The sequence below is a fragment of the Leptodactylus fuscus genome, chromosome 7 (genome assembly GCF_031893055.1).
Source record: "Leptodactylus fuscus isolate aLepFus1 chromosome 7, aLepFus1.hap2, whole genome shotgun sequence".
NCBI lineage: Eukaryota > Metazoa > Chordata > Amphibia > Anura > Leptodactylidae > Leptodactylus > Leptodactylus fuscus.
This window is the reverse complement of record NC_134271.1, coordinates 120,056,767-120,109,831: the sequence shown is the minus strand read 5'-3', so window position 1 is coordinate 120,109,831 and position 53,065 is coordinate 120,056,767. Positions and strand designations below refer to the sequence as shown.

The following is a 53,065-nucleotide window of genomic DNA, read 5'->3' as shown; positions in this document are numbered from 1 at the left end:
GCCATTGATTTCAATGGGATTTTATCTTGTAACCATTTTACACCAAATTAATTACCTGTCCATTTTTTTTTTTTATTGCGGCAAAAAATTTTTTTTTACATTTCATAATGGAGGCCAAACGTTTATTATTTCTTATCACTGAAGTCTATTGGTAATGTATCTCTGTCTGTATTTGAATCCTACAAATTCTACAGTGCTGAGGAATATGTTGGCGCTATATAAACAAAAATTCATTCATATAATAGACAGTAACTGTCCGTTATTTTGCGTCCGCTTTTTTTCAGTGCATTCTCAGGATGCAGAAAGAAACAAAAAACGGACAGTATAAAAACAGACATTAAACGAATCAGTTAAGAAAAACGGGCACATTAACATCAATTATTGTCCGTTATGATAGGTGTCCGCTTTTTTCTTTTATCCAATGTTAATGTGAATCCAGCCTAACAGGTAATAGAGAAGTTGATGCAGTATAGGCATAGACACAATCCCTTAAAGGGATCCTATCATTGGACACCCTTTTTTTCTCGATAACACGTCGGAATAGCCTAATGAAAGGCTATATGTCTCCTATCTTTAGATGTCTTCTCTGCCCCGCCGTTCGGTAGATAACTGGGATTTCTTCGGTTTGCAAATGAGTTCTCTTGCAGCACTGGGGGCTGCGAGAGAACTCATTTGCATACTGAAGAAAACCTGGTTTTCTACCGAACGGCGGTGCAAAGAAGACATCAAAAGGTAGGAAAAGAATAGTCTTTCTTAAGGCGATTCCGACGTTTTATCGAGGAAAAAAAAGGGTATCCAATAATAGGATCCCTTTAAGATTGAGGAAGATTTGGAAAGTGATAGAGTAAAAGCAAAAAAATTGTTTAAAAAAAATTGACTGCAAAATATATCTCTTCACAGCCATTTCCCATCATGTAAAGATACCCTTATCTATAGGGCTTGTTTACACAAGCTTGTTTCCCTTGGGACAGATTTTCTTCCATCCATCTGTTGATATTCATTCCTATTTCAGAAAAACAAAGCAAAATACACAAGATAAGCAGACTACTGCAAAGTGCAGGGAGGGTTGGTGAAGCCAGAATGGAGAGTGACTACAATGAGTGTCTATCCATCTGGTAAGTGATATGCAAACTCCGTCTGTTAGGTCATTACCATTACAGGGGCGCTGAATTTTGACACTTAGAACGTTTTAGGGGGCATTCACATGGAGGAAAATGGTGAAAAAGTGAAGGTGAAGTCAATGGGAGGCTTTTTTTCAGCACTGAAATTCCACATCAAATTCCTCACCATTTTCCTCCGTGTGAATGCACCCTTACTGTTTTGTTGACAGAGCTATATGAGGTCTCCGTTTTTGCAGGAGAAGCTGGAGTTTTGACTGGTAACTAGAGATGAGCGAACACTATTCGAAACTCCCGTTTCGAATAGCACACACCCATAGGAATGAATGGAAGCGGCCGGCACGCAGGGGGTTAAGCGGCCGGCCGTTTCCATTCATTCCTATGGGTGTGTGCTATTCGAAACAGCCGTTTCGAATAGCGTTCGCTCATCTCTACTGGTAACATTTTGTTACATTCAACTTTTTGATGATAATTTTTATTGCTATTTTAGGGGGAGGTGACGTGACCAAAACACTTTAATTTGTATATTTCTATATATAGATCTGTATTAGAGCTTGTTTATTGCATGGAAAACTGTACTTCATAATGGTACCATTTAATATTCTGTATGATGAACAGGGAAGCTGGAAAAAAAAAAAAAAAAAAATCAGAATGGGGTGGAAGTAGAGGAAAAAAAACAAACCCTTTCTTACAAGCTGTTTTTGCAGTGTTCATTGTGCAGTCAAAAAGACACCTACCTGTATTCTGCGAGTTGGTATGATTACAGCAATACCAAGTTTATATAGTGGGTGGTTTTTTTTGGTTTTTTTAACACCTAAAAATTTTGGGGGTAAAAACTAACTTCTTCAAGTTGCCATATTCTGACAACCATAATTTTTTTTTTTTTTTTTAAATATTCCCAGATACAGGGCTGCACAATTTTTTTTCCCCCCTACGGGGCCAGATGTACCCCTTTTTTCTTTTAAATAATGTTTTGGGGAATGTCTGGTGTTTTTATCAATTTTTTTAATTCAAAATAACTTTTTTGTAAGTTTGTAGAGCATGTTTCAGCTAAAGGGATACCTAATGTGTGTTTTACATTGTTTATTTTTATATATGTGACTAGCACTGCAGTCTTGCAGCACTGGAGTCCTGGGTTCAAATCTTGCCAAGGACAACATCTGCAAAGGGTTTGTACGTTGTCCTTGTGTTGCGTGGGTTTCCTCCCGCATTCCAAAGACATACTGATAGGGAATGAAGATTGTGTGTCCTATATAGCCTAGTGTATGTAAAGCGCTGCAGAATATGATAGTGTTATAGAAGCAAGCATAAAATAAATCTACAGAAGAGGGCGCAATTTGAATTTTTTTTTTTTTTAACTTTTAATTGTACACTCCCTAGGTGTCTTGAGCTTCAGGTGGCTCTGATCACTAATACAATACACCGCCATGCTAAAGCATTGAAATATATTATAACATTTCTATACTTCTATTACAGGTTCTCTAGCACAACCTGTAATAGAAATATTGCAAGGACAAGCCTGGGAGCCTTCAATAGGCTCCTGGCTGTCACAGTAACATATCACTGCCCAGCAGATCTTATTCCAGGAGCATGGCTATCCTCCTCAAAATGTCTGCACCTATGCGCCACCAGGAAAATGATGCATTGGCCAGCTTTTACCAATTCATCAGAAGGGTTAATAGCCGTGATCAGTGTCGCCGTGTCTCCACTGTATAATATAGCAGAGATCCAGCAGCAATGGCAGTCACTCAGGTCCTGAGGGGGACACCATATTTGAAGACTTGACATATAACAAGTCAGGAAAGGGGTTAAAATACCGAGAACAGCTCAGATTTCTTTCGATTCAAAAACTCAAAAAAACATTAAACATACCCAAGAACAAAATTGAACATTGTATGCGCCTCAAGTCTTGTGAGTCTTTGGTGTTTACTCCAAGACTGCAGAAAGATAATAATGGGTTAATTGGCCTTCCATTAAATTATTCGGTGTCTGTACAAACCATAGACGTTTGTCACCATCTCTGTACAGCACTGTCATTTTCTGTTCCTCTAACTCATTCAAAGCCCTATAATGTAGATGCAGAACAGGAAGCCGCCCAGACTCTCAACATTGCTCAAGTTATTACAAGATTTCACAGCAGTCACTTATATTCCACATGATGAAGAAAATGAAGTAACCAAACCGACTATATGGAAAGCATAATGTGCTTTCTCAATTATACGGTGATCATCTTATAGAAATTCCCTGCTTCTGGATAAATAGGTCACCAAGGAGGTGTATACACATTGTATATGTATCATACTCCCTCTATACGTCTGGTCAGATTCAGTTTAGATTTTTGCAATTCTCCCTGCTGTCCTGTCACTCTCCTGACTCTACAGTATCACATTGGCAGCTAGAGCCAGGACCAACTCTGCCTGCTGGGAAGACAGTGATTTTCCTGTATCTCTTATCTTCTTAATAATCTAAAGGACCATAAACATTCAGCCAGTCAGGAGAGCCAAACTGCCAAAATTCTGATAGAAGTTTGTCATCCTTGTGAAAAACCTGTGTGAAGCATCCCATACAGTATTCCAGGAACCTAAGTTGGTGACCCTTGGAGACAGGGCCGGTGTCAGCGCACGGCATAGTCGGGCAAGTGCCGGGGCCCACAGAGCCTCTGGGGCCACCCAGCACTTGCCTGTCCCGATTTCAGCTCTACAGCGTCCAACGGACGCCGATGAGCTGAATACATAGGCGATTAAAGCAGAAGCTGTGAGCTCAGCTCCTGCTTTAACGCTGCGGCCCAGCTTGCGTGTGTAGGCACGATGTGATGACGTCATCGCGCCTATAACTATGTGAATGGAGTGATAGCACAGAGAGAGGAGCGGCGGGGGAGCGATGGAAGGTGAGTGTAAGTGTTTTGTATTAAATATTAATGTGGAACATAATGAAGGGGGCCCACGAAACTGGGGGGGCAAATGAAGGGGAGTGGGGGAAAGGCATGACACTGGGGAAGACGAAGGGGTGGGGAGAGAACAGCATGACACTGGGGCAGATGGGGGGGGGGGAAATCGGCATGACACTGGGGCAGAGACGGGGACATGAAACTATGGAGAATGGCATGAAACTGGGGAAAGAGATGGGGGGGGACATGAAACTGGGGGCAGAGGAAGGGTGTATATGAAACTGGGGGAGAGATGGAGGGGGGGCATATAATTTACGGGTGACTGTAGGAGGATTATAATGAAATGAATGCGTATGGGCGAAGTCAACATAAAAATGGGTGGAGCTAAATTTGCCACGGAGCGCGCCACACATTTTGCCCCTTTTTCTACTCTTTGAAAGTTGTGAGGCATGGCGTTGGTAACGCCACACTCCTGCGTGACGTCACTCGCTTCATCTGCGACGCACAGTGTCTCGACTCCCCCACCTCCTTTACAAGGGGGCCCACTGAGGCTCTGTCGCCCAAGGGCCCATAAAATCCTGGAGCCGGCCCTGCTTGGAGAAAAAAAAAACAAAACACCACAGCAAGTAATTCTTAGTAGGCCACATTAAGATCAGTATGACAGTACCATATAAGTGAATAGAGGATCAACCAATGAGTAGAGAAAAGCCACCAGATTAATGTCAGATGGAAGGTGTCATTTGTGAAGACATCAAAACAAAATTTATTGAGCCCATGGAATAAAAGGTTGGAGGGACACGAGACTTTTATATAAATTAACAATGCAATAAATGACTACTTCTGAAGTGAACAAAGGACACTGAGTCATCACTTGTTTTGTCAAAGTTGGGAAGTATTACATTATTGTCTGAACTGTAGAATTTTTGGAAGATGCTCCCACGGATTTGGGAAAAGCAGATGTCACAAGCAAAAACAAAAAAAACTACTGTATATACTCTAGTATAAGTGGACTTTTTCAGCATGTTTTTCCTGCTGAAAAAGCCCCCCCTCGGCTTATACTCAAGTCATGGTCTAACACAGGGGCGTAACTACCGTGGTACCAGCTGCCACAGGACCCGGAACATTAAGGGGCCCAGCGACAGCCACTACCGCTGCGTTTTTTTCTTAATAGGCCGTTACTGGCTGGAGAAACTCCAGCCAGTAATGGGCCTTACTTACCGATCCTGGCAGGGGCCGGGATTGGGTAAGTGACACCACGGGCTCCACAAACACTATTATACTCATGGGTCTTTTTGGACCACTGAGTATAATAATGAGCCGAGGTCCAGGAGACAATACATAAACAAACAGCGTTACTTACCTCTCCGGGTAGGAATCGGACCTACTTGCGTGACGTCCCTGACGCCACATGACCGGGACCTCCCCCCCCCAGTCACATGACGTCCCATACGTCATTGAAGATGGCCGACAGCGGCAGAGAGTGCAGCGGAGCCAGGGATAGGTAAGAAAGTTTTCCCGGTATTTTGTGGTAAAATTATGGGCCTCGGCTTATATTCAGGTCAGCTTATACTCTAGTACAGTACATACCCACCTTATATACAGGACTACCGAGATTAACGTAGATTGTTGATCCATTTCCAGCAAGGGCAAAGAAGGAAACTTGCTGCTGGCTCCTGTGGATAGGTGGTAGTAGGATAATTTTTAGTACTGAATGGAGTGACTTTGCTCTCATTAGTAAGTAGAGCTCCAGTCATGCTAGTGGGGTGCACAAACTCCTCAACGTGTATAGCCAGCTTTGTACACTACACCAGTGGACTTGCCCTACCAAACCTTTGGAACTAGGCTTGTCCACACCAGATTTGGCTAAAGTAAACTTATACATGGCCAATCTAGATCTTCTCATGGGATGATATTTTCCTGCAAGTAAAGAAAATAAAAAAGTCCTCTGCAGAAAGTTTATTTTATCATTAATCTCTGTTACAGGTGATAAGAATAAAGTGACATTTTATCACAATCTGTACCAATTAACAAAGACTGAAAATGACACTACTGTACAGTCAATTAACAGAAGGTTAGCCCTGCCTGGTACAAAGCATGTTAACTACGTTCCTGCACAGCAATAAGTCAGACATCCTGAGGAATAAGCTTGCGCCAGATCACAGAAAAATAAAATCTCTGAAATCAAGTAAGACAGAACATTAAAATACATCACACATGCTAAAAGAGCTATTGAACCCACGCAGATGAAAACATAGCTGCCGTATGATATAAGACTTGTATGTTACCCCTAGATGTTAGGATTTGTGCTTTCTAAAACCGTGGCAAAATCTTATGAAAATATGACATAACCAATGTGAAAGTATGAGTAGTTACAGACACAACCACATACATTAGACTAATGTCAACTGACTACAGCAGGACCGCTCAGCCATCTTTGTACATGCAGAGATCTGGATAGTCCCAACTGGCAGATATCAGAGGAAATGATTGGGGATGTTTGATTTCCACATGCCTGATCCTTCATTCTGTGGTGATCCGTCACAGTCAGAGGTGTCTATCAGCAGCTCATTCTCCCCATTAAGAACACCGGCATACTTGGGTGACCCTGGTATGCATGTAGTGAGTGAATTGACAGGAATATCCATTGTCCACATACCATCTTGTAAGGTCTACAGTCACCTTTGAAAGCGTATGCAGCAATTATCCTTAGGACAGGTTATCCAGTTGTCAGGTTATCTGACAACTAGGATCCTCACCAAACAGCAGTCTGAAGAGACCAGTGTTCAGGTGAGTGCTGCAGCTTCCTCATACAGGACCAAGCACAGTGCTGTAAATTGTATAGAGACTGCATTTCGTATCACAGCTCAACCCCACACACACTTGAAGGTGACTGAGCTGCAACCAGGTCATGTGAAGCGGAAGCACTGCTACTGCCTCAAACACTGATCTGTGGGGGTCCTGGCTGCCAGACCCCTGTTAATCATCAATGGATCATATATCCCAAGAATAGGTCATCAACTGATAAAACCAAGAAAACCCATTTAAAGGGATCCTATCTTTCAACCCCCTTTTTTTTCCTAAGTAACACATCTGAATAGCCTTTAGAAAGGCCATTTGTCTCCTACCTTTCGTTGTCTTCTCTGCGCCGCCGTTCGCCTAAGATCCCGTTTTTTTGTCGGTATGTAAAGGAGTTCTCTTGTAGCATTGGGGGCGGTCCTCAGCACTCAAACAGCACTGGTGGTGTCTCCAATGCTGCCAGAGAACTCTTCAGCGCCGGGTCTTCACCGCGTCTTCTTCCGGCGGAGTCTTCTAACTGCTAGGCCTTGGGCAAGCCAACTGCGCATGCTCGCGGCCACAAGAAAAATGGCCGCTTACATAGTATTGTAAGCAGCCATTTTCTTGTGGCTGACGGGCATGCGCAGTCGGCTTGCCCTAGCCCAAGGCCTAGAAGTTAGAAGACGCCGCGGTGAAGACCTCGTTCCAGACGAAGATGGAGGCGGCGCTGAAGAGTTCTCTCGCAACATTGGGGCCACCCCCAGTGCTGTTTGAGTACTGGGGCCCGCCCCCAGTGCTGCGAAAGAACTCATTTACATAACAAAAAAAACCCCGGGATTTTAGGTGAACGGCGGTGTGGAAAAGACAACGAAAGGTGGGAAACGAATAGCCTTTCTTAAGGCTATTCTGATGTGTTAATGAAGAAAAAAAAACAGTTTGAAAGATCCCTTTAAGGCATTGAGGAAATGCAGCTTTTTTTGTGGTTTTTTGAGCCAAAGCCAGGAGTGAATTGAGCAGAAGGGAGAAGTATAAGAATTTCCTATACATTTCCTATTCCTTTTGTAGCCATTCTTGGTTTTGGCTCAAAAAAACTCAACAAAGCCTGCAACCAAAAAAAAGCTGCGTTTCCACGACGTGGGGCCTTAGCCTTCACGTTGTGGAAATGCAGCTTTTTTTTGTTGCAGATCGTGTTGCGGTTTTTTGAGCCAAAGGCAAGAATGGCTACGAGAGTAATGGGAAATACCCAAGAAGTTCTTATACTTCTCCTTTCTGCTCAATCCACTCCTGGCTTTAATAAAATAACAACACAATCTGTAACAACAGAAAAAAAAAGCTGCGTTTCCGCAACATGGGTCCGCAGCTTAATGGGGTTAAGCTAAGTCAATAAGTATCATCTAATCACAGGATAGTTAACTTGCAGATCAATGTGGGTCCAACTGCTGAGAACGAGGTCCCATTTTCACAAGACATGTAGAGGCAATACCGCTTCATTCATCTATAAAGGGACAGCCAGGAATAGCCAAGGGCAGTCACTTCACTCAAATGGAGAAAGCAGGACCCCATTCCCAGTAGTCTGGCTCCCAACGATTAGCAACTTATCACTGTAGATAAAAGCTATAGGGGTTGAACCAAGGTAAGTACTTTACATTCAAGTGTAAACCATTTAACTGATGATTAGTTGTATACTTAATGCAGACCTTTCACTACCTCCCCTAACTAACATTCTCCAATAGGTAGTTATCGGGCGAGCGCTGTTTTCCTTCTTGGCCGAAACCTACCAGGGGGCTGGTCCATATTTTCTCTGCATTCTCCAATAGGTAGCGCTCTATCAATTCCAGCACAGTTATATATATTTTTTTTTTCCTCTAGCCCCCACCATTCTAAGGAATCATTTCTGTTAGTCCAAAAAGCTTATTGGATGCTGAAACAGATTTTTTTTTTTTTTTTGTAGCCCCCATTATTTTTAGGTAATTATTTCTAACTGTGCCTGAGCACCACCTATTGAAGGGTGTAGAGCGGGGGTCAGCAACCTTAGGCAGTCCAGCTGCTGTGAAACTGCAACTCCCAACATGCTCCATTCACTTCCTTAGGAGTTCCAAGAACAGCAGAGTAAGTATGCATGCTGGGAGTTGTAGTATTACAACAGCTGGAGTGCCGAAGGTTACCTACCTCTCATGTAGAGTGTTGGAATTGGTGAAAGATACTCTAAGATGGCCAAGATGACGTGTAATGTTAGCTCAAACTGAATAGATATTAAAGCTGCATTGCCAGGGAAGGGAAAACACCAGTAAGCAATAAATAAGTGACTATACAATCTATCATCTGCAATAACCCAGCATCCATTCAGTTTCCATCTACTAACATTAAATAGTTTTCAATTTACAGTTAAAAACTTTCCAAGCATCCAAAATATGTAAACCATTCCGGGCGCAGTTTGATGAATGAAACCATGTAAGACACAATTTGGTGTAGTCTATCAAGCAATCATTAACATATTACTATTTTAAAAAAAAAAAAAAAATTAAAAAGAATCATAAGTCCTGAATTGAACCATTAAAAGAATAAAACGAAATCTCACATTAGATATAGACTGCGCAAACTAAAGATTCAGTTCAATACTGAGAAGATATGTCTCCCAAAAAGTAGAATTCAAGCCTGGTTACCCGTGTATACAGCATATGATAAGGTCGATCATGACGAGAGCAAACTTCAAGTTTTTTTTTCTTTCCCGCGTTCTCAAATGTCAGACAGATGGTCCAGTCATACCTATGAGGAAGGGATTAGGCTTCCAATTCGGGTCATAGGTTTTCATCTGTCTCCAATTGCGACATGACCAAAATAGAACAGAAAGTCGACAGCTTTTAGCGCCTCCTGAATACTATAGGAGACATCAAGTCCACAAAACCGTTCAAACGGCGTTCTAGCAAGCGTGCAAGGTGCTTCTGACAAGACCTAAAACTTGTCCCGGTCCAATGGTTTGCATGTAAACAAAGCTTACAAGTCTAAAGGCTTGGTAGCCGGCAGGAACGTAACTCTAGCTATGGGATTCTTTGGTGATCCTCTGTAGCGACTATGCTCCCTACCAGACAGGATGCGCATTGCGTTATTATTGGGTGTTGTAGCAGAAAGATCAGATTTCTTTCCGGAAGGTCGGGCTGTACCCTGGTTAGTTAGATCCTCCAACACAGTTTTTTGTGAGTTTCCATGGTTGCTGACCGAGCTGGGTGTATTCAGTACAGGATGTTTTGGAACCCTAAAGTTTCCTCGAAAAGAATAGATAGATGAACGATCTACGGAAGATTCCCGCCTGCTTTCGTTGGTTAAAAACACTTCAGATGACAATGATCCATCAAAGCTAACTGCTTTTACCAGTGGAGATCCAGAACAATTTTCCTTCTGCTCCCCGCCCGCTTGTTTTTTAACCCCAGACATGGAATTTATGCGCCGAACAGACTGGCGTACGGGTGTACGTTCAAACTTGATGGGCGACTTGATTTTCAGGGCTGCGCTATGATCATTTAGACAAAGTTTATTGAAGTGTTGTATGTGGTCCGACACCCTGCTGGTCCTACGATGAGGCTTAGGAAGAGGATTTGGGGGACCCTGCAACACAGCTGGAATGGGCACTGCCATCTGTAGTATGGGCTCTGACTCAGCCAGTGTGTCATGTGCATTGGTAGTAAGTGGACAGGCTGGCGAACTCACATCACAAATATCTTCCATCATTTCTTCTTTCTGTTGTACACATGCATTGTCATTGATATTGTCACTTTCCTCCACAATCTTCAGTACAAGCTCAGAGGCTTCAGCTTGTCCGATGCCCTCCAAGTCACTGTCTTGTGTGCTCGATTCCTTTTCAGCAAGGCAATTCTCTTCTGCACATAAGTCTTCTTCAGATGTACACCCATTGACAGCAATATTGTCCAAGCTGCAGTCCTGACCTGCAGCATTACCAAGAGGGTCAGAGATTACATCAGGACTGTCTTCTACAGACTTTGAGCATTCAACAACCGTATGAAGATCACTCCCGGATTCTGTAAATGCCTTTGTGATTTTCTGTACAGTGCTCTGTGCCTGACTCTCTCCTTCTTCACAGAGGGAGGAGTCCTGAGTCTGCTCAGAGCTTGCCACAAGAGATACCAAGTGGTTGGGCATGGCTGGGGGCTTTCCAGTTACAAGAACAGGCTCAGAATAGCAGTTTCCAGCATAGAGGTACCCACTTCTAGGAGTCTCCTTGTCACACAACTGATTAACAGGATGAGGTCCGGTCCAAGACAGGCGATGACTGGCGTCATCAGATTTCTTTGGGGTTAGTAAGTTTTCTTCTGATTTACTTATTTTTTTTGAGCCTGTGAAAAGTCAGAAAGAATAATGCATTAACATTAAGAGTGGAGAAGAGCAATATATAAATGTATTACAGACAAACACAAAATAGTAAAAATGTTAGGTAATCTTCTATTAATGTGTCTATCCCCCATAAACAACATTTATCCCTTTTCAGGACAGCTAGTAACTGAATCCCCGAGTCCTCTGTGTGATGACAGGTTCACACCAGTGCTCGATCTCAGTTTTGAGGTTTCCGTCTTCTGTCGACAGGAGACGGAAACCCGGCATTCAGTGTTCGCCAGTGAGCGCCTTCTGCTCTCTGCTGCGAAATTTTTTTTTTTTTTAAACTGGACAGAAAGTCCTGCATGTCCGACTTTGTGTAAAAAAACCCAAAAAAAACGTTTTTGTTGCGGAGAGTTGAAGACGCTCACAGGCGGATACTTTTCAAACCCATTCAAATGAATGGGTTTGAAAACTAACTGCTGGTTTCAGTCTCCTGTCCAGTTTCCTGGGGCAGGAAAACGGAAACCTGCAAAGCGGAGAGCGGGCGTATGTGTGAACCCGCCCTGAATGGTACGGTAGTGTGCATGCATGACCATTGTCCATCCACTTTCATAAGGCAGAGAGCTGCGGTCAAAAACTGTGTGGTGCTCCTGCATGCATTTTGTAGCTCCTTTCACGCAGGGGAGGCAGAGACCCCTGTTTTCAATTTCTGTGCCCCAGCAATTAGACACTTAACCTGTAGACAGGGGATAAGTTGTTGGTAAGTAAACTGTAATAACTGTCCTGCTCACATTGTGATTATCTAATGATAATGAAAAGCCATTGTGAAGTAGAGGGCCCATAGAAAGCCTATAGCTCATATAGTACAGAGAACGCACTCCATCCAATGGCATCAACTGAAACACCTATAAAGGTTATACAGGGCAACATACGTATCTGATGATGGATACAGTTCATCCAAGCAAGACCATGCCATGGGTAAAGTACAAGCAAAGAAGCCAAGGGTGCTTTGCTCCTGCTGTGCATAACATTGGTCTATTATGCCATATAAAATATTACTTGCGCATTCACATTTGGCTAAATTGAGCTGTTAAAACCCATAGGAGGTGAAATATCCTAGTACCACTAATAAAATGCTGTACAACCAGTTGCCTCTTCTCTACAGTTATCGCTGTAACTTGTTCCTCCATTTCATATCTTGTATTAAAGCAAATAATTTCACTGTAATTTTACTTATGATTCTTCCACATAGAATTTTACAATAACGCAAATATATAAATTAATAATACTGAAAGTGAACCGGTCAAGTGATTCTTTTTCCATCATAAATTGGCCCCACCATGTACAAGCAAACCGCGTGACTAGTGTAAAGCTGCTCCTGCCCACCATGACTACTTAGGGTATTTTATATATGACAATTCGAGGCTTTCAAAATTTGATAACTTTACTTTGCTGTAACAGAAAGGTTACAGAGAGAACAAAGAGTAAGGGAATTTCTTTATCCTGCACATGAGGGGTCTGGTTTATGGTGGAAAAAAGATCACTTGACAGGTTCTCTAGAAGCTAAACCGGATGGAGGAGCCTGTCTCTTACCTGTACTTACAAATGGACTGTCAGCTGGTGAAGAAACAACATCTGGCTTGCTTCCAGAAATATTAAATTCTTGCGAGTTTGCAAGTCTCCAGCCAATGTTTTGGGACCGAATACTAGAGGGAATCCCAGTGCTCTGGAAAGAATTTAAGAAAAACCAAGAACAAATTAAACACGTTTTATAAAAATGTGAAATAAAACCTAAATCAGTTAAAAAAACAAAACAAAAAAAAAAAAAACACAAAACAAACCCACCCACAGCCCTAGTCATTTTACAGTACACTGACAACAGTACCACTAATAAAATGGTGTACAACCAGTTGCCTCTTCTCTACAGTTATCGCTGTAACTTGTTCCTCCGTTTCATATCTTGTATTAAAGCAAATAATTTCATTGTAATTTTACTTATTCTTCCACATAGAATAAAAGGGGAAAAAGGGACGATCCAGGAAATTACAGGCCGGTAAGTCTGACCTCGATAGCAGGAAAAATCTTTGAGCAAATTGTCAAGGAACATTTACTTCAATACCTGGATGGGAAGGCATTAATTAACCAGAGCCAGCACGGCTTTATGACCAATAAATCTTGTCAGACTAACCTGATTTCCTTCTACAACAAAATCACTGAATGGTTGGACCAAGGGAATGCCGTGGACATAGTATATCTTGACTTCAGAAAGGCATTTGATAAAGTATCACATAACCTTCTTATTGAAAAATGATTAAGTATGGCTTTGACAAAAAATCAGTTAGGTGGATTCACAACTGGCTTAATGATCGGGCACAACGAGTAATACTAAATGGCTACACATCGAACTGGAAGAAAGTCAAAAGCGGGGTGCCGCAGGGCTCTGTTCTGGGCCCAGTACTTTTTAATATCTTTATAAATGATCTGGACGATGGAATTATTGGGGAACTCATAAAATTTGCAGATGATCCGAAGATAGGAGGAATAGCCAACACTAGAGAGGAGAGAGAGTGTATTCAAAAGGACTTAGACACACTGGAACAATGGGCTGAGGCGAACAAAATGGTATTTAACAGGGACAAATGCAAAGTTCTACATCTGGGTAACAGAAATGTAAAAAACATATATAGTATGGGAGGAATAGAACTAAGTGATAGCATAGGGGAAAAGGACTTGGGCATAATAGTAGATCACAAATTCAACATGAGCCAACAGTGCGGTGCTGCTGCAAAAAAGGCTAATAAAATTCTGGGATGTATTAAGACAAGCATTGAATCTAGATCAAGAGAGGTCATTATTCCGCTGTACTCTTCCCTGGTCAGACCACACCTGGAATACTGTGTACAGTTCTGGGCGCCTCAATTCAAGAATGACATCGATATATTGGAGCAAGTCCAGAGAAGAGCAACCAAAATGGTGGAAGGTCTGCAAACCATGTCCTATGAGGAGCGGCTAAAAGAACTGGGATTGTTTAGTTTGCAGAAGAGAAGGCTGAGGGGAGATTTAATAGAAGTCTACAAATATCTGAAAGGTAGTCACAGTGCAGAGGGATCTACCCTATTCTCATTAGCACAAGGAAGTACAAGAAGCAATGGGATGAAACTAAAGGGAAAGAGATACAGATTAGACATTAGGAAAAACTTTCTGACAGTGAGGGTAGTGAGAGAGTGGAATAGGCTGCCACGGGAGGTGGTGGGCGCTCCATCAATGGAAATCTTCAAGCGGAATCTGGATAAACATATGCTGGGATGATTTAGGAAAACCTGCACTCGCAGGGGGTTGGACCCGATGGCCCTTGAGGTCCCTTCCAACTCTACCATAAAAAATAAAGTCTTGGGGACCCCTGTACTTGACATAAGTCCCATAGGTGGCTCTCATATCTTTAAGACTTATTTAGGGGAATACGCCTTTGACTCCATAGGCTACACCATATCTAAAGAGAGGGGCTATAGAATTATTAGACAAGGGCTATACAAGCAGCATTATATTTTCCACACAGACTCACCACATCTTTACTACTTTTTCCTAAACTGAATCTTAGACGAAGCGACCGGCGCACCATCTCTGTCCTACTTATTTTAGGAGAGAAGCAGCCAGTTTTCCCCGATTCCACTCTGGAAGAAAGTTTGTAAGAACATTCGATAAGATGAATAACATTTGTTGGTAAGTATAAAGCAGTGGTTCTTAACCAGGGTTCCATCGGACCCTAGGCCATATGCACGGTTCATTTTGTGTACCAGTAAAAAAAATCATATACCTATGTCTTGAATTTGGAAAAAAATCATATTTGATTTATCACTACAGAAGGATTCGGTGAACGTGCATATGAAACTGGTGGGTTCGGTACCTCAAACAAGGTTAAGAGCCACTGGTATAGAGGATGGTAAGTGACAACGCAGCATTCTAGAAGACTTACCTCTGCACTTTTCTGTTTTCTCGCCTCTTGCTGCGCCTTAAATTTCTGGCAGATGGTGAGAAAGAGGATTCTGATGCTTCAAAAGAAACACAAGGGCTTTTATCAGCCACAGCTAAAGGGGAGGAATAGGAAAAAACTAAATAAAAAAAAAAAAAAAAAAACAACAACACGTACTACATGCAAAAGAGGAGATTTACCAACACAAATGCAAAAGAAAAGTAACAGCGAAGCTCAGCAACCACCCAGGGTGCTGCTAAATCGTCAATGACAGTTGGATTATAATGGGCCAGAGTCCCAAAGTGACCAGGTCTCATTTTTTCATTGTCTAAACCAAACTAACTCCAAGATTAGGAAACCCTGATCTAATCTACAACTTCTTCTCTACTGTTGGTTGGAAATACAACAAAGATGAGGTATGGCTTTTCAGTGCCCTGGTCTAGCAGGGCTTTAATATTGATAGATTATTATAGAGTAGTCCTTAATATCATTTAGTGCTGGTCCGACTTCTGGCACCACCACCAAAATAGCCGTTTGAGGGTCCATTCACACGGAGGAAAATGGTGAGGAATTTAGTGTGGAATTTCTTCGCAGAAAAAAAAAAAAAAAAAAGCCTCCCATTGACTTCAATGGGTTCCTTTTTCTGCTAGCACTGAAATTCCACACCAAATGCCTCACCATTTTCCTCCATGTGAATGGACCCTAAAAGAGCAGCGTTCCAAGGCAAGTGCTGCAGTCTGTCCATTGCATATCAGACACCATATTGTACATTCTGTAGCACATCTCTGTCGCAGTCAACTGAATGGGACAGATACACGTGTGGTACCAGACACAGCCACTACAAGTTGTACTTTATAATGCAGAAGACTTATTGAGCACTACAATCAATTCACTGATTGATGGGGGTGCCAGAAGTATTGCTACATGAACCAACACTGTCAATAATGAGGTTCCAGAAAAAAATGTGTATATATATATATATATATATATATATATATATATATTTATATATACACGCACAAATACTCATTATTAGTCATATTCTGGGGGACACAACTTTGTTCTCAACAGTATTTGCTTCTCCCCCGTAAAAATAAAAAGTAAGTGCCAATCTGGAGATTCAGTATATATACCAGAGGCTGGTGTTGACCCTCCTCCAAAAAGAGCGCTGGGCAGCAGTTCAGAAGGCAGATTGTGCTTTATGGATTTCCTCTTCTTAGTAGAAATCCCATGCGCAGAATCCAAAGGCAGCTTTCTTTTGGCACTTGGTGTAAGAATTAACGGAGTAACCATAGAACTCAGGACTGGAAAAAAACAGAATACATGGTTCTTCACGTATGTACACAACAGTTTGGGAACATTTGCACACTAAAGATACATTAGATATTAGCCATATGTTAAAGCCGGCCTCAATGTTGGTCATTGGAAAAGTGGTTAGGAAGTAAATAAAAGCACTTTATGCGGGAAGGTTAAGTTGTAGGCAAATTGTTCTCATTCTATCGCCATGCATTCAAGAAGGGTTTGGTTTTGATGGGCAAAGAGCAAAATTGGAAAAGGTTTCATATACATTGAGATTGGCATATAGTTCAGTCTTACAGCACAATTCCACTTCATGTACATGCAGCATGCTTAGTAAATACAGGCAAACATGCATGACCGCACTAACAGGTCATCAATGTCAAATATTTTATGGCATAGGAAATGTATCTGAAACCCTTTACTTCTTAAAGCGATTTAGACAATGCAAGGAGCGGCCATCCTACAAGGTGCTGGTTAACAGTGGTTACCTACCAGTCCTGCCAGTCAGAGGAGTAGAGGAAGGAGTTCTATTAGTTTTAATCTTATTCAAAGCTCCACTAACAAAATCTGAAATGCAAGACCAAGTATTCTTCCATAAATGTGGGTGCTGCATAGAAAAGGTTTCTCTCGCAGTAAAAGGATCCTGTTACCTTGTAAAAGGAGAGTAATCTATGTGTAGCATGTTATAGAGCCGGAGGAGCTGAGCGGATGGATTTATAGTTTTATGGAAAGAGTAAATAGAATTGCCGTATATACTCGAGTATAAGCCGACCTGAATATAAGCAGAGACCCCTAATTTTACCACAAAAAAAACTTGGAAAACCTATTGGCTCAAGTATAAGCCGAGGGGAGGAAGAAATCCACCACTGCAGATAAGAAGTCTGGTCATGTGCATTACAGCTTAGTAACTCCATGTGCCTCATAGTAATAGCTGTTAACCCCATCATGTCCCTCACATTAACCCCCTGTGTGCCTCACATTAGAGTTACTGATAAGTGGGACATATGGAGGTAATAATTAGGCATCTTCATAATTAAGATCCTTCATTAGTACCCTCATGTGTCGCACATATCAGTAACCCTTATATGGGGCCAACAGGGGTTAATATGAGGGACATGATGGGGTTAACTGTTATTAATGTGAAGCACATGGAGTTACTGAAACTAAATTAATAACCACAAATGCCTGACATTAATAGGCAGAGTAACTAAAGGAAGGTCCCTGTGTGTGTCACGTTACTGCAGCTTCCTCTCCTCCATACAACAGACATCTTCCATAAGACACAATGAATCCTGGCCACTCATCTGCAGGGTAGATGCTAAATCCTAGTGCGCTAAAGGACCTCTGATGACGTCATGACCATGTGATCGGACTCTGGTGTGGGCGGAGCTACTAGGATTTAGACTCAACCTTATCTGCAGATGTTACATACCAGTGGCTACAGGACCTTTGATGACATCAGTCACGTGACCTCATGACAAGCCAATCACAGAGCAGTAGCACTAAAGGACCTCCCCCTTCCAGTTTTCTGTGCTCCGTGGACCCTGACTCGTGTATAAGCCTAGGAAAGCTTTTTCAGCATGAAATATGTCGGCTTATACTCGAGTATATACGGTATATATATTTATATACTCTCCTGCTTATCCTGGGCTTAGGAGTCCAGTGGGCAGTGCTACTTGTATGAAAGTGTCCATACAGAAGTAGGATCACCTACTAGACTCCTAAGTCAACAAAGGACAGGTTTTAAATAAATCCATTGCAAGTCAGGCCTTACTCACATGTCTGTGTTTTGGTCCGTGATTGAGTAAAAACCAGTTTGTTTTTTTTAAAATAAGGTATAATGGATAGATTTGTGTCCATTCTGTGTTTTCAACCTATTCCTGGTTTCGTCTTACAATCACTGACATGTGAATAAAGGCTTATGCTAAAGTTTTCCCCACAAGACTGGCAGCCTGTTCAGCTCCTCTTTATCTGCAGGAAGATCAGACATTTTCAATGTGACAGGGTTCTTTTAAGAACTGCACAAAGTTTAAAATGGTTTGTATTAGGGTTGGGAAAAACAAACAAACAAAAAATAATTCCAAAGTCTTCAAAATAGAAAAATGCCTATTTTTTTTACATAGTCTACAATTATTGATATTGTATAATTAGATTTCTAGTCTGATACGCATTTGCTTTCGTAGTCTAAATTCGGGAAAAGGCTTCTGATTGAATTCCTATCCTCACTGCTTCTGTCTGACCACAGTTGTCAGCTATTTGGGGTGGAATTAGAGTCGGGCTGTAGCAAACAGCCATTCCTTCCTTCCACAGATGTTCAACAGATAACTACCCTCCCTATGTACACTTGGAAAAGCGTGCATGTGTTCTCAAGTGAAAGTGAGGAATAGGACTCTGCCAATCCCCTCCTTACTCTTCTAAAAGGCCCGGTTCACATCAGCGCTTGGGTTTTCATTTAGGGAGTCTGCTTGGGGACCCCACGAACGGAAATCTATACGCATTAAAAAGCACTTTTCTCTCTACATGTTTTGTGCGGAAATCGAGCAAAAATCACCGGACCCCATTATAGTCTATGGGGTCCGTGTGGTTTCTTATGTAACCGCTTTTTAATGCATATAGGTTTCCGTTCAGGGGGTCCCCAAGTGTACTCCTCAAAAGGAAACTCAAACGCTGATGTGAACTGGGCCTAACATTTGCAGTCATGAGAAAGGCAACACAAGCCTATACACAAATAAAATAAGCATCCAGCCAAGGTTCGGCAAACGTTAATTCCATGTGTATGCCAACATTTACATTACTGTACTTCCCATTTGTCAAAGTGCATTTGCCCAGCACTAACATTACCCTAGTATTACTATATAAGTTAGGAACAGAATGAGGTATACATCCCACTACCATTCAGGACAGAAAGAACACATGAATTGGGACACAATTTTACTTCATCTAGCAATGCAATAGGAATCTCACATTTTAAGTATTGGCGTAGCGATTTTGCAGCTACAGATACAATTATTAGTGAGTAACTGGTATGCTTAAGCACTGGCAGTATACACTGTAAAATAAGTGTAACATATATAATTACTGCAATTAGGACTAAGAAAGCTTCATGTATTAGGTGCACAGTATTTACAGATAAAAGTCAAAATTCAAAGCTGAAAAATGCAAAAAAAAAAGAAAAAATCCTCAAAATAAAAAAAAGACGTATAAACATTGTACTTGTGGATACAACAGAAAAAGGATAAAATAGAGAGGTGTATAACTGAATTATCACCTCTGCTAATGGCATACAATTGCTATTCTAGAAACTTTACCTCCAACACTCCTCCGCCTCCTTCTCTTCCTCTCCCCAGGAGATTCGACATCTTCTTCAGAGACCTCAGGTCCAGGAGTATCAGCTCCCACATCCACTCCCAGCATGCCCGGGATCTTTTCTAGAAGAAAGTCAGGCACACATCCTAGAAGAGAAGATATCAAAATGGAAATGAAAGAAGAAATAATGCCAGTACAGTACACAATGAAGGTATACCAATGCTGTCTAAGGCTTTACAAGGCTAGATACATCAAACAAGGATAGGAAGTATCTATGTTAAAGAGGACCTTTCATCACTTGGGGCACATGTGGTTTTATATACCGCTAGAAGGCCAACAGTGCCCTGAATTCAGCACACTGTCCGCTTTCACGATCTGTGCCCTGGGTGAAGAGCTATCGGTGCCGGTACCGTAGCTCTTCACCGTCAGAAGGGCATTCCAGACAGTCAGTCAGGAACACCGTTCCTCACAGTAACGCCAATAGCGCTGTACTGTGAGAGCAGGGAGGAACGCCTCCACCAGTGCTATCAGGAGGGGAGGGGGCGTTCCTCCCTGCTCTCACAGTACAGCGCTATAGGCGTTACTGTGAGGAACGGCGTTCCTGACTGTGAAGAGCTATGGTACCAGCACTGATAGCTCTTCACCTGAGGCACAGATCATGAAAGCCAACAGTGCGCTGAAATCAACACACTGTCGGCTTTCTAGCAGTATATAAAACCGCATGTACCCCAAGTGATGAAAGGTCCTCTTTAAAGGGATTCTACCACTAAAACACTTTTTTTTCTAGTTACCACGTCGGAACAGCCTTTAAAAAGGCTATTCGTCTCTTACCTGTGGAAGTGCTCTCCGCCGCGCCGTTCGTTCAAAATACCGGTTTGTACCGGTATGCTAATTAGTTCTCTCGCAGCGATGGGGGCGTCCCCATTGCAGCTCGAAAACCGACCGCAGCGCCGCCTCTCTGGTCTTCGGTGTCCTCCCCTTGCTTCTTCAGCGTACTGTCGGACGCCGGCGCAGTACGCTCTGTTCGACGAAGATTGCCGAACGTACTGCGCATGCGCGAAATTGCCGTCCCAGCCATAGTGCGGGCACCGCAATTTTGCGCATGCGCAGTACATTCGTCAATCTTCGCCGAACAGAGCGTACTGCGCAGGCGTCCGACAGGCCGCTGAAGAAGGAAAGGGAGGATATCAAAGACCATAGAGGCGGCGCTGCGGTCGGTTTTCGAGCTGCGATGGGGACGCCCCCATCGCTGCGAGAGATTTAATTAGCATACCGGTACAAACCGGTATTTTGAACGAACGGCACGGCGGAGAGCACTTCCAAAGGTAGGAGACGAATAGCCTTTTTAAATGCTATTCCGACGTGGTAACTAGAAAAAAAAAAATGTGTTTTAGTGGTAGAATCCCTTTAAGGTTTTATTGTATACTGGAATGTATCAATACCTTTGTACCAGTATTTCGTATGAAAAGTCCCAAACTTTCGCATACATTTTGTGCAAAGCAGTACTGATTAAGAATTTGGCATTACACGCTTATCTTAAAATTTAGTCACCCACCATCACAATTACTTCTTAACCACATATATACTTTCGTAGAGGAAACTAGTGACATAATAAACATACTTTTTATTCTCAAAATGCAATCTGGCTACAGAGAAAAATCAAGTTTAAATCCATATGTATGGTGATGTTCAGTGCACTGCAATGGCTACCAGAGCCCGTTTTTGCCTACAGTCATCACAAATTGGGACCGCTCATTCTTTGCTACTGGGCAGCGCTGTGCTGCAACCACAGGAGAAAAGAAGTGATCAAGGAGGCTTGCCCACACCAAAGCTGCACTTAACAGCTCAAATTCATAGAAGATAGCTTATTTGGCTGCAAAATTGCACACACATAAAAAACAAAACACAAAATACTTCAATAAGAGATATGTTCACTATATCGCTAATAGCCCTTAAAACTGCATGCAAGTGATTTGGTAATTTTGACGGTGGGAGACATCAATTTAGTATCTTACCAATATCTGCTGGATGATCTATAAGAGTTTTGACAACTGCCGCTTGGATACGCAGCTTCTTTTCCGTACTGGGAGAAATCTTCTCATTGTCATCTGAATGTAGTAAGTTCGGAGCAAATATCACCGCCAAGTTATTGCTGTCCATTCTGTTTGAGTCGCAACTGCAGAAGTTACATTGCATTTACAATTAGTTGATTCGTTTTTGGCGTATTACCTGATCCCCTCTGTGCTTAGATACAACTGAAATTCCAGTAGGTTCCTACTACTGTAAATGCAAATGCTGCAAGTCACACACAAAGCAAGACCCATTTACTCTCTATTCCACCATTTCCTTCCCTCAATAAAGACACACACAATTATTAACACAATGCTTTTACTTACCTTTTAGACACCGAATGCAGAAAGTTGAAAAAGTATCGTAAGATGGACACTGTCTGATCAGACATGAGGCAGGAGATGAGCATAGTCGCTGAAGTCCTTTCCTCATCACTTCCCAAATTCTGAGCCTTAAATAAAGAATCCTGGAGATCTGCAGGAAGTACAGGATCTGGCAGTTCCCTGAAAAACTGCTTGAGGATGCTTGCGACATCACAAGGAGGAGCTTCTGATAGACCATCTTCTCCTTTTTCCAGTTTTGTCTATGGAAATCCAAAGAAGAAAAGCAAACATGTTGTATTGGTCACTTACAAATGTCAAGTTATTCCTTCCCTTTAAGTATAGAGAGCACCATCTAGGTCATCTTCCGTGCTCTATCATAACTTATTATAGGTATTACTCTATTAATGAATCCTGAATAAATTTTTATGGAAATAAAGATGAAAAAAAAGCATAATCTGAATAAAAATAAAACCAGCTCTTGCTCTACAAACCCGTCCATTCAGTCCAAGGAGCTGAGCCTACCTTTAAAAGCTTCTGCCGCACAACAGATCCCGACTTCCTAAAAAGTCCTTCGGTGTGTATATGATCCTCCAAGTACTTGCATGCAACAACAAGAAACCTAGTGTAGGAAGGAAAACCGAACAATTATTTAAAAAAAAAAAAAAAAAAAAAAAAAAAGCAGCCCTCTTATTTAAGGTCCACTAACTTTTAGGCCACATTCACAGTGTTTTAACCTTGTGTGAGGATCCTAAAGGAAGAGCTGCTAAAATGCAGTGGCTTTTACTCTGCTGGAATCCAGGCACAGATGTGTTAATTGGGCAGTATGGCTGATAACTAGATTCCCAGCCACAGTGTGAAGACAAACAGAGGAGATATGGCTTACTGACTACACAGGCCTGGCCAACATATATACACCACAAAGGGTTAGGACCCATGAAGTGTGGGGGTTGAAAGGCTGTTACAAGTAACTCCTTACAAGAGACTTCAAGATGACCGAGATAACTTGGCTAATGAAGTCATTGCATCTCATAACAATGCATTGGACTGCGCCCCTTACATCTGCCAAGCTGAAGCCAGAATATCAGATTATTGTACAAATAGCATATTAGAAGTTATGGAATTAATGGTGCTATAAATAATAATAAATAATAATAAATAATAATAATAATAATAATACTATAAACAGGCACAGACAATGTCCCTTAGTAATATATCAGAAAATACTTAATACTCACGATGGGATATTTCCAAACACCGGAACACTCAATTGTGGCAGAGCATGAAGGGGAGAGCCAAAGAGCTTACCCTATATAAAACAGAGCAAACAAAACAGATAATGTTACTTTCATATCTGTATTTCCAGTACAGAATTCAACAAAAGTCCTGTAGCGACAACAAAGATATAACAGACTCCCGATGGATCCCATTATAGTCAATGGGGTTCCTCAGGATCTGTTGCTGTCCACCATGATTGACCGTTGTTCTGTTTTTGAGGTCTTACAATGGACCAAAAGAACAAGAACACCAACACGTGTAAGTGTAACATAAGACAAACCACGGGGTGAAACCGGCCTTAAATGCGTTATCTGAAATAAAAAAAAAAAATTAAGATACAGCCTTAGGATGGCTGACACTGATCATCTGTGCAATGGCGCAGCCAATACGCAGTATATGGAGCCATCTACTTCTGACTCCATACATTGTTCAGGGAACTGCTGTTCAGTGCAGGGGCTGGACCGACACCAATCTCAAAATTAATGACCTGCCCTAAGGAGATGTTATGAAGTTTTAGTCATGGACAACCCCTTTAATCATACCACAGAAAATGAGCACAATATAGTTATTTCCAGTCTCCCAAGCTGCCATTGAGGAAAGTCCTCGGGGTAAGGCTTGTTGAAGGATCGCAGGACAAAATAGCCTTTGTGCTTGCCAAAAGTTCATAAGAGCACAAGTAGAAAGCGAGTCCAATGTTCAATCAATGTCATCGAGAGGATTCAGAAAATATGGCTACAATGAGAGCACACGCAGTGTTCCGACTTTCTATTCTGTAAGTGTTAATATCCATGGGTGCTGATATTGAAGACTGGAACTATACTGGATATATAAAGCTCATACATGAGTATACTGAACTTCTCTTTTGCATACAAAAAAAAAAATTACTGATTTTTGTGATAACGGAGCTGCATGGCACACTAAGACAGACATCTTTGGAAAATGTAGAAGCAGCCCTACACGGTAGTGTCATTAGTTAGATAGAAAGGTTCTCAGACACCTTTAAAAGGGGTTCTCCAACACTCAATATTGATTCCCTATCCTTAGGATTGGTTATCTACACTGGACCATTGGGGGTACAACACCTGAAACCCCACTGATCGGATGGTTCTGTACACTGTGTACTGGCCATGCCACACTTTTGCTACTCAGATCCCATTTACGTGACTGGGAGCTGCGCTGCAATAGTACGGCCACTACACAGTAGATGCCAGTTGTTGAACCCCACACCGATTCAATACAGATGACACATCCTAAACAAAGCCGATCAATACTGAGTCTTGGGGAACCCCTTTAAGAATGTACAGAAACCTTTCAAGCACTATATGAGATTATAGCAGCCCTGATTTCCATAAGTCTTTTGAAATGAAGCACTAGAAGCAATTTGCCCAATACACAATTTTTTACCCCCAACTGTAAAGAAAACACCATTGTAGACAAAAGGACAAGCCTATTACACCTCTACAAGGATATATACTGTTATCATACATAATGTCTATTGACCATGGGAAAATACAAATAAGAATAGTGCAGATAATGTATGTCCTCCTATTCACATTCATGTAGAGACTCCCTAGTGACATCTGGACTTGAAAGGGTGTAAACTGACACCTTCCTGTATCCACCCCAAATCATATACAAGTTTCCATTCAGGAACTATCCTCCAATCAATGGTGCCATTTGTTCTTGCAGCAACACTGACAATCCAGTGTGTATAGGAACAGCAAAGTGGATGAGATCTGAGCAAATATCATCCACACCCCGCAGAAACTGACCAGCAATGGATTCAGTCTATTCATTGTCAATGGAGAAGGTAAAATCTACAACTAAACCCAATTGTCACTGGAAAGCTGCAGCTAAATCCTCCAGTCCAAAAAAAAAAACAAAACAAAACAAGAACCTAATAAACGTGTCACAAGACCTGACCACAGCTACGGTCACATGTAATGACACATTGCTGGAAGCTGAACGCCAACTCCCTGTTGGGGGAAGTTCAGTGGATTCGAACCTAGGACTCTAGCGTTAACCCAATGAGCCATATAAATGGCACATAGAGCGTTATGGAGAGCTGTTACCAATAGGAGACAACCCCTCTAAGCTCCGCACATAATATAAAAAGACAAGTGTTCCAACATGTGTCTATTCAATTTATTGAGAGATCTTTCCTCAGAGACTTCTTGTAACAGGAACTGTACCATATAGAACATCCTTGTACACACGACTCCAATATTTTCAATCGAGTGTCGGTGGCGAAAAGTCATCTGACTGTGGGTGGTCAGCACAATTTATTTATGGATTTTCATCTTGTTACCATCCAACATGATTTTTTTTTAAAGATATTGATATGCTACGCTATTATCTGGAGCTCAACTGCTGATTGGCGTGGGAGCCAGACTTCCATCAATCTGACATTAACGACTTATCTCAATAGGCAATCAATATCCATATCCCAGAAAACCGCTTTAAAGGGGCCCTATCAGCAAAATTATGCTGTATGAGCCCACGTATACGTGAATAGCCTTGAAAAAGGCCATTCAGGCACCGCAAATGTTATTTTAACCTAAAATAAAACCATATTTGTAAATCATATCGTATTGTGCACAGTCGGACGTCATCTTGCCGTCACGCCTTCCCCTTCTTTCAGCGACATTATCCTGTCCTGGCTCTTCCCCGCCTTCCTCTTCTGTTCTTCCGGCGGGTTGTGTTCAAATCCCGCGCGTGCACATGACATCGCCATTTTTGTTGTAGTTGGAAGTACTCCTTAGAACTACGCGAGCATACTGCACATGCGCAGTACGCTCATGAACTTCTTCATTCCGGAAGATGAAGAAGGCGGGGAAGAGCGAGGACAGGAGGACGTCGCTGGAAGAAGAAAGAAGAGGAAGGTATGACAGCAAGATGATGTCGGACCGTGGAGGACCGCCCACCATGCACGATAAGGTATGATTTACAATTATGTTTTTATTTTAAAACAGGGGAGGTTTAAAATAACATTTGCGGTGCCTGAACTGCTTTTTTAAAGGCTATTCACGCATATGTGGGGCTCATACAGCATCATTTTGCTGATAGAGCCCCTTTAACATGCCTTACTCGGCTTCTACTGGAGATAAAGCAGTGCCATAAATATTCTGACACCATTAGGCTGGGTTCACACCAAAGTCTGCTCTCCATATGAGGATTCTGTTCCCTTCCCCGCTTGAAAAATTCAGAGAAAAGCGCTTCAAGCAGCGCTTTTCTCTCCACATTTGTCACCCTTTTCAAGCAGACCCCATTATAGTGGATAGGATCCGAAGAGATATTTTAAGGTTTGTGCAAACAGTAGTATTAGAATTCTGTGCAGGCTCAGACCTATAGCGTTTATGGGTCTATACTGTACTCCTATATGGCTCTAACATCATCAGAAGCATATTCTCTTGGATCAAAGGCTCTATGTAAATAGAGACATAATAGGCCTCAGACTGTATATGATGGTATAAAGGTTTTTCCTGCTGCTTTTCACATGAATTGTATTCTTTAGCTATTTGAATAGAAAACAGTCACTTGAACCCAGGATAAAGGCAAGTCAACATGGACTAATTTTCCATCACATATTTTGCCAGTTAACGAAAGCTGGTGTTAAATCCGCACTGCGGGTCAATTTCTGCATTTATTTACCAATTTTTGGGGGGTAGATTGTGAGCCCCACATAGAGCTCACAAGGTACATTTTTCCCTATCAGTATGTCTTTGGAATATGGGATGGAAATCCATGCAAACACGGGGAGAACATACAAACTCCTTGCAGATGGTTCTATGCCCTTGGCGGGATTTGAACACTGAGCCACCGTGTGGCCCCCTATTTTGCTGATTTTCTGTAGAGCATCAGCACTGTAACCACCAACATTGACGACGAGTACGGCGAGTTTAATGCTGAAACTATAGAGAGATTTGCAAATTTTAGAAAGCTTTATCTGAAATTTTCAGATTTTCCATTTGATTGGCTCTAAGAAGACAAGTGACATGTCACACTACCCAGTAATCATAGTCAAAGCAGATTTCTGCGATACACGTAAACCTGCAAGTCCAAGCCTGGCGTACAGGCGGTGCGACACATGCTATACATTCCAGTAAGGTCGCCCGGGGACATATTTATAATTGTTTTTTTGGCATGTATTTGCAAAAAACCATCACATTCCTGCAAAAACAACACAACGGCCGCCACAACTGCCACAGAGTGATAAACAGTAGTGTACGTGTGAACATCTACAGCGTCCGGATACAATAACTAGTTGACATACATGACAGCTGGCCACAATACACATATGTACAACGGGCAGCCATCTGATACACCTGACGCGTTCCGTCGCCCCTATACTCACAGTGTGTATCGATCGTTTTCCAGAATCTGTCCGTAACTTGTTCCAGTGTTTGATTTTGATGCCATATGAGCGTAATTGTTGTATAACCGCCAGCCGTGCCAGGCTATGGTAGTCTGGAGTCTGCTTCATTGTTACTGGGGTCCTGAGCCTGGCACCAGCTTCCTGCCACCCTCTATAGCCTTCACACTGCACTTCCTATGCCTCTATGTATCCAGCATTACAACCTGACCATGTGTCAGTATTCACACGACCTCCACTTCATGCCCTATGTCACAGCTGCACCACACAGTCCACCATTCAGACCAGGCGGCTCACACCTACGGTACAGGCCGTGCCCTCACTTCCCGCTGCCATCTCACTTGCTTTGCCCTCAGTTACACTTCTCTCTGCCTTCTCCCCTTCTCGGCTCCGTTTCTTCTCTACCCGCTCCCGGCTACTTCGATCTGATTGGTCAGCGATAGTTCAAATCTCAGGCCCCCGGGTTCCCGTGGTAACAGGGCTGTCCAGAACGGCGCCTGATCGGACAAAATAAACCTTGCAAGAAGCTGATAGGCGCGTGAACGTCGCGATGTCACGTGATACAGAGCAGCTGGATACAAAGGCGCTGTAGAGACAGGAGGGAGGGGGCGTGACGTCACTTGTGTGTAGTATAGGGACGGCGGGCTGATGGTGGAGGGGGAACGGTGCACAGAGCTGTTGTTGTGAGGAGCGTATGCGCTCCATATCCCGTGTGTGGTGTGCAGCTGCTGACAGTTACCTCAGCCACTCTACTCTCTAATCCTGGCAAGGCACCCATGATCTGAAGTAGAAAAAATGCCCTCCTAACAACCCCAAGTGATAAAGGAATAGGTATCAGAGTACAGGGACAAGAACTGGGGTGCCCATTACTTTATTTACTTCCAAGACCCGGTTCACATCTGCGAATGGGTTTCCGTTTGCGGAGTTCGCTTGGGGACCCCCGAACGGAAACCTTATCCACCTAAAAAAGTGGTTACCTTAGGAAACCTGCGGACCCTATAGGCTATAATGGGGTCCGTGTGGTTTCCACACAAAAAACGCAGAGAGAAAAGTGCTGCTTGCAGGACTTTTCTCTTCATTTTTCATGCGGAGAGGGGAACGCAATGGCCCAAACGCAGATATGAACTGGGCCTAAGGGGGCATTCACACGGAGTAATGCGGCACTGATTCTGGCACAATAACTCACGTAAAAATCAGCGCTGCAAAACAGAATCCCATTGACTTCAATGGGTTCCATTTAAAACGCGTAACACATTGAAATCAATGGGTTAAAGAGGACCTTTCATCAGATTGGGCACAGGCAGTTCTATATACTGCTGGAAAGCTGACAGTGCCCTGAATTCAGCGCACTGTCGGCTTTCCCGATCTGTGCCCTTGGTAAAGCGCTATCGGTACCGTAGCTCTTTACAGTCAGAAGGGCGTTTCTGACAGTTAGCCAGGGGCACCCTTCTGCCCAGCAGCGCCTATCGCGCTGTACAGTGTGAGCGGGGAGGAACGCCCCCCTCCCTCTGCTCACACAGCCAAACACTTTCTGACTTCCGCTATGTCTTTCGATCCCGCCATACTCCTGCATGCTTGGCAGAGTGTGTACCTGTTTTCAATAAAGAGGGGAGAAAGCTGCTGTCTGAGAACAAACAGATGGTGCAGTTGCTGTCAGGAAAACCCCCTACACATTAGATTATTGGTAGGTTTGGGCCACAATCATCTAACTACTTCGGTACCGGGCCAATTTGTAGTCCAAGACCAGACACATTTTAGTTTTTTTTTTGTATGTACAGTTTTGAGGGCTGTAACATTTTTCTCATATGTCTCATTCAACTCATTTTTGCGTCTTTTTTTCGGGGACTCATAGGGCTGTATTTTTATGTTGTTTTTATTTTTGAATGTACCGTATATACTCGAGTATAAGCCGACCCGAATATAAGCCGACTCCCCTAATTTTACCACAAAAAAATGGGAAAACTTATTGACTCGAGTATAAGCCGAGGGGGGAAATGCAGCAGCTACTGGAAAATTTAAAAAATTAAAATGGTCGGAGTTTTTTGGGTGCAGTAGGTGCTGGTTGCTGAGAAAGGGGAGGGGGTGTTTTGGTTGTCTGTCTGCCCCTTCCCTGAGCTTGAGGACTGTTTTTTTTTTTTCCCCCACTTGGAATTCAGTCTGGCTGTATATAGGGTATCTGCAGTGCTCCTATTAACCCCTTCACGATGGAATAGGAGCACTGCAGATACCCTATATTTAGCCTGGCTATAGTCAGACTGAATTCCAAGTGGGGGGAAAAAAAACCTAGTCTCAGGGAAGGGGCAGTTAGACAACTTTTTTTTCCAACTACAGCGTTTACTGTACAGGAAAAATATTTTTATAGATTGGTAGAGCGGGCGTTTTCGGACACAGGGCTGCCTAATGTGTATGTGTTTCACAGTATTAGTTTTATATGTGTTCTAGGGAAAGGGGGGGGATTTGAATTTTTTATACTTTATTTTATTTTTTTTACTTACATTTTTTTTTTTTTTTTTCATTTATTAGACCCCCCTAGGGGTCTTGAACCCCAGGGGGTCTGATCACTAATGCAATGCATTACAATCCTAATGCAGTGCAATACATTGCAAAAATCCTCATCCGGCTCCCTGTTTCAGCAGCTGCACGATCTCGTGCAGCTGCTGTGTTCTGATTAGACGTACTGGTACGTCCTGTCCGAACAAGGCAACCACCTTCCGGACGTTTATAGTGTATGGGCGGTCCAGAAGTGGTTAAAGGGAGCCAGTCAGGTGAATTTGGCACACTTAACCACCAGCATGTTCTTATGAAAAAATTATTATAAAGAAAATTCCCTAATACCAACTGATAATGGGTTTACCTGGGCATTTAAGGCACAAAAACGGAGGACTTACCTCTTGGCAAGTATAGGCTTTTTTAAACACCCTTGGCTTGGACAGGCATACTGGCATATGTGGACACTTAACCACTGCTCAATAAGGACTTGCTGGTAAGTTAGGGACTCAAAATCAGCTAACAGGTTCCCTTTGAACTTTGTAATCCCCTTGGAAGCTTAAATGGATGTTGTCAGCCTTTAATAGATCCTTTGGAACAAATTCCAGTTAATCTTCTACTTTACTAAACAACCTGGAGATTTGCTCAACTACAAGAGCATGTGAAATTCTGTCTCTTTCCATTAAAGGGGTGTTCCGAGTTGTTTTTTTACCTAAGAGTAATGTTTAAAATAATGAACACTATATAATCACTTTTCTGTTTGGCTGGGGCCTTAAACAGAGGACACTCTGCTAGATCCCAGCAAAACAGAGAGGGGAGTATACAGTTTTTATTATTTTAAGCCTCACTAGGAGGTAAAAACCAACTTGGAACACCCCCTTAAGAAGCCCCTATTTAAGGCTGGTCTTACACGACCGTAGTGGTTTTTGTGGTCCGCAATTTGCGGATCCGCAACACAAATTTCATTCTAAAAACTCATTCCGTAGATGTCTGTACCCAACTGCAAAGTGCATCTGCAACGTTCCGTGTGACATCCGCAATTGCGGATATACATTGATGTATGTTCAGTGTATATATGCATAACTGCACGCGCCCATAGACTTGTATGGCACTGTCCGTGTCGTAAAAACACAGCCATTACGGATATGCGGTATACTGTTCGGACCACGGTTACGGCACGCCACACCACGGACAAAATCTACGGTGATGTAAGAGGCTGCATAGAAAACAGTGGGTCCGCAATTTAAACCCTGCAATTGCGGACCATTTGCGGTCTTAAACTATGGTCGTGTAAGACTAGCTAGAATGGAAGCATGGTAGCCTAGTGATTAGCACTATTGCCTTGCAACACTGGGGTCCTGGCTTGGATTTTGGACAAGGACATTGCATGGAGTTTGTATGTTCTCCCCTTATTTACTTGAGTTTTCTCCTACAGTCCAAAGACATAACAATAGGGATTTCAGATTCTGAGCCATGCTGGGGACGGTGAATAATGACAATGTGTGTAAAGCACAGAGAATATGCTGGTGTTATATACAAACAAGAGAAATAGATAAAATGACTGCACCTTTTTCTATTTAAAGCGTAACTAAACTTTTGAACAACTTTTGATTTTCTGGCAGTTTTTGTTTCATTAATACATTTTGTAATATTTTAGAAAAGACCCCCCCCCCCCGTTTTTATGAATTACCGTTAAAACGGATATGCTAATTAGTCCCTCCGTGCACCCTGCATCCCCCAGCGTCATACCTTCTTCACGCCAACCTCTCTTGGTTGTGCTGTATAAGTCCTCCTCCTTCTTGCGATTCACCGCCTCAAGCGTCTGTATTCCCGGCGGGCTCAATTGAAATCTCGCGCATGAGCAGTACCGCTCCCTCTGGAGAGCTACTGCGCACGCACCCTTGCCATTTTCGTGTAGAGAACTGTGCAACCGTACTGCGCATGCACAGCACACTCGCTTTGCTCTCAGGGTAACTGAGCATGCTCAGTAGCTCAGTCCCTCTGTACACCCGGCAGTACGGTTGTGCAGTTCTCTACACGAAAATGGAGCGGGAGTGACCGCTACTGTGCAAGATTTCAGTCGAAACCGCCGGGAATACAGACGCTGGAGGTGGTGAATCGCAAGGAGGAGGACTTAGGCTCCATTCACACAGAGTAACGTTGGCGGTTTTTGTGCTTATTTTGTGCTTATTTTGGCGTTACGCGGCGCTGTGTGCCAAAATAAGCACAAAAAACGCCAACGTTACTCTGTGTGAATGGAGCCTTATAGAGCACAAGCAAGAGACGTAGGTGTGAAGAAGGTATGACACTGGGGGGTACACGGAACGCCCAAGGTGCACGGAGCGACTAATTAGCATATCCGTTTTAACGGTAATTCATAAAAATGGGGGGATCTTTTCTAAAACTATTAGCAACACCTGAATAGCCTTTTTATAGGCTATTCAGGCATATTTTTATATCAAATTAAGAAAATCTAATGCTAGAGCCCCTTTAAAGTGCATGATGTGACCCTTATGAGGTTCAAGTATGCAACTGTGCCCTGTTTAAAGTGAGCCTGTCATGTCTCCTGAAATGTCTGTTTTAGTAAACATGTCTATTCTTCAAGAAATTATTCTCTAATATAATCATAACAAATCGCACTATGCAGAGCTATAAGAAAAGATGTCCATAATTGTTATTTTATAGGGAATACAAAAAAATTATACATATCTGTTGAACTCCTCTTACTGTATAACATGATGTCGAAATTTGGACTGTATTTTCATGGTGACAGGTTCCACACCCTTAAATATAAACATGAAAAGTCACATTCAGTTGTATGGGATTACAACAGTTTTGCTCGAAGTCATCTAGCCCGGGGTTTATTGAGGTGCAGTCCTTTATATTTGAAAGGTTACAAATGTACTAAAACAACATAATGGCAAAAGACTTCACTGTCACAAAAACTTCAGGGCTGATCTTTATCAGTCTACAAAGGCCTCTGTGCTCTGATCGGATAGTTACAACTCGTAAGCCTTTCCTCTGTTACCTCCCTATGCCCTTATAGTGGTCTATACCAGATAGCCCCTATATCGGCACGTAATTGGCTGCCCAAGAGCTAGGCAGTAGACAAAGTGTTGGCTGCTATTGTACTCTCCCTATTCAGGTAAGTAGACTCAGATTTTCCAGAGGATCAAACATAAAGGTATAGAAATGCTGCGGGCTATTCATCATGATCTGTGAGTGGAAAATTTGCAGCTAAGTATATTGAATGAGGTTTTAACAAGTGTTTTTCACATGTTGTTGAACATTTGACATGCCGTGTGGATTTTAAAAGGAAAGCGTTGCCAGAAAATTACATATTTTTTTTTAAATCAAGTTTTATGTTAAATGTATATCAAATAATTTTTATTGAGGTTTTTAAACCTTTTCCATGTTATCCATATTTTGAAAAAAAACAAACCTAAAAATCCTGCAGTTCTGACTCTGGCCACTAAGCCAAGTAATATGGTAACACTTCTTCCTTTTTTGTAGAAGATTGCTTTCCAGCAGCTTCCTCACTTATCTGCACTCTGATGCATCATGTACAGTCCTATGAAAAAGTTTGGGCACCCCTATTAATCTTAATCATTTTTAGTTCTAAATATTTTGGTATTTGCAACAGCCATTTCAGTTTGATATATCTAATAACTGATGGACACAGTAATATTTCAGGATTGAAATGAGGTTTATTGTACTAACAGAAAATGTGCAATATGCATTAAACCAAAATTTGACCGGTGCAAAAGTATGGGCACCTCAACAGAAAAGTGACATTTATATTTAGTAGATCCTCCTTTTGCAAAGATAACATCCTCTAGTCGCTTCCTGTAGCTTTTAATCAGTTCCTGGATCCTGGATAAAGGTATTTTGGACAAACAATTCAAGTTCAGTTAAGTTAGATGGTCGTCGAGCATGGACAGCCCGCTTCAAATCATCCCACAGATGTTCAATGATATTCAGGTCTGGGGACTGGGATGGCCATTCCAGAACATTGTAATTGTTCCTCTGCATGAATGCCTGAGGATTTGGAGCGGTGTTTTGGATCATTGTCTTGCTGAAATATCCATCCCCGGCGTAACTTCAACTTCGTCACTGATTCTTGAACATTATTCTCAAGAATCTGCTGATACTGAGTGGAATCCATGCGACTCTCAACTTTAACAAGATTCCCGGTGCCGGCATTGGCCACACAGCCCCAAAGCATGATGGAACCTCCACCAAATTTTACAGTGGGTAGCAAGTGTTTTTCTTGGAATGCTGTTTCTTTTTGGACGCCATGCATAACGCCTTTTTTTTTATAACCAAACAACTCAATTTTTGTTTCCAAAATGAAGCTGCCTTGTCCAAATGTGCTTTTTCATACCTCAGGCAACTCTATTTGTGGCGTACGTGCAGAAACGGCTTCTTTCTCATCACTCTCCCATACAGCTTCTCCTTGTGCAAAGTGCGCTGTATAGTTGACCGATGCACAGTGACACCATCTGCAGCAAGATGATGCTGCAGCTCTTTGGAGGTGGTCTGTGGATTGTCCTTGACTGTTCTCACCATTCTTCTTCTCTGTCTTTCTGATATTTTTCTTGGCCTGCCACTTCTGGGCTTAACAAGAACTGTCCCTGTGGTCTTCCATTTCCTTACTATGTTCCTCACAGTGGAAACTGACAGGTTAAATCTCTGAGACAACTTTTTGTATCCTTCCCCTGAACAACTATGTTGAACAATCTTTGTTTTCAGATCATTTGAGAGTTGTTTTGAGTAGCCCATGATGCCACTCTTCAGAGGAGATTCAAATAGGAGATCAACTTGCAATTGGCCACCTTAAATACCTTTTCTTATGATTGGATACATCTGGCTATGAAGTTCAAAGCTCACTGAGGTTACAAAACCAATTTTGTGCTTCAGTAAGTCAGTAAAAAGTAGTTAGGGGAATTCAAATCAATAAAATGATAAGGGTGCCCATACATTTGCACCGGTCAAATTTTGGTTTAATGCATATTGCACATTTTCTGTTAGTACAATAAACCTCATTTCAATCCTGAAATATTACTGTGTCCATCAGTTATTAGATATATCAAACTGAAATGGCTGCTGCAAACACCAAAATATTTAGAACAAAAAATGATTAAGATTAATAGGGGTGCCCAAACTTTTTCATAGGACTGTATATGTAGATAACACACAGAATCCATCAGTTACAATAGATTTCACAGATTACCTACTTTTTGTGTTCCAAATGCAGTTTCTAGTTGCTGTAAGGCACGAGTAATGCACATGTTCTCCTCTACAAATTCTCAGTAAACAAACATAAAATATTAAAGGGATGTGGAGCAATGTGGGAGACCTTTATAATAAAAACAGAAGCTATGCTCATCTCTCTTCACTTAGTAGTTCCTGCACTGTGGTTCCCATCACCAATAGGGTTGAGCTGATCTTGAGATTTCAGAATCATACACTTTTCTCACACTGATCTCGAAACCTGGAAAGGATCCCCTGGACTGCCGGAACTACAGACCCATCTCGCTTTTGAACGCCGATCTCAAGCTGTTTACCAAACTCCTTGCATCTAGACTGAATGAGTGCCTCCCCTCCCTGGTCCATAAAGACCAAGTGGGATTCATCCCCTGTCATCAGGGTGGCAATAATACCAGAAGAACTATTGATCTTATTGATTTGATCTCGCGCTCTGCTTCAGAGCTCTTGGTACCCAGCTTGGACTCAGAAAAAGCATTTGATCGGTTGGGCTGGCCGTTTTTATTCAAGGCTCTGGCCTCTTATGGTCTTCGAGGGCCTTTCTTATCAGCTATCAGGTGTCTTTATTCATCCCCTTCCGTTATGATTAAACTTCCTCATGCCACCTCCCCCCCGTTTCGCTTAAGTAACGGCACTAGGCAAGGATGCCCGTTATCCCCTCTACTTTTCGTTTTGTATATTGAACCTTTGGTGGCGGCGATTCCGTTATGTTCTGACATCTCGGGACTTCGGGTTCAGGATTGAGAGTTTAAGCTTTCCTTATTTGCTGATGATATCCTTCTTACTCTTACTAACCTCCATGTCTCCCTCCCTAACCTTCATGCTCTCCTCTCTCACTTTGGACAACCTCTAAGACAGAGGCCCTACCCATCCTTGTTCCCCCTCCGGTTTTGGCAGGCCTTCGGGCTTCCTTTCTGTACACTTGGCAGTCCAACTCCTTGAAATATTTAGGAATTCACTTGACTGAGTCCTATTCTCAACAGTATAAGGGTGCATTCACACTGAGTAAACGCTAGCTTATTCTGAACGTAAAACACGTTCAGAATAAGCGGCGTCTAAAGCAGCTCCATTCATTTCTATGGGAGCGGGGATACGAGCGCTCCCCATAGAAATGAATGGGCTGCTTCTTTCACTCCGTGCAGTCCCATTGAAGTGAATGGGGAGTGCCGGCGTGTACGCTCCGGCATGAGCAGAGCTTGCCGTATACGCCGGCACTCCCCATTCACTTCAATGGGACTGCACGGAGTGAAAGAAGCAGCCCATTCATTTCTATGGGAAGCGCTCGTATCCCCGCTCCCATAGAAATGAATGGAGCTGCTTTAGACGCCGCTTATTCTGAACGTGTTTTACGTTCAGAATAAGCTAGCGTTTACTCAGTGTGAATTCACCCTAAGGCAAACTTCCCACAGCTTTATAGACATATACGGTCCCTTCTTGTCAAATGGCAGGGCTTACCTCTGTCTCTCTTCGGCTGCATTGCTGCTGTTAAGATGACTACGTTGCCTAAAATACTCTATCTGTTTGAGACCCTCCTGATACTGGTCCCTCTTAAAGACCTTCGGGCGCTGCAGAGCTCGTTTCTTCTTTTTGTGTGTGCCAGGGGGAAACACAGACTGTCCCCTCAGCTTTTGATGACCCATAGATCTCGAGGTGGCCTTTCTTTTCCAAACCTGATACTGTATTATTGGGCTGTCGAATTGCATAGGATCCCGGCTTGGTCTACTCTCCTTGCATATTCCAAATGGATGGAGATTGAGAAGTTGTGGTCTGATTTGGTCCATTCCATAATCACCTCCTGGTACTGACCTCCTGGGCCCTATAGCGCTTAATAGAGATGTTTGGCGCACCTGTTTGACTCGTTTCCCTATCTCTTCCTCTATGACTGCATTTCTCCTACACCCTCGCTTTCCACCAGGGCTCGCTGGTCTCGTGGCTGGGCCGTGGCTGAGAGCTGGCCTTTTACTGCTAGCTGATATTACTGACTATTGGGCTCGGGCTCTCTTGCCATTTGCTGAGCTCCGGTCCAGATTTGGCCTCCCTGGGTCTAGCAAGTTCACGTCTGTCCAAATTTCCTACTATGCAGATTCAGTGTTTCGGGGGACAGTTGCACCCACCCCTACGATGTTTGAGCGACTCTGCAAGACTGGTACTGGAAAGCAGGGGTTAGTCAGACATTTACCACAGTCTATCGGACCCCACCCCCGAGGTCTTGCCCAAACACCCATACATGTCCCGATGGGAAACCTATTTAAGTCAGCCCATCTCAGACGCTGACTGGTCCTTCATCTGGGATAGGGGGCTCAAGTCCTCGAATTGTGTTGTTCATAAACAGAATTTTTTTTAAAATGCTGATGCACTGGTACCACACACCAGCCCTTCTCCACTCCTTTGACAGGTCCATCCCAGATTGTTGTTGGCGTTGTGGCACTCGCCCCGCACATATCTTTCACCTATTTTGGTTCTGCCTTTCCCTTATCCCTTTCTGGTGTCAGGTTCAGGATCTATTAGAGTGGGAGTTGGGGATGCGTTTTCCTCTCTCTCCTAGGACATTTCTCCTTCATCTCCCGCCTGTCAAGTTGTGCAAGCCCGCTCTCTACCTCTTTTTATTTCTTTTGACGCCTGCTCGATGTTTGATAGCTAAACATTGGTGCCAGCAGGCTCCCCCATCCTTGAAGGAACTATACTGCAGAATCAGGAGTGCTCTGGAGTACCTGGCCGCCATCCTTAATAAATGATTAATAAATGATTTCACGCCATTTGGAACTTAAGGGGGCACATTTCGGGCAACCCAGCCTATATGACACAGTATTTCACCTCACTCTTCCTGTCTTCCCTTATCCCCGTTTTCCCCTTGTTTCCTGTCTTGTCTTTGTCTACTAATGTCTTTTTTGTCCTTTTGGTTGTGCAATATATCTACACTAGTGGCCAAAATTGTGGACACGGTGCAATTTTTTCATTGAATTTTAGAAAAAAATGGCTTAAAACACAATAAAATATGATATAAATTTTGAAATAAAATGTTTTTTTTAAAAAAACATTTAGTAAAATTTAACAAAGAGAAACAATTCTAATGCAAATTTGATATTAAAAATTAAAAAATTTCATACTAAATATATATTTAAACAATTTTGATGAGCACTGTACATTGAAGAAGATTTGGTTAGTAGCGTGTTGGATAACCCTTGGCATTAATTACAACTTTGCATCTTCTAGGCATTGATTCCACGAGATTTTCTAATTCTTCCTTACTTATAATGTGGAACCAAGAATTAATTATGGCCTCTATTAATTCCTGTTTGTTCTTGGCATGTTTTTTGGCCACGATCCACTTCAACCTCGACCACAGATTCTCGATGGGGTTAAGATCTGGGCTGTTTCCAGGCCAAGACAGCAGTTCTACATTGTTTTCACCAAACCACTTCTTGCATAGTTTCGCAGTGTGGTATGGCGCTCCATCCTGCTGAAAAATATAACTGTTTCCTGAGCCAAATAAGTCTTGAGCTGATGGCAGCATTTTAGGCTTTAGAATGTCCTGAATGTATCGTGCTCCATTGATTGTTCCATCAATGACCTGAGTTCTGCCCACACCATTCCAAGACATGCATCATCATACCATGACACTCAGAGGATGCTTCATTGTTGGAATTAAACACTCAGGATTGTAATCCTCCCCCTTTTGCCTTCGTACATAACGCACACCGTCACTACCAAATATTGAAATTTTTGTTTCGTCACTCCACAGAACTGTTTTCCAGTCCTCAATCGTCCAGTTAAGGTGTTCCTTTGCCCATTCTAGCCTTTTCCTTCTTTGAACCTCATTAAGTAGTGTTTTTTTCCGAGGAATTCTAGCCCTAAGGCCAGCATCCACAAGTCTCTGTTCGATCGGACAAAGAAACACCTGCATTGGACAGAACATTGTTGATTTCGCTGGAGGTAGATTTTCTGTTCTGAAGAGCCAATCGAATAATTCTTCTGTCTGTTGTTGCTGATGTTATTTTTCTTCTTCCTTTCCCTGATTGATTTTCAATAGTTCCATTTACTTTAAAGCGCTTGGACAGCTTTCAGACTCCGGATTCTGTGGCTCCTTTGCCTATCTTGATGGCTACTTGTTGGAAACTGTAGCCTTCTTTTCTTAAAGTTATAGCAGTAGCACGCTTTTTTGTGACTAATCGACTCTTTTCATGTTTAGCTAATTCCTAAACTAAAAATTGATACCAAATTCAGTTTCAAAACTCATAATTATTAAAAAATTAATTTTTATTAGAAAATTATTTAATCTATTATTTTTAAATATAATACAAAATAAATTGTCACCGGCTAAACGTCAGGAACGCGCTGGGAGCTCAGCTGTTGTAACAATTAATCAATATTGATATAAAACTTTATTTAAAACAGCATAACAAAGTAAAACGTTAGCAATATCTAATCATTAAAGGGGTTGTCCCATCACAAGGATCCTATCTATACTGCTAGTTTATGTGCATTTAAGACTTTTCCTAAATGCATTGCTTTATCAAAACTGCTTTGTTTGGCCACTATCTTAACGTATTCACTTCATTGTTTACACTCCGTTTCTATGGCGCTTGGGATTATCTGCTCATTTGTCAAGTGATGTAGCTGCCTGCTCTCAGGGGGGAGGGAGGGGCTGGGAGCAGCTCTGAGCTGTTTGTGTCTGATAAGTAGCACACAGTAAACATAACAGTAAACAATCATAGACTAAAAAACATTAAAGACATAGCAAAACCATAGAAATATCTGCAAGTAAGTTGAAACAAGGCCTCAATTCACAAACGAGTCCACAATTTTGGCCACTACTGTATGTCTGTTTGATAACCTATGCCGTTTTGCTTACTGTGTTTACATTGTAATTTTGACGGTCAATTCTTTTTGGTCCTCTTTTTTTTTTTTAATGATATTGGTTATCGAATCTGTTCTTTTTATTGTTAAAAACCTTCTTAAATAAACATTTTTTTAAAAAAAGAAGTTGATGTTGCTGCAGCCTATCATTGATCTCAGTGGTATTAAGCTGATGCCTCTACTCCCACCTTTCCTAGTTGCTCCCCCAAAAAAGTAATTATTTCTCAATCTCCTTTAATATAAGAAACTGCACAAAAAGTTTACCAGATTTAAAATTCTTGGCTATGTGCCTAGTCCACTAGAGGGCAGGCTAGTGCAAGAGATAGAATAACGTACTATAGCATTAAGCAATGTGTTTGTATTAGGCTACCTTCACATCAACTTTATTTAAGTCTACAAAGGATCAGAACAACAGACTGGAAAAACCAATATAATAACAGATGCAGACAGAGCCTATTGGTTCAGATTTACTAGCAGCTAGACAGTACAGACTTAGTCTAAGCCCCATTTTGTGGAAAAGCAACTATTTGTTGATTTTGCTGGGGGGGGGGGGGGGAGTTGAGCCAAAGCCAGGTGAGGGTTGAGCAGAAGGGAGAAGTAGAAGGACTTCTTTATATTTTTCCATTTATTTTGTAGCCACTCCTGGGTTTGGCTCAAAAAATGCAGCAAAATCTGCAACAAAAGGCTCCACTTTTCTTTTCCCCAACTTATTAATAATAATAATAATAATAATAATAATAAAAAAATTTTTATTTATATAGTGCCAACATATTCCACAGCACTGTACAATTTGTAGGGTTCAAGTACATACAAAAAGATACATTACAAACAGTCACTTCACACAATGGGACTGAGGGCCCTGCTCACAAGAGCTTACAATCTATGAGGTAGAGGGGGTGACACAAGAGGTAGCAGGGGGGGGGGGGGGGGCATTGGAGTTAGTATTGCTTATATAGTGTCCAGACAATTTTGTAATAAATTGTAAAAAATTGTTACTGTCATTACACAAACATAAAGCTGTATAAGCCGTCACCAGTCATGTCCTTTAATATGCAGATTGTGCCTGAACACATAAAGTTAGCCTGAAACGGCATCTTATCTCGTGTGTGGAAATGTGGGAGCAGGAAGAAAAGAAGGCTTCATTTTAGGGATTGCGCTACGGCAGGGTTTACATTATTACAGAAATTGTGATAGGCCTGTCTGAAAAGAGGTGTCTAGTTTGCGCTTGAAGCTGTAGAAATTGGATTGTCTGGTATAGAGAATTCCAGAGAAGTGGTGCAACTCGGGAGAAGTCTTGTATACGAGCGTGGGAGGTTCTGATAATAGAGGATGTAAGTGTTAGGTCATTGAGTGAACGGAGAACATGGGTTGGGCGGTAGACAGAGATGACGGAGGAAATGTAGGGAGGTGCATCATTATGGAGAGCCTTGTGAATGAGGGTGATAACTTTATATTTTATTCTATAATGAATAGGCAGCCAATGTAGTGACTGACACAGACCGGGGGCATCACTGTAGCGTCTAGCCTGATAGATGAGCTTGGTCACTGCATTCAGAATAGATTGTAGAGGGGAGAGTTTAGTGAGGGGAAGACCGATTAGTAAGGAGTTACAGTAGTCAAGGCGAGAATGAATCAGAGAGACAATAAGTGTCTTTAATGTATCTCTGGTAAGGAAACGGCGTATTCTGGAGATGTTTTTGAGGTGGAGATGACATGAGCGTGCGAGTAATTCAATATGAGGGTGAAGGAAAGATCTAAGTCAAACACAACCCTGAGGCAGAGGGCATACTGCCTAGGAGTTATACTAAGTCCTGAGACTGCAATGGATATATCATGGACAGATCCATTAGATGGTGGAAAAAAGCTGTAGTTCAGTCTTAGAGAGATTTAGTTTCAGATAGAGCGAAGACATGATATTTGAGACAGCAGAAAGACAGTCACTGGTGTTCTGTATTAGTGCAGGGGTGACGTCATGGGAAGATGTGTATAATTGGGTGTCATCAGTAGCCAAATCTGGTGATGCTTTGTCCAATGGGGGCTGTGTAGAGAGAGAGAAGAACGGGGGGCCTAGGACTGAGTCCTGAGGAACCCCAACAGCAAGGGAAAGAGGGGAAGAAACAGAGCCTGCAAAAGATACACTGAAAGTGCGGTCTGAGAGATAAGAGGAGAATCAGGAGAGGGCAGTTTCCTTTATGCTGACTGAGCGGAGCATAGTCAGGAGGAGTTGATGGTAAATAGTTGCAGAGAGGTCCAGAAGAATAAGAAGAGAGAAGACACCATTGGATTTAGCCATCAGGAGATCATTGGAGACTTTTGTGAGGATTGTTTCAGTAGAAGCCAGATTGTAAGGGGTCAAGAAGAGAGTTAGCAGAGAGATAGTGGATTAAACAAGAATAGATTTTTTCAATAGCGGGGGTTATGACAGCATGTTTGAAAGAGGATGGACAAACTCCAGAAGAGAGAGAGAGGTTAAATATTTTAGTATGGTAAGTCGTGACAGCAGGCGACAGAGATTGGAGAAGGTGTGAGGGGAAGGGGTCACTACTGCAGGTTGTAGGGCGAGATGAAGAAAGTAGCTTCCTCTTCTGTAACAGGTTCAAAAGATGAGAATGGACAGTCTGAAGTGTGGTTGGTGAGGGGATCACTACTATGGTTGGTGAGGGGATCAGTACTATGGTAGGTAAGGGGATCAGTACTATGGTAGGTGAGAAGAATCAATGCCACCTGGGGCTTGGGCAGTTATTTCCTGATGGATCTTATCAATTTTGTCATGGAAATAAGTGGCCAGATCATCTGCACTAAGGTCTGTAAATGGCACCTGCACCTTGGGTGTGAGTAAGGAGTGAAAAGTTTCAAAGAGCCTTTTACTTACTGTAGAGAGAAGAGATGAGAGCGGTGAAATAGCATTGCTTGGCGAGGTAAAGGGCAGAACTATATGTTTTAAGCATAAATTTGAAGTGGAGGAAATCTACAGGTGAACGTGATTTTCTCCACAGACGTTCAGGAAACCTAGAGCATCGCTGAAGAAAACGTGTCTGTGGCCTGTGCCAGGGTTGCTGCCTCCTATGTGGGACTTTACGAGTGGAGGGGGGCGCCACCTCATCCAATGCATTCTGAAACTACATCACAATGGCTGATGATGGAAGAAAAATCTGGGGTATCTTTAGACTATCTAAAATACATTTATACCACCTTTAATGCAGAATTGCCGCAAAATAGCGCCGCGTATACGATCACGCGGCACTTTACTCCGTGTGAACTCACCCTAAGTGTGTGCCATGGTTTTCTCTCACTGGAATGTAGGGATGGGAGAATCCTGCCACAGAGCTTACATCTACAAAGTGCGGTACCACTGTTCTACTTTCACTAGTCATAAATGAGACACAACCTCCTCTGACTCAGGGGTTATGAAGATGTAAATGTGTCCCATGTTTTCCATTTGCATCCACTTTGAGTCTGTGACAAAAAAAAACAACAAACATAAAAGAACGTTATAATGAACTTAGTCTTAAAAGGGTTGGCCGGGGAATGTGAAAAATAAAATAAAAAATCCCATACTCACCTATCTCTGGTGCTCTGGTGTCCCAGGCCGTAGTCCAGTGGCAGAAGTCCCTTCCACACGTGACCACAGTGATGAGGCCAAATCAGCAGCCTAAGGAAAAGGACCCAGGACATCACACTTGAGGTATGTGAGTGATGTCCCGGTTCCTTTCCTGAGGCCGATGATTGGCCTCAGCAGTCACATGTGGCAAGGACTAATGCTTCCCAGTGACATACTGTAATTGGGAAGGGTCAGTATGTTGCTGGGAGTTAGGGACTCCTAGCAGCATAAGTATGATGTTAGGAGTCCCTTTTCCGGTATGACGTTCTAGCCGATAAATCCGGCAATCGCCCATGAAACTTGATTGTATAAACGTAAGGTTACTTAAGCAATGGTAGCACTGAAAAGATAACACAGGTATCATCCACAAGTATCAATGGACCACGCTTTAAGAAAATATTTCACCAGACACCATTACTCCACCTCCACTGCCCTAAACTGTTGAGATTTTTTGATTCATGCTGCTAACACCAAATTCGGACCTTCCCATTAGCATGGTGAAATAAAAACCTTGATTCATCTGACCAGGCTGTTGTTTTGCTGTTCAGTGAGATAAATTTTGCACTCCTTGTCTTTCTGTTTCCTGTAGACAGCAGCAATGAACTGTCTCTCTGCTGTTTTAGTGAGAGCTGCCTTAACCATGGGGCAAATGATGCACCTTACTGTGTCCACAGTGTTGAATACAATGGAGTACCACCATTCAGATTGCTGCTAGTGCTGTCCGTGGCTCTGGGAGGAGTGATGCCTGCCAAGCGGGAGACAGCACTACAGCCAGAGCCTGCAAACAGTTCTATGGGAGCAGGGCTAGGTGAGTATTGTTTTTTTTGTATCTATTGTACTTTGTCATGGGCCACTGATAGGGCATTATGCCATGTGGATGTCCCTCAGCGGCCATTTTACTGTTGGGCCACTGAGAGAATATTCTATTGTATGGGGGCCACTAAGGGAGCAGTATACTGTATGAAGGCCATAAGGGGCAATTATACTGTGCAGGGGTTACTACCGGGCATTGTACTGTGGGAACCATTGAGAGGGCACTTTATGTTGTGGGTACCAGAAAGAGGGCTTTAAACTCTGGTGGTCCTATACAAAGTAGGACCACCTAGAGGATATTATACTGTGTGGAGCTACTTAGGAGACTGTGCAGTGGGAACTGTGAAGGAATCATTATTGTGTATTGTATATTAAAGTAAACTATTGCTGTTTTGGAGTCCAAAAAAGTCCTTCGGCTTTCCTGCTGTTGCAAAACTACAACTCCCAGCATGCATACTTGCTCTGCTGTTCTTGAAACTCCCATGGAAGTGAATGGAGCATGTTGGGAGTTGTAGTTTCATAGAAGCTGGAGAGCCGAAGGTATCAATCAATTATAAAAAAAAAACAAAAAAAACCCAAACACCTAATACCTAATTCACATTCCCGTGTTGTCTTCTGTCTCTGCTTCTGGCAGCTTTAGGTGCAATGTAAGAGATGTCACTACATCGCACCTTCTGCTCCTGAGCAGTACACTGGGAGCCGAAACAGCGGAGTGACTGAAAGGTGATGGAGAGAGCGGCCTATTGTAATTCACTATTGTATTTCACTGATCTATACCCAGAGGACGCAGATGAGTTGAGGCTGAAACAGTGGGACAGCACTCTAAATGCAGGACTGTCCCTATGGTTAAAGCAGTACTGCGGGCATGTCTAAGTGGAGGTGATGAGAAGACAAATTTATGTAATCTTGCACTGTTCTATGGAATGATCTCTTCACCGTCTCTTCATCAGAATGATTCCTAACATCCTCCTCTGACAATGCCTTTTTTACATCCACAGGATCTCCTTTCACTGGATGTTTTTCTTCCATCATATCATTCTTGGTATATCGTCTGCAACACTATCCAAGACATTCCACAAGGTTGTCAGCGTATGAAATATTGCCCCGGCTATTTTAGCTCCGAAGACCATGCCTTGTTTGAAGTTGCTCAGATCCCTGAATTTTCCCATTCTAATGTGGATTCACATTGGAACCGGTCCATGGAAAACTTGCTAACTTGATTTTATGCTGCTCGCGAACCTCTTCATTCCAGAAGAACAGAAGATGAAGGCATGGAAGAGCTAGGACAGGAGGACGTCGCTGGAAGAAGAAAGAAGAGGAAGGTGTGACAGCAAGATGACATCGGACAGTGCATGACCACTGACCGTGCACAGTAAGTATCATTTGCATATTCATTTTTAGGGTATTATTATAAAAGGGGGGGGTTAAAATAAGATTAGCAGTGCTTTAATATCCTTTTTAAAGACTATTCAGGCATATGTGAGGCTCATACAGCGTAATTTTGCTGATAGAGCCCCTTTAAGGCTGCCTTTCTGGCAGGGAATGGATGGAAACTAACGGCACTAATATCTCCTGCACTCGGGCGCACATCGGGAAAGCCAATTGCTTGTTGAATTCTGTCACATGCACTAGGCGTTTACCGAAATGAGCCTCATTTGTATATTTGTAAAATCTGCTTTTTTAAAAGGAAATTGTGCATCTATTGGGCTACCTAAAAGTATATGGTGGTCACCATGTTCTCCTCTACGATCCCCTTTGTCTGGTTTGATATTGAGAGCCTATTTAAGTGTACTTTCAGTATATATTTTTGGCCAGACAAAGGTCTCTTTTTGCTTTTATGAGAAAGTACATCAGTTTTCATCAGAAATATTATGAAAGAATTTGGTTTTACACCAGAAATGTTTTCACATTATGTACCAAATATGACTCAGAATATTATGAATAACATAACTAAAAATATTAAAGGGATTCTGTCAGCAGTCTTCCCCCCATAAAATTACCGCACTACAGTATATAGAGCAGTGATAAATCAAATATGATTTTTTTCCAAATTCAAGACATAGGTATCGTATTTTTCGGACTATAAGACGCACCCAGGTTTTAGAGGAGAAAAATAGGGAAAAAAAAATTTCAGGCAAAAAATGGTAAAATATTTAATATATGGGAGTTGTAGTTTTGGAACAGCTGCAAGGCCACATTGACAGGTGACCCTGCAGCTGTACGGGGATGTATAGGGCGTTTTTTTTGTGGGGCCAGGTGTAGACCGGGCATTTTCAGACACAGGGATACCTAATGTATATGTTTCACAGTAATGTTATACTTTTATATGTATTCTAGGGAAAGGAGGTGAACTTTTATTTATTTTATTTTTTATTATATTTTTTTTAAGTGTTTTTTTTTCTTTTACTATTTTAATATTCCCCACCTAGGGGGCTTGAACCTGCAATCATTTGATTGCAAGTCCCATAGACGGCAATACAAGTGTACTGCCGTCTATGGGAGATTCTATACATTACTATCGCGGAGGGTCATAGACCAGCCGCGATAGTAATATATATCTATGACAGGCCTGGGAGCCTTCATTAGGCTCCCGGCTGTCATCGGAACAGGTCGGCTCCTGCGGCCTCGCCGTGCAGGAGCCGGCCTGCATCACTAAAGGTATGAGGCCGGGGGGGGGGGGGGGGGGCTAACTGACTGTCGGGACCTGCGGTGGAGGAGTGGGTTTGCAGCATGGCCGCGCTACTGCCACTGCTGGTTTTCTTCAGCGGCAGTAGCGCGGCAATCTGCAGGCCCCGGCAGCTAAGACAGTCCCCGGCATCTGCTGTAATAGACCGGCGGATGCTGGGGAGTGTCTTAGCTGCCGGGGCCTGCAGTATTGTCACACTTCTGCCGCTGAAGAAAACCAGCGGTGGCAGTAGCGCGGTCATACTGCAAACCCACATTCAGACTATAAGACGCACCCTCATTTTCCTCCGCGTCTTATAGTCCGAAAAATACGGTATATGTTTTTTACTAGTACTCAAAATGAACCGTGCATAGGGCCTAGTGTTCGATCAAACCCTGGTTAAGAACCACTGATAGAGGATGGAGAGAGTCGTGTACACGTACCTGAGGTGATGGTCGTGCAGGTGCCTAGAAGGTGCACCCATCATACATACATAATGCCTAGGGCTTTCTGCAGTGAACTCTCCTTGGCCGGACCCCTCTGCTCAGAGGACAGGGTCTGGAGAACAGTCAGTGCAGACAACACAGTACATGAGAGCCTGCCTCCTGAGCACTTGAAATTGCAGAAAAAACTAGCACGAGTTCTGTCTGAAAATATAATTATGGTGCACAGGATCTTCTGAGATGCATCCGAATTATTAAGAGGCTGGAGCATTTCTTGCCTGTGTGAGAATGGAATAAGACTGGTGTAGGAAACACCAGTCTTAACAAATCTCCCCCTTAATTTTATCAGTTCAATTATTTGCGAAGATGCTAACAATTTGGAGAGCTCATGCTTGAGTTATTGCACTACGCTGCCAGTGCTGCAAAGGAGGAGTCTGAACTATTTATGATATTCAGACACCCAACCAGTGATGGACAGCTTTCTCCCTATGCACAGTCATAGGCGAAATATAGTCAATGAATGTCAGGTGGAGGATTTGGAGCCTGCATTTCAATAATAGCTTGGACTCCTGTCTCCCCGCACTACACCAATTCTGATGTGTTTTCCAAAACAGTGACATCTTGACTGGTACCAGACAGACTTGGGCATCATAACTCTGCTAAGAGGGTCCCTTTAACACTTAAAAGGGTTGTCGAGGATCTGAAGATATTTGGTACTGATGACCTATCTACAGGATAGTTCATCAATATAATATTGGTTGGGGTCAGACACCCGAACTAATCAGCTGATGCAGCCACCAGAAACCATTATGGATGCTGCAGTAGTATCTCAGATCTCAGCTGCTATAAAACATATGGTGTGTTATGTAAGTAAGTAGAATAGACTACAGTATAATGACCACCGAGACCCCCAAACAGTATATTGCTCACCAGAGGAGGCTCCCCCCACAGTATAATGTTCTACAATGGCTCCACACAGCATAATATGCTCCCCACAGTGGCCCTACACAGTATAATATTCTCCCCACAGTGGCCCTACACAGCATAATATGCTCCCTATATTGGTCCTACACAGTATAATATGCTCCCCATAGTGGCCTCACACAATATAATATGCTCCCCATAGTGGCCTCACACAGTATAATATGCTCCCCATAGTGGCCTCACACAGTATAAAATATTCCTAAGAACCCCTCTTTCCTCAGTATAATATGCTCTGGAAGCTTCAATCTGCTTCATGCGAATTCCATGATATGTGTTTCGACAAATATTTCTGATGTTTGGCCTTCTGGTTCGTTTCAGTGCTATTTTTATACTATTATATTTGTCTCTTCAGACCCCAGAGTCTAATAAGTGGAGGCCCAGAGGGGGTGAGTGAAAATAACAAACACTTACCTTACCTCAACTCTCCTCGCTGGGTCTAGCTGTCTGCAACGTCCTCTACTGGCCTCTGAGTGTTGCATGCCAGTATCATGATCACAGGCCACCCAGGGCGTGTGACATCAGTCGCAGGCCGGAGAGACCTGAAGAGGAAGGTGGGAACCAGGAGAGATTAGTATAAGTGTTTGTTATATTTACTCACCTCCCCTTTGCAGGCTTCCAATGAAAAGGAGCCCGGAGGCACGTAGATATATCATATGACTCCGGACCCATTTCCATTAGCAGTGCAGTTATGTCTGCTGCCAGAGGTGTATAGCAGAGATAGTGGTCGGGCAATAAGTCTTTCCCTAACCGCTATCATGGTGGAGTAGGACCCCAGTCATCACCAGCTGGTTGCGGACTCCATACCTCACTAAATCCAATTGCTCAGGGGTCAATGTGCTATCCATAAAACATACAGCCAACACACTGACAATGCACTTGTTTTTGTTTATGGCCCTAAAATAAAGAAATGTAAAAGAAAAGAGTGTCCAATATAACTGTAAATTTCCCCTTCTTCATGCACATATGAGTTCCTATTCAACCAGCAGTGAAATCCCACTATAGTCATGTTACAACACACTTCTTCATATGCAGAGATAAGAGGAAGTAAGTAAAGAGGTAATCAGACTTATTCTTAGTTTAGAGGAACCTAGCTTTATGCAAATATCTATTCTGAAGACTTTCTGAAAGTAATGCTGTGGATTCAAGTGAAGCAAAGACCCACTTTAGTTATTTCACTTCCCATTGGACATGTCAAAAATGTTTTCCATTTTGTAAATTGGTTTTAGAAAAGGGATCTCAGAGGATAAGGGTACGCCAAAAAATAAGACATTCATAAACAGGAATAACAGAGTCAATAATGTTCTACTGCATTTCATTCAGTTCTATGGTCGTCTCTAAGTGGCTTCACTGTATATTATTTACATCATGTTTTTATTGTACATTTTTATTTTATACATTTTTGGTGGTACTTTTTATGTGACTTTCCATATAACAGATATTTTAAATATTCCAGTTTTTAGTCACTTTAGCACACCCAATAAACTGACTTTTCTGTCTTCTGCAGTTTACAGCTTGACTGTGTAGACTGGGATAGAGTACCATAGTCTTTTCATTATTAATAGAAGCCTAATGATTTAGTGACACTTGACAAATCTGTCATATTCCTAGAATTATAGAAAAGGGAGGATAGAAACATCAGCTAGGACTGTGCCATTTATTATTCTGTACAATGTACTGTGAGGCTGGAGAAAAATTCAGAATAGGGAGAAAGTGCATTTGGGCCATTTTCTTATGGGCTTTGTTTTTACTGCGTTCACTGTGCAGGCAAAATGACATGTCACCTGTATTCTATGTTTCCGTACGATTCCAGGTATACCAAATTGATATAGTTTTCTTTATATTTTTATTTTTCTTAACAAAAATCCAAAACTTTGCAATGAACTTTTTTATATTTCTGTGTATGGAGATGCATAGGGCGTGTTTTTTTTTTTGAGGGGCCTTTTTAGTTATAAAGCAGCCTGTCATACAAATGAATGCCAGACAAGCCTGGGACTCTTCAATAGGCTCCTAACTGTAACGGAACGCCGACCGTGGACCTTGCTCTGCATGCCGTTGATCCTACCAAAAAATGGTGGTGCGCATGCAATTACAGGAAAATGGCTTGGGAACAGACGCCACAGCTAATCCCTCATAAGGAAGGGGGAAGAGTAAGCTGAAGAACCAAAATTAGATAACTAAATTACCTGTGTGGCAAACAATCTTGGATGTGGATTAGAACTGAACATTATAGCATACATTAAAACTGGATAAGGCACAAAAGGAGAACTGGAATCATGCCTATTAGGGAACAAGGGTCCATGTGTGTCCCAGCAGATTCCATGGCAAAACAAGATCCAATTAACAGAATTAAACAAAACTGAAAAGTCTAGCAAAAGAAAAGAATAACTGTCCTTATGTTTATTACAAGGCTTGTGAGATACCTGTTGATTGAGGAGGTCGGATAACATTCGGTGCATGTTTATTTTTGGACTTCCAGACGAGTTGCAGTCTCTGAGGAAGCGTATAAGTGATTAGTCATCTTCGCTTCTGAGGATGTTGAGCCCTTCCTTCAAGGAACATACGGTATATTCCTTGCCATTCAGAGAGCAAGCAATGTAGAAAGGGAATCCCTAGTGATACCAGATCTGTACTTTCTGAAGTGAGATGGTAACTAGATGCATAGCCATTTATCTATCCAGTTTAGCCATTGCTAGATACAAGAAGAGTTGGACAGAGAGAGCCATATCTGGTAAAGGCTGAAGGTTTCGAACCGCAGACAAAAGTTGGTCTTGTATTTCCAAGTAGTGCAAGTTAAGTGTAATGTCTCTAGGCACATTAGGTTTTTGGGAAGTTCAAGAGATCTATGAATATGGTCCATGTGCAATGAAGTAGGGTCGGCTTGTGGAAATAGAGCTGTAAATAGAGTGAATATTGTATCTCTCAAAGATGTAACTGAATCAGGTATTCAGATTATCTGTATATTTGCTCTTCTAGACCTGTTTTCCAGATCTTCCAGTTTTAAGGGGTGTTTCCATATCCATTTTCAGAAGCTTTGCCTGCTCTCTCTTCCTGTATTCTTTCACAAGCTGGTGGCCGGTCTTTGACTGTTTGATGAACAAGGCTCTATTAAGTATCACAATACAGACTTTGCCTTTACAATGAGAGATTATTATGATTACTACAAATATAATATAATATAATATACATATAATATAAATGCAGATAAAATAATATACCCAATATATACATACAATGTAAGTGTATATTACATTACATATGTTTAAGAGAACACTTGCCATGCTTCTGTAGAGAACTGACTTTACAAATGAGGAACACTGTCCAAGCCTTTATCAGCAAAGAATTTTGCATAGCAGACAAACAAAGCAGCCTTACTAAAGCAAAGTATTTAGGAAAATTCTTACATTTACATAAGATAGCAGTATAGGTAAGATCCTTGAGATGGGACTACCCCTTTAAGCTCCATAATCTTAAGCTTTTGGGTGTAGTCGTCCAAATGTGTATCTTCCAATAGTGCATCATCAACCTCATTCTTTTGTACCTAGATTGTGAATTTGCTTGGTAAAATCAGAAACAGCTTTTGATAGTTCAGTGGAGAATGGCTGTTTAATTTTCACAAAAAAGGGCAGCAGGTTCCATGTCGACTGCCCCAGTGTCTACCCGCTGGTTGTCAGAGCTGTAGAGGGAAGTGGTACTACCGTGAAGGTAACCACCATCAGCTGCACCAGACGGACATGGTGACCTAAATGATTCCAGGAGAGTATGCAAGGTTGTAGAGTCCTCTGGGTTCCCTATTTTTGGGCTTCTGAGAGTGGGTCAATATAATGTACAGTAGACAGATCTGAAGTCTGAACAGACAGCTGACATGGGTTAGATAGCCAAGGTGGACAGACGAATCACTAGCCAGACGTGTTAGAAGAACAACTGACATAAAAGGGGAATACTGTGGCTTAGATCTGGTGTTTAACATATTGCAGCTTTAGCAGGGATTGGAGTAGAGGCAGCAGAGATTACTCACAGTTAGCAAATAGCTGACGGGTGGTGGATGGTGGCCACCACCAATGGTTGTGCTTCCGTATACTGAAAGTGGCGTCCAGAAGAGAGCCTGTTTACATTCCCAAGCGCAAGCCGATGTGTATGAAGGCACAGGTGGAGCAGCTCTCTTAATACCTGTGTTTCTAAAATTAAAGAATAAACAGTTAAGATGAAAAAAAAATTAAAAATTT

The 53,065-nt window shown here is 42.3% G+C and overlaps 1 protein-coding gene across 1 annotated transcript; it reads right to left on the bottom strand.

Annotated features, from left to right (window-relative positions):
* Window positions 1–9,653: 9,653 nt before the first annotated feature.
* On the bottom strand, window positions 9,654–28,128 carry ARHGAP11A (Rho GTPase activating protein 11A). Its single transcript, XM_075282989.1, has 12 exons — window positions 27,707–28,128; window positions 23,313–23,383; window positions 22,600–22,696; window positions 22,081–22,337; window positions 21,700–21,860; window positions 19,687–19,830; window positions 16,871–16,945; window positions 16,213–16,383; window positions 15,083–15,194; window positions 14,672–14,780; window positions 12,703–12,835; window positions 9,654–11,129 (listed from the first exon to the last, which is right to left on the bottom strand). The coding sequence occupies exons 1-12, from the start codon at window positions 27,833–27,835 to the stop codon at window positions 9,775–9,777; spliced, it is 2,814 nt and encodes a 937-aa protein (XP_075139090.1). The 5' UTR covers window positions 27,836–28,128; the 3' UTR covers window positions 9,654–9,774.
* Between the last annotated feature and the right edge of the window lie 24,937 nt (window positions 28,129–53,065).

What these genes read in the sequence shown, in the direction of transcription:
- ARHGAP11A (XM_075282989.1), bottom strand. Translation starts at nt 27,835, where the DNA reads ATGAAGCAGACTCCAGACTACCATAGCCTGGCACGGCTGGCGGTTATA. An exon ending in AGATCATCCAGCAGATATTG is followed by an intron (nt 19,831 to 21,699) that starts GTAAGATACTAA and finishes CTTCTCTTCTAG; the next exon opens with GATGTGTGCCTGACTTTCTT. An exon ending in GAGGCGGAGGAGTGTTGGAG is followed by an intron (nt 16,946 to 19,686) that starts GTAAAGTTTCTA and finishes CTTGCATTTCAG; the next exon opens with ATTTTGTTAGTGGAGCTTTG.